This window comes from Nelusetta ayraudi, unplaced genomic scaffold (genome assembly GCF_046127955.1).
Source record: "Nelusetta ayraudi isolate G7.1 ecotype Tasmania unplaced genomic scaffold, CSIRO-AGI_Nayr_v1 ptg000088l, whole genome shotgun sequence".
NCBI classification, from domain to species: Eukaryota; Metazoa; Chordata; class Actinopteri; order Tetraodontiformes; family Monacanthidae; genus Nelusetta; species Nelusetta ayraudi.
In genome coordinates, this window is record NW_027466138.1 from 665,360 (window position 1) to 730,000 (window position 64,641).

General features: G+C 46.2%; 4 protein-coding genes across 11 annotated transcripts in view; 2 read left to right on the forward strand and 2 right to left on the reverse strand.

The window, feature by feature from the left end:
- Positions 1 to 260: 260 nt before the first annotated feature.
- pofut1 (protein O-fucosyltransferase 1) lies at positions 261 to 4,486 on the forward strand. Its single transcript, XM_076045894.1, has 7 exons — positions 261 to 730; positions 1,060 to 1,181; positions 1,338 to 1,520; positions 1,722 to 1,834; positions 2,001 to 2,193; positions 2,428 to 2,670; positions 3,714 to 4,486. Exons 1-7 carry the CDS (start codon positions 592 to 594, stop codon positions 3,906 to 3,908), a joined length of 1,188 nt encoding a protein of 395 aa, XP_075902009.1. The 5' UTR covers positions 261 to 591; the 3' UTR covers positions 3,909 to 4,486.
- Positions 4,487 to 5,099: 613 nt separating this feature from the next.
- On the forward strand, positions 5,100 to 11,432 carry kif3b (kinesin family member 3B). Its single transcript, XM_076045831.1, has 9 exons — positions 5,100 to 5,389; positions 6,419 to 7,871; positions 8,258 to 8,359; positions 8,625 to 8,747; positions 8,953 to 9,071; positions 9,215 to 9,331; positions 9,674 to 9,779; positions 10,028 to 10,242; positions 10,712 to 11,432. Exons 2-9 carry the CDS (start codon positions 6,480 to 6,482, stop codon positions 10,827 to 10,829), a joined length of 2,292 nt encoding a protein of 763 aa, XP_075901946.1. The 5' UTR covers positions 5,100 to 5,389; positions 6,419 to 6,479; the 3' UTR covers positions 10,830 to 11,432.
- Positions 11,433 to 14,115: 2,683 nt separating this feature from the next.
- Positions 14,116 to 22,150, reverse strand: pcmtd2b (protein-L-isoaspartate (D-aspartate) O-methyltransferase domain containing 2b). Of its 2 annotated transcripts, none has more exons than XM_076045837.1 (7): positions 21,989 to 22,150; positions 19,978 to 20,138; positions 18,954 to 19,104; positions 18,637 to 18,739; positions 18,372 to 18,543; positions 17,837 to 17,960; positions 14,116 to 16,938 (listed from the first exon to the last, which is right to left on the reverse strand). In XM_076045837.1, the coding sequence occupies exons 2-7, from the start codon at positions 20,131 to 20,133 to the stop codon at positions 16,340 to 16,342; spliced, it is 1,305 nt and encodes a 434-aa protein (XP_075901952.1). In that variant the 5' UTR covers positions 20,134 to 20,138; positions 21,989 to 22,150; the 3' UTR covers positions 14,116 to 16,339. The 2 variants fall into 2 exon arrangements, with proteins under 2 accessions (XP_075901952.1, XP_075901951.1); XM_076045836.1 differs by having other exon boundaries at positions 21,979 to 22,150.
- Positions 22,151 to 29,153: 7,003 nt separating this feature from the next.
- The window catches only part of LOC142901341 (myelin transcription factor 1-like), an 84,722-nt gene continuing 49,234 nt past the window's right edge, over positions 29,154 to 64,641 (reverse strand). For 2 of the 7 annotated variants that reach the window (XM_076045824.1, XM_076045825.1), the window contains 22 exons: positions 57,054 to 57,160; positions 52,675 to 52,729; positions 51,298 to 51,328; positions 49,816 to 49,878; positions 47,118 to 47,521; positions 45,340 to 46,506; positions 43,677 to 43,811; positions 43,274 to 43,364; positions 43,022 to 43,126; positions 41,636 to 41,850; positions 40,923 to 41,104; positions 38,138 to 38,395; positions 36,770 to 36,924; positions 36,223 to 36,285; positions 35,787 to 35,855; positions 35,212 to 35,274; positions 34,800 to 34,880; positions 33,922 to 34,143; positions 33,107 to 33,198; positions 32,596 to 32,699; positions 31,576 to 31,719; positions 29,154 to 30,986 (listed from right to left, as the gene is read on the reverse strand). In XM_076045824.1, coding sequence (XP_075901939.1) covers positions 30,846 to 30,986; positions 31,576 to 31,719; positions 32,596 to 32,699; positions 33,107 to 33,198; positions 33,922 to 34,143; positions 34,800 to 34,880; positions 35,212 to 35,274; positions 35,787 to 35,855; positions 36,223 to 36,285; positions 36,770 to 36,924; positions 38,138 to 38,395; positions 40,923 to 41,104; positions 41,636 to 41,850; positions 43,022 to 43,126; positions 43,274 to 43,364; positions 43,677 to 43,811; positions 45,340 to 46,506; positions 47,118 to 47,521; positions 49,816 to 49,878; positions 51,298 to 51,328; positions 52,675 to 52,729; positions 57,054 to 57,160 — 3,947 coding nt within the window. In that variant the 3' untranslated portion in view covers positions 29,154 to 30,845. Of the gene's footprint in view, positions 30,987 to 31,575; positions 31,720 to 32,595; positions 32,700 to 33,106; positions 33,199 to 33,921; positions 34,144 to 34,799; positions 34,881 to 35,211; positions 35,275 to 35,786; positions 35,856 to 36,222; positions 36,286 to 36,769; positions 36,925 to 38,137; positions 38,396 to 40,922; positions 41,105 to 41,635; positions 41,851 to 43,021; positions 43,127 to 43,273; positions 43,365 to 43,676; positions 43,812 to 45,339; positions 46,507 to 47,117; positions 47,522 to 49,815; positions 49,879 to 51,297; positions 51,329 to 52,674; positions 52,730 to 57,053; positions 57,161 to 63,227; positions 63,414 to 63,735; positions 63,759 to 64,641 lie in introns of those variants that run through there. The other 5 variants (XM_076045830.1, XM_076045828.1, XM_076045826.1 and 2 more) reach the window with 5 other exon arrangements.

Below are 64,641 nucleotides of genomic sequence, written 5' to 3' on the forward strand. Positions count from 1 at the left end.
TTGTTACACCTCAGATCCTCTTAGGTGTTTCTGGAGGAGAGCCAGCCAGTGGGGAGATGGTCAAGGAAAGGCTAATAAGATGATGCAGGGGGGTTTTGAGGTGACGGACTGGCAGGCATGGCAGGATACTCTGATTCACCAATCACATCTGTCTCTACATTGTGGGTGAAGTTCTTTTTGTTGTTGGTTTGTCTTTTATTACAGCTTTGTCAATTTTTGTCATGCTCCGTTGTTTTGGTATTTCCTGTTTTATTTTGATAGCCTCACCCCTTGCGTTTATGTATTTTACTTCCTGTTCCTGTTTTCGTCAGAATCAACGAACGACATCCAATACAGACACATTAATTAACAAACACCCACCCCCCCGCCAAATACGAAATAAAACTCACAGGAAAAAAACACATTGTCAAGACAGAGACACTTATTCAGTTTTCTCTCTTTCAATTGTTTGGAGTTTTGCATTTGCAGCATTTAGAAGAAGAAGAAGAAGAAGAAGAAGAAGAAGAAGAAGAAGAAGAAGAAGTGGCGGCGGCGGAAGAAGCAGAAGAAGAAGAACGGCGCGGTGCATTGTGGGATATGTTATGAGCCATAATGGCGGAGAATGGACGAGCTCATTATTCAGGAGTTTTATCATGTTTACTTTTAATAATTCTGCTCCAAACGTGTTGGACTTTTGAGGAAGAATTAAAGTGGGATGAAAATGGTTACATTTTGTACTGTCCGTGCATGGGTAATGCAATCCTAGTAGCTCATACTCGTAAACAGACTTGCAATACTGCGCTAGTAGTGGGGAAACTATCTTCGTTTCCTGACCAAGTTCTTTATGATTTTATGTTTTGAATGCGAGTTCCAAGTGGTGAAATTATCAAGTTTTAACAACATAATGTCTACGCTGGCTGTAAATGAATTTGTCAGCGCAACAACCAGCTCTAATAGAAGTAGTAGTAGTAGTGGTAGTGGTAGTTACTACTAGTAGTATACTGTTGTCAGATTGTTGTCGTTGCCCCGTGCTTCAAACAAACTACCGTGTGATGACTTGTGTCCATCGTCAATACTCAGGTCGCTTTGGGAATCAAGCCGATCACTTCCTGGGCTCTTTAGCTTTTGCGAAGATGTTGAATCGGACGCTGGCAGTGCCGCCCTGGATAGTGTACCGTCATCACGCACCCCCGTACACCAATGTGAGTACAAGTATAAAAACAAAAGTAAAGTTTTGATCAAGGTTGTATTGAAGTGGACTTGTCGTTCCCAGGCAGAGCATGGACAGCTTTTCAGCTGCCATCCAGCGGAGCACCTGCATGCTGCTGAATGAAACGCTCTCGTATTTTGTTTTTCAGGTCCATGTTCCCTACAGTGAATTCTTTCGAGTGGAAGCCTTGTCAGCCTACCATCGTGTAGTAAGTTTGGAAGATTTCATGGAGAAGCTGGCTCCCAAACACTGGCCCGCGGGCCAGAGGAAGGCCTACTGCTTCGAGACGGCCGCACAACGAAGTGCAGACAAGAAATCCTGCCCGATGAAGGTGCGAATCCATGACAATTTTTATTCTAACTGACTTATAAAAGTATGAGTATTTCCTTATGCGTTTCTTTTCTTTTTCTATCTATTTATTTATGTGTGTATTCGTATGCAGAGTGTGCTGTATTTTATTTTCTAGCAGCCTTCCAACCGACACATAGGACAGACACCCCCTGTGAAAAATCCCTTCTTTTTTTTTTTCCAGGATGGGAATCCATTTGGTCCATTCTGGGACTACGTTGGTGTGAATTTTGACAAGTCTGTCCTGTTTGGTGGCATTTCTTTTGGTGCCTACCATCAACTTCAGTGGATGAAAAAGTAAGTAGCGCCGTGCAGCAGCTGTGTCTCAGAAGATGAGATTAGATTGAATTCAAATGATGCGCACAAGCGCATGATGTTGATAAATCAATGAAGAGCTCCCTGCAGTCATTCCAGGTGATGGTTGAGGGAAGCTCTTCACTGCAGGACTTCCCACTCCCTGCAGGTTTCCTCCCTCCGAGCACCCTGTGCTGGCCCTGCCTGGGGCTCCGGCCCAGTTCCCGGTGGTGGAAGACCACCTGGGCCTGCAGCGATACGTGCTGTGGTCAGATAATATGGTGAAGGAGGGAGAGGAGCACATCTCCAACCTGCTGCTCAGGCCTTATGTTGGCATTCATCTCAGGATTGGTATTGACTGGGTGAGATGTTTCACAATATCAGTGCAGCGACTCTCTCTCTCTCTCCCTTTGTCTCTCTTGCTCTCTCTCTCTCTCTCTCTCTCTCTCTCTCTCTCTCTCTCTCTCTCTCTCTCTCTCTCTCTCTCTGCTTCTTCATTTGAGATCATTCAGTTTTGTTTTTACACAGGACTACTGTTGGTTGCTTTACTTACAACTTATTCCAACCTTTTCCTCAATCAATATCTGTACTTGCAGCAAAATGCCTGCAAGATGCTGCAGAGCGGTGACACCGGACCCCACTTCATGGCCTCGCCTCAGTGTGTTGGCTACAACGCCCAGACAGCGTTGCCCCTCACCATGACCATGTGCCTGCCTGACCTGGCGGAGATCCGCCGAGCGCTGAAGCTGTGGGTGAAGAAGACTTCCGCTCGCTCCGTCTACATCGCCACTGATTCAGAGTCGCACAGCAAAGAGATCGAGAAGCTCTTTAAGGGCAAGGTGGGTTTGTCCAGTGTGTTTGAATATATAATAATAAAAATTATAATAATGATAATAATAATACATTTGATTTAAAAGTGCCTTTCAAAACTCTCAAGGACACTGTACAAAGAGAGGCAATAAAACAACAATTAAGCACACACAATTAATGATACAGGAAAAAAATAAAATCAATAATAAAGCGAGAAAGCAGGCAGTTAAAGCGAGTAGGCGATGGTGAACAGATGAGTTTTGAGTCTGGATTTAAAGGTCGGTAGAGAGTCACTGTTGCGTATGTCCGGTGGTAGTGAGTTCCAGAGTGTAAGCATCATCTATGTGAAATATGATCATTACAGATGTTGGAATGCTATGTGGATAAAATGTTTTGGGTTTGGTTTATGTTAGATCTTTTTTTTAATAAATGTTTTGGTTATTTTGGGACCCTAGCAGTTGAGCTGGGTTGTGGCTCCTTCACAAATTCCGATCAACAAGACATATTCATGCTTAAAGAGTGGGTAGTCTTTGAATTATGCAAGCTGCTCTCTCTGTCTTTGTAGTAGCTGGTACACAATAACTTCCAGAAGCAGGTAAAACATGTGGAGCCAGTTGCTTGATGTGACACTGATCTGATGAGTGCAGTGTGTGTTTGCTTTCAATGAGGAGGCTACAGAGGATATTTTGGCTAAGTACATCATGGAAATTATGCAATTTCAAGACAGATTGCAGTGCTGCGTCTTCCTGGAAGTTGGATGAGACAGTGGGAGCAATGTGGAGACATGTTTTTGAGGGTTTATTGTAACATAGCCGGCGTATTCATGAATTAGGTGTGATTAGTATCAGGATTGACAAAGCAAACCTGAGTCTGAATCCACAGTGTGGTGTGGAAGAGATGGATTTCTGTCTCTCTTCAGCCCAGAAGTATTCCTTGTAATTGTACTTCACTTTCTTTCCTCTCAGTTTTACAGATATTGCTCACATTTTTTTCAATGTCCAAAATGTACAAATACATTTGCTCATTACCACCTTTTAACCTGGTGTATTTGGGTCTGGTCCCGTCCTCTCAGGTGAAGGTTGTGAGTCTTCAGCCCGACTCGGCCCAGATGGACCTGTACGTGTTGGGTCGAGCCGACCACTTCATCGGCAACTGCGTGTCCTCTTTTTCTGCCTTTGTGAAAAGAGAACGAGACGTCGGCGGACTTTCCTCCTCCTTCTTTGGCATGGACAACCCGGGGAGAAAGAAGCGTACAGATGAACTGTGAGCACGGAAGTCGAGTTGGTCGAAGTCTAAATGTCATAAAAACTATGATATTTCTTTTGTTTTCTTTGAAAATGTTTTGTTTGTTTAGCTGCTCAGCAGTAATTCCAGTCATCCAGTACAACAGCAGTTTTTGCCTATTTTCCCTTCTTGATATTTGTCAGCTTTTCCTTTAGTCACGGCCTCACTGGTCTATATTCTGTGAACACTGAACACTATAATAACTGCACGACACAAAGGAGGTCTCTATACATTTTCTTGACGATACAATATTGTCAATGGAGCAACAGTGTGTCTTTTTTCTCTGTCACCTTTCATGTGTTTCTCGACCGCAGTGATCTGTCGCTCTGACCAAACTACTTGAAGGAAGAGAAAAGTGATGTTTATTCATAATGAACTAAATGCCTTAAAGCCTCTCTTGACCTCGATGGATTTCAAAGTCATCCTTATGAGCCTTTAATAGTAAAATTAATGGGGGGGTGGGGGGGAATCCACTTTAGTAAGTGGGGTTTGTTTATTTTGAAGTGAAGTGGTTTCTTTGATGATTTTACACAACAAAAATAAAGACTATTTTTTCAAGAACCTCTTTGGCTTTGAGGCTTTTACTGTTTCAATTGTAACTCACACAAACATCAACCTGTTTTTTTTTGTAATTCAATCAATATGATTTAAAAATAAATAAATAAATACATAAATACCTACAAAAAAAACCCCCAGGTTATCCATACCTTGAAAACCCGAAATTGGTGGAAATGTTCCCTAAGCCTGTGGGTGGCGCCCTGAGTCACTGCAACTCTGCCACTGCTGCGACTCCTGATGTCTCCAGGGAGCTGCCGTGTGATGCTATTACTGATGATTTGGCAGAAATTAAATTAAGGCGGGCCCAGTTTTAGATGAGAAATTGTCCCGTGGTAACAGCACAGCACTGTTTGCTGTGCCATGATCTGTTGCCATAATCGCATTATGAATGAGAATCTTGCCAGTTTTTTCCTCCTCCCCTTACCCCTCCTACTTCTTCTTCCTCACATTTGCTCTGGTGAGCGTTGCCACTTTTACATTTCACTGCACATCTTATGAGTACAGTGTCACAAATAAAGTTCTTGAATGTTGAGTCTATGATTCTATCTAGTTCACGGACCACTAGGAAACCAAAGACTTTTATTTTTTACGACCGGAAGTTGTCATATGCAGTATCCACAGCTTAGGTCACACTCAGTTCGACCAATCAATGGCGGGCCGTTCCTCATCGTTCAGTTCGATTTAGTTTACATTTTATAGACTCCCTGGGTGGACAGGACGCGCCTCGGTCACTTGTACAAGGTTGGCAAGGAAAAAGCAACAACTTTGTCACCAGTCGCTGATCTTGTCGAGGCTTCAGTGGATTGTCGCCCAGTTCTCCCGGCGCTCTCTAAATCCATGGAAGCTGCTCCGAGCAGGAAGACTCCAAATTCTGCCGCTTTCACCGCAGTCTTTGACTTCACATATGTAAGTGGGAAGTGTGTAACAACACCTCGACGTGCGCCCGCTTGAACGCCAGTGTGTTGTGTTGTTGCCTGCATCCAAAGTGACATATTTCTGTATTTCTAAAATGTCTACATCGACTTTGCTACCGCTGTTAGCCAGGTCATGCTAACAGACTTGTTCGGTTGCCACAGTGTTTGCCGTTGCTAGGCCGCTTTCCATTTATGACAAGCGTTGTGTGTGTTTGTGTGTGTCAGTTTATTGACACGGTCATTCAGCATAGACATTGACCAGCACGGCCTCACCACAAACCGAGCGGGCTCTGTCTGTAGCAGTCTGTACACAAACCGCTGCTAGCAGGCTGTAGGAAGCTGTAGGAAGCTGAGCAGTGGGGTTTGCTGCTGCTGTTGCCAAGTCCAGTTGGCCAAACTGCAGTGACAGTGCACTTTGGAGCGGTACGTTAGGCTGCAGCTCTAGTATCCAGTGTACAGTGGATACATGTGGAAGAAAAGGTGACGTTTGTGACTGGGGGAAAAAAAAAAAAAAAACAACGTTTCAATGGTCCCAAAATTCAAGTTAACGTGCGTCTGAAACATCGTCACGTAAACTCTCAAGAGGTTTTGTAGACAGCTTTACAATTGTGAAAGTTGGGGATGATAGATTATGGGATGGTGCACCACTAAAGGCTGGCGGTGAAAAAACAAAACAAAACAAAAAACCTGCAAATGGGTGCAATGGGCTACAAAGTTTTAGATTAGAGGTGTATTGCCATTTGTAGGAGTTCAAAACAGGTTAAAACAGGTACATTGGAATTCTTGTGCGTTTCCCTGAGTCAGTGTAAAGATAGTAGCCGTCTTTAAAAACACAGAACAAAGTGTCTGTACACTCCTAAATACATGATGCATATTTACATCAAACAAATTACAAAAGTTAAACTTGAAAAAGCCCATTAATGAAAAGCTAGAGAAGGTTTTGCAGTCTTTATTTTTTGTGTACGAATAACTTTAAATCCCATTGGTGTTTGCTAACAAAGTCTACGTGTGTCCCTCTCAGGTCTCGATGAGTCCCGTTTTGGTGCACTGCTTGTGAAGTTGTGTGGCTGCCAATCAGCAACATGTCCAAGAGCAAGAGCTCCGAGTCTGTGAAGGTGGTGGTCCGCTGTCGGCCAATGAATGGCAAGGAGCTGGCCGCCAAGTTTGAGCAGATGGTCTCTGTGGATGTCAAGTTGGGTCAGATCATCGTGAGGAACCCCCGGGAGGCTTCAGCCGGCGAACCGCCCAAGGTCTTCACCTTCGACTCGGTCTACGACTGCAACTCCAAACAAATAGATCTGTACGACGAGACCTTCAGGCCCCTGGTGGAGTCGGTTCTCTTCGGCTTCAACGGAACCATCTTCGCTTACGGGCAGACGGGAACGGGGAAAACCTACACGATGGAGGGCGTGAGGAAGGATCCGGAGCGCAGAGGGGTGATCCCCAACTCCTTTGAGCATATCTTCACCCACATATCCCACTCCCAGAACCAGCAGTACCTGGTCAGAGCGTCCTACCTGGAAATTTACCAGGAGGAGATCAGAGACCTGCTGTCCAAGGACCAGGCGCGACGCCTGGAGCTCCGGGAGAGGCCCGACAAAGGCGTGTACGTCAGCGACCTCTCCTCCTTTGTCACCAAGAGCGTGCAGGAGATCGAACACGTCATGTGCGTGGGCAACCAGAACCGCTCGGTGGGCGCCACCAACATGAACGAGCACAGCTCGCGCTCCCACGCCATCTTCGTCATCACGGTGGAGTGCAGCGAGGTGGGCGTGGACGGAGAGAACCACATCCGAGTGGGCAAACTCAACTTGGTGGACCTGGCTGGCAGCGAGAGGCAGGCCAAAACGGGCGCCCAGGGCGAGCGGCTGAAAGAAGCCACCAAGATCAACCTGTCGCTGTCCGCGCTGGGGAACGTCATCTCCGCCCTGGTGGACGGCAAGAGCAGCCACATCCCCTACAGAGACTCCAAGCTCACCAGGCTGCTGCAGGACTCGCTGGGGGGCAACGCCCGCACCGTCATGGTGGCCAACATCGGCCCGGCGTCCTACAACGTGGAGGAGACCTTGACCACGCTGCGCTACGCCAACCGGGCCAAGAACATCAAGAACAAGCCCAGGATCAACGAGGACCCCAAGGACGCCGTGCTGAGGGAGTTCCAGGAGGAGATCGCCAGGCTGAAGGCGCAGCTCCACAAGCGCTCGGGCAAGAAGAAGAAGAGGAGGCAGAGGAGGAGGGCCGGGGACGGCAGCGACAGAGACGAGGCGGACGAGGGAGAGACGGAGGACGACGACGAAGAGCGCGACGACTGGCGGGAGCAGCAGGAGAAGCTGGAGAAGGAGAGGAAGGCCATCATGGAGGACCACAGCCTGGTGGCCGAGGAGAAGCTGCGCCTGGCCAAGGAGAAGGAGAAGAAGATGGAGGACTTGAAGAGGGAGAAGGAAGCGGCTGAGATGCTGGCTTCCAAAATCAAGGTACGGTCATGAGTGTGGGACTCTGCTGCATTGCAACTGTACACTGCACAGCTGCAGTGCATGCAATGCAGCAATGTTAGCAGTTGTTTGGGGTAAACATCGACTGACAGCCAACTGATGGTGATTCAATCATTCTATGAAGTTATTTCTTTGTGTTTGTGGCTTTGAGATGGAAAAAGGTCTCTTTTAGCCAACTGAATGAGCATGATTGTTTTGTTGTTATAATTTGAGCAATTATAGGTTAGAATTAAATTAAACTAATAGCCTCTGTTTTAATGTTAAAACTTAGCGTAAAAAGAAAGCTGTTTGTTTTATTGGTTTAATTTGAAATATCTCTGTCAGCAAGTCAACTTCAAAGTCCTTGTCATTGCTTTGTCACCTTCCAGGCGATGGAGAGCAAACTCCTGGTCGGAGGGAAGAACATCGTGGATCACACCAACGAGCAGCAGCGGATGCTGCAGCAGAAACGGCAGGAAATCGCTGAACAGGTGTGAAAAACATTGAAAAAGCAAAACAACAGACGGCGGTCAGCAGAGTCAGAAGATTGAAATTCAATACAACATCAACGTCTTGAAGGCGCCGCCAGTCAGCAGGGATGCTGTTCTTTGTCTGTCGTCCTCAATGATGAGTGAAGTCCTCTCTCTGTCTGTGTGTGTGTGTGTGTGTGTGTGTGTGTGTGTGTGTGTGTGTGTGTGTGTGTGTGTGTGTGTGTGTGTGTGTGTGTGTGTGTGTGTGTGTGTGTGTGTCCTTTAGACCCGCAGGGAGCGAGAGATCCAGCAGCAGATGGAGTGTCGTGATGAAGAGACTCTGGAGCTGAAGGAGACCTACAGCTCTCTGCAGCAGGAGGTGGACATCAAAACCAAGAAGTTAAAAAAGGTGAGACGCTGCCCTAATATATAGAAACGTATTGTTACCAGTGGGTGAAATTCACTGTGCAGAAATTATCGAATTTATGCTTCTTACTTGATGTTAATTCAAGAATTAAATTCAGCATAAATAAATGAGCAACACGTCAGGAATTCATATAAAATGTAATGATTTTTTTTTTTAATGCTTTGCTTCTGGTTTCTGCCTCCTGCAGCTATTTGCCAAGCTGCAGGCGGTGAAGGCCGAGATCCACGACATCCAGGAGGCCCACATCAAGGACCGGCAGGAGCTGGAGCAGACCCAGAACGAGCTCACCAGGGACCTCAAGCTCAAGTAGGCAGCGCCGCCGGCAGGGACAATTCCACTTTCTCTGTGCAGTTGTGCACGACAGGAGTCGAGGAGATCCAGAATCTCCATCCACTTCCAGTCTGTCAACCTGCTTGAGTCTTCTCTTGTTCTCCTCTGTGTGTTCTCAGGCATCTCATCATTGAGAATTTCATTCCTTCAGAGGAGAAGAACAAAATCCTCAACAGGTCTTACTTTGACGAGGACGACGAGTACTGGAAGATGAAGCCCATCACTCGTCTGGAAGAGTGAGTTCCTCTCACCCACTCACCTCCTGTTAGTCTGCAGGGTTTTAAAGACCAATCAGCTGGTTTTCCCACACTGCACCTGTTCAGCTTCTCCATCAGCCTCCACCAGCTTCTCACTGCCACTCAGCTCCTGCTGCTGGTCCCAGGTCTGCTGTCTGGGGACTGAGTTCCAATGTTTTCTGTCATCAGGCCGAAGGAGAAGAGCAGCGAGAAGCAGAAGAACTGAATAAGAGTTAAAAAAATAAATGTGTGTGTGTGTGTGTGTGTGTGTGTGTGTGTGTGTGTGTGTGTGTGTGTGTGTGTGTGTGTGTGTGTGTGTGTGTGTGTGTGTGTGTGTTGCAGTGAGCAGCAGATGATGAGCAGGCCGGTGTCAGCGGTGGGCTACAGGAGACCCCTCAGCCATCACGCTCGCATGGCCATGATGCTGAGGCCCGACAGCAGATACAAAGTAACTCTGCCCTCCTCCTCGGTCACATGACCTCTGCCATACTGTCCATGAAGCCCTTCGCACCACTGTCAGGAAATCACAGCTGCATATTAATAATAATAAAAAAAAAAATATTTAGAGTGTTTAACAAACATAAAAGTGTCCAGATTCAGTTTGTAGCTTCCAACTCCAGAATAGGAGGTTCTGGTCTTGTGTGGTCCAGTCTGCATCTTTGACCATCTGATTGACTTCTCGTTGTTTTGTTTTAGGCTGAAAACGTCCTGATGCTGGATATGGACCTGCCGGACCGGACCACCAAGGAGTACCAGGAGCCCGTCATCGCTCCCAAGGTGGCGGCGGCGCTGAAAGACGCTCTGAGGGACGAGGACGAGATCGAGGTGGACGCTTCACATCTGGACCACAGCTTTGGACCCAGCGCTGCCACTCAGGCCAGCAGCACCAGCCTCAGGAAACCCAGCTCAAGGTACCAGCGACCAACTGTTAGGCTGGTGGGCCACAGTGGGTTCTAGAATGGGCCGGGGGGGGGTAGCGGAGCAGCAGATGGATGGAGTGTTCTGGTGGTGAGCCACCTCATAGGAGGAGACATGTTGCTGTAATGTCAATGAGAAATTAAGCAAAGTTGGTGCCGGATTAAAAAGCTTAACAGGCCGCATATGGCCCCCGGGCCTTAGTTTGCCCACGCCTGGACAAGAAGATCGATTCCATTCCTTCACTTGTCTTATTTACCTCTCTCTCTCTCTTTTTCTCTCTCCCTCTCTCTGTATCTCTCTCTCTCTCTCTCTCTTTTTCTCTGTCTCTCTCTATCTCTCTCTCTCTCTGTATGTCTCTCTCTCTCTCTGTCCCTCTCTCTCTCTCTCTTTTTCTCTGGCTCTCTCACTCTCTCTCTCCCTCTCTCTCTGCCCCGCCCCCCCCCCCCCCCCCACCCCCTCCAGTCGAGGTCGAGCAGACAGGAAGTCTGTAAGTCCAAGCTCCGCCTTCAGCCACTCCAGCTCCACCTCCTCCTCCTCCTCCCTGGTCTACCCTCGCTGCCGAGGCCTCGTGCCCAAGTGACGTCCTCCACTGCTGGCGTGGAACCATCAACCTCTGCTGCACCTCGACACTTTGACACAACGGCCCTGCCAGGTTGTGTTGCTCCCTCTTGAATGAATCCTGCGTCGGGGGGGGGGGGGAACTGATTTTTTTTTTTGTTTTTGTTGTTGTTTTTGTTGAGTTGGATGGACCTCGTCTTGCACAGTTCATGTCCAAACGGTTTTTGCAGTGGTGTCACTGCGAAAGGCTGCTATTGAAGTCCAGTTTATAGTGCTGTTTTCTGCAATATATTTTTTTCCCCGGCATATTGTATCATATCGCGTAGCCTCTGCCTGACTTCAGACAGATGTTGTATTGTAAATAGAGAAATTCTTATCCAACCACTAGGTGGCGGCCATACGTTTCCCTGTCATTGACTCACGTTGTCATTTTCTCCTTCATATTTTTCAACCTCTCCACATCACTTTGCTCCTACTGTCTCTGCGGTGCCGTCAATGTGTCAACAGTTGATAGGTTGGCAGCAGATCAGAGCTGCTGACCTTCACACCACCACCAAAGTTGTCAGTCATTTCACATCAACAACAGGCCTTCGATATTTTCTCAAACTGCTGGATTTCATAAAAATTTATTTAGATTTAGTATCAATAATTTCTCATCATTTTTTCTGTGAGGAATGGTTTGATATTTTGTGGAAAATCCTGTTTTTTGCTCAAATTGATGAATCAGGATCCAGAAGATGAGCCCAGACGTGACAGTTTAGTGCAGTCCAGTGGAGCCGCTGCGTTGTCGGTGGTTTCTGGCTTCCAGGTCGACCGCGTGAATGTTCCTCTCACTCTGCAGCTCCCTCTCAAACTCTGATATCGTGCACATCATCAGGAGCCTGCTAACAAATCAAACGGCTCCTTTAATTAACGGTGCAGCACTGCAGCACCGTGACTGTGATGGACTGTTGTGGTTGCTTGTGTGTACTGCACCATTCGTCCACTCTGTAGTTTGCCGACTGTGATTCAAGTCCCAAACTGTTCTGCCAAGTGTGTGTGTGTGTGTGTGTGGGTGACGAGGTTCTACACACTTGGTGTTGCTGTGTTGAAGCTGGTTGCAGATCAGCAGGCAGCTTCAACCCCGCTGTTCTAATTAACTGTGCAGCGCCCCCCACTGGTTGCTTGGTGCTCTGCCTCCGAAATCCATCAGGGTCTCACGGTGCCGTCACCAGCTGCTGCTGCTGCTGCTGCTGCCATTTGAATGATCAACACATCACACACAATCACCTTCTGTCGTCTGAATCAGCGTTTTCTCAACTGGTGGCTTGTGAACCCACTTTTGGGCCGTGATGCTGTTTTGATTGGGTCGCTGCTTCGTGGGCGATTCGGTGCAATCGTTTCAATCAGTTCTTTTCCAGACAGGATTAAAAGTGGTCTTAAGTTTGGTTTGGGTTTTTTTGTATAATAATTTTTCATGATGAGGACGACAGTGATGATGGTGCTGAGACTCCGTCCCCAGTTGAGAAGCACTGGTCTAAATCATGGTGGCAGTTCCAGTTTGGGTCAATTTGAGGATTTTTCTTTGTTCTTAAGGGACAGAGAGAGAGGGAGGGAGAGAGAGAGAGAGAGGAGGAGCTGGGCTCTTCTCTCTGGGGGCGGGGGCGGGGGCGCGGGGGGGAGTTGTGGCTAAACCTGGCCCACTGCTGGTGGATTAGACCAGAGTTCAGATTAGAGTAGACTAGAGATTCCTCGCCATTTGTACAAATTGAAACCGGTACGTTCAGAACCCGACTGAGGACTTCCTGCACACAGAATTCCCACTGGTTTGCTGCGATGAAGCTGAAGCCAGTGCATGTAGTGACGGTTTATTCAGTAGTTATTCAGTCATAGTTGAACACTTTGGGCATGAGATTTGACTCCTCGAGGTTGAGGAGGCTGATGTTTCGACTCTGCATCTCACACAGACGCCAACATCCTGCATCTGGGCATCTGATCAGCTCTCTAATGAGAAGCCTGACTCTTCTGTTGCTGCTATTGTGTCGGCTCAGCTCACCCGCTGTCAGTTTCTCCTGGTGCGACAGCTCATGGAAAATGTTGTTGAAGTTGTGAGTTTGGGCCATCAAGCTGAAAGTTCAGCTTAGTTGTTACTAACATTTGAAATGTATTTGCAGTTTGACTCTAACCTGCATACTTAATAATAATATATTAAGATATCTATCATAATAAAAACAAAAATAGACATGTTAGATCGCCTTCTGTTGGTTTAGCAGAGTAATTAAAATGTGCAGAACAGGGGAATAAAAATCTCATCACTTAATATCTTTAATTGCTTTAAATATGTATGTAGATATAAACTGTTATTGTTTGTCTTTTCAAATAGAATATTTTATTTTTGGAGCTTTGTAATTTTATGTCAAATGTTATTTTCTATCACTTGCACGCTTTGTATTCATTTTCACTAGAGCGCAGGTGTAGTGTCAGAGGAAAAGCTTCTTTTATTTTGGAGGCCGATGTGCACGGATGAACTGTTCTACACTGGACTTCAAACAGGCCCCTGATGTGGGGGTGGAGCTGGAAGATTCCACTGCTGTTCAGCTGCAGCAGGACCTCACAGTGGAGAGGAAGTGGCTCAGTGTCTTCACGCAGTCCTGCTGTGTCGTCCTGCTGGATACACACTACTCCCTGTTCAAGATGATGGAGGCCAACTTAGTGCTGACTGTCTATGACACATTTAGCCTTTTGGAATATTAAAAACCTACATTTCTATTGAGTTGGGATGCTTTTTGTGGTTTTTATTCTTGAGACGTAGTTGCATTTGATCCAAACTAAGAGATCCAAACGCCACCAACAGCTGAAATTCAATGGCTTTGACAATCACTGTTATTTCTTTGCTTTTGGTTTGTCTTTCTTTTGTAGTTTTTTTTTTTTTTTTTTTTTTGCAAAGAAAGACAAATGAAAGAAAATTGATTCATATTTGCATTGAATGTGAGAAATGCACATTTCTAGCAGAAAATAAAGCTTTCCTGATGAAGCTTCCTCCTCTCTGAAAACATCAGATCTATAGGAGGAAACAATCCTATTTATCTTGCAGATGTTCGCTGTGGTCTTGCTGAAGATCATTTTTGAGTGTAGAGGACTTCAACCATGGAGCTGTCCATCTCTACCTGGTTGAGCCCTAACCTCAGATATACTCAATGAGACAGCACCCGACTGACTAGGGGGCGCTGTCCAGTTGGTTGCGGCTGTTTACTGGTGACTGCTGGGCCTCCGTGGTGGCCTCACTGGTCCTGGAGCTCAAGACATGACAATCTGCAGTTGGCTGCGTGTTTTTCTATCATGAACTTTAATGACATCAATCAATAATACGTTTCGATTTCTTAAGAACAATATGCGAGTCAATCTCACCCAAAATTCATCGTCCAAACACTCTCATTTTCATTTCTGTACACAGCAGAGAATCACAAAAGCACAACGAGCAAACATTAATGACACACACGGTATTGACAGCAGTCCCAGAACATACAGGGACCATCAGAAGTTGCAGTTTATTGAATTATTATTATTATTGTTGTTGTTTATTCTTGTTATTGTTGATAGACTGGATCTGGAACTTGGCCGTCATTGGACCCAGTCGACCAAAAGTTCAAGCATGTTGATGTCGTTGCCTTTGTTTCTAAGAATGTTGACCAATAAGCTTGAGAGGAGGGGCGGGACCAAAAGTCAACAATTAGAGTGCAAATTATCATTTCAACATAACTGCCTAAAATATACACTGAGAGTTTGATGAGTGTTTTCAAACGGTGGGCGTCATGAATGCACAACATTGTTGTGGCATTACGAAAATCACGTGGGACTATTTTAGAAATGGTTCACCCGACTGTCATGAAACTCACAATCCACATTAATACCCAAAACACACCCCAAAGATTTCATTCAAATTTACCAGAAGGGGGCACTATTTTTTTTTTTTTTTTTTTTTTTTTAAAGGAGCAGAATATTATTATAAAACTATGACTAAAAATCAAAGGCCTTCCTCAGAAACTTGCAAAACTTGCAATGCCTTGTGCAGCACTTGCAGTGTCAGCTGTGCAGTGTGAGTGCTTTCAACGCACTGAAAGAAAGGGAGCGACAAAGGGCTGCTTGTTAAGGATACAGTGCATTTCATTTGTATCAGTTGCCTCCTCCTCGATCCTTTATACTACACTGTGATAACCAGTCACCCTGTGTCTAGCACTTCACAACGTGTTACTGTGTTAAAATATTTGAATTCATACTGCAGTACAAAGAATATGTGTTCGGTTGACCAAGCTAAATATTTTGTCGGGTTATTAGAAGTTGCGTAACCTTTTTGCAGATGCACACACGTCTCAATCGCTGCAGTGGTGAATCCAGGAGAAGCACAACAAGCTGTTTCTGACTTGAAATATTAACATGAGTGGACCACACACACAACAATCATCTCCTCCTTTACAGTTAAGCCCGCACAAGTTGAGTTTTGGCACAGAGGGACGATGAGTTTTGGTACGACAGCAGCAAACGGTACAAAGGAATCATGTCACACACAACACTCTAAACTTGGAGAAAACACCAACAGCGCCCCCTGCAGTCTGAGATGATGGCGCCTGGCCTCGGGTCGGGTCGGCAGCTCGTCGGGACTGAAATGATCTGTTGGACTTGGACCCTTAGTTAGACCCACCTCAGTCACTGGCTGTGTCCAGCACACCTCTGGTGATGTGGCAGAAGTACTGGTGGCTGGGTGGAGCTGGGCGGAGCTGGGCGGAGCTCTGAGGAACACGCTTGTGTCACGCCAGCCTCCTGAAGCTGAAAAGCTGCTCGGGCTCAGTGTGTGAAGCCAGTTGATTGGCTGTTGCCTGCTTTCCCAGTGCCGCTCCGATTCCTTCATCAACTGCTGGACAGTTGAGCGCCGTCATTCCTTTAGTTACACTGATTTAGAGCAAAACTGGGAGTGTGTGAGCCGAGGGAGAGCCCAGTTTCCTTTAAGGGACTGTGAGAGAACCGCTCAGCGCCACCCTGAAGGTCCTGATGCGCCGGCCAGGAGGCCGAGGACGTGCACACCTAGTGCGAGGCAAATAGGTGTTTAAAATTTGCTAAGCAAATCAATGTTGCTGCTTTTTCTTTGACACCGAAGGAGGAACAATGGAGTCGACTACATTTTTTTTTAAAAAAAGCTAATTTCTCACCTTGCAAATTGGCTGCTGGTGTGCGAGGACCTTGAGGCCTATTTAATTTAATGGCATTTCAGCACCACCACCACCACCACCACCTCTGGCCATTTCCCAGAGACACACTTTATCATACACTTGATTCCCAAACATTACGCCGTCTTTCTTTTAGAGTGCAAAGACATTGATGAAGTCCAGAAGGGTTGGAGGGTGGAGGAGGTGGAGGAGGTGGAGGAGGCAGAAGGTGGCAACGATGATTGGAGGCCGTGGAGAGAAAGACAGAGTCTTGTGGTCGGGGCGGGGGGACGGGGGGGGGTTCCATGAGCCTGGTCGTGGTGTTCAACTCCCGTAGTTGCAGCCCAGGAGCTCATTTCTCTCTGTAGAACAGCAGGTACATCTTGAGCGGCTCTGGCAGCGGCAGCGACAGTATCCTCTCCCTCAGGATGTTGACGGCCGGCTGGGGTCGCAGCAGCTCTCCGGTCTCCCTCTCCTCCTCCTCCTCCTCATCCTCCTCCTCCGGCTGCTCCTCCTCTCGCTCCTCCTCCTCCACCACCGTCTCGTCCTCCTCCACCACCCCCACCCTCCTCCCTGCTCCTCCTCTGGCTCTCCTGCTGGCCCTGGCTGGCCGCCGGGCCTCCTTCTCTCCCGCCTCCTCGTCCTGCCGGCTCCTGCCACCGCCGCCGCCGCCCTGGTTGTTGTTGGTGTCGGGCGGGTTGGACCCAATGCCGGTGCTGGCCACCACCTGGCGAGTGGCCAGCACCAGGGCGTTGCAGTGGCGGCGGTGGACACGGCGGCGCTTGAAGCGCGGGCCGTACTTGTGCAGGCCGGCCACCGCCAGGCCTCGGCCCACGCTGAAGGAGGAGCCGCGCAAACGCAACTGGCTGGCGCCCCCGTCTGTCGTCACCTGCAGGGTGTGGCGGATGCAAATACGGGATAGTTCTTGTAATGTCCGTACCTCGTATTTGGCTGCAGGGAGAAGAAGGGACAAGAACAAGAGTGGTGAGAACAAATCAAGGAAAGAAAGACAACAGCAGGCAAACAACAAGCAGCCTACAGGTTGCTTCCCCTAGAGGTCCAGAGTGGAACAGCAGGCAAACAACAAGCAGCCTACAGGTTGCTTCCCCTAGAGGTCCAGAGTGGAACAGCAGGCAAACAACAACCAGCCTACAGGTTGCTTCCCCTAGAGGTCCAGAGTGGAACAGCAGGCAAACAACAAGCAGCCTACAGGTTGCTTCCCCTAGAGGTCCAGAGTGGAACAGCAGGCAAACAACAACCAGCCTACAGGTTACTTCCCCTAGAGGTCCAGAGTGGAACAGCAGGCAAACAACAATCAGCCTACAGGTTGCTTCCCCTAGAGGTCCAGTGTGGAACATTTGGAGATTTTGAAGAAGACACCCAGCAACACCCAGTGGTTACATTTCAGATTGCAGCGTCTTTCACTCTCCCTCCCTCTCCTGAGCTGCCAGTGAACTACGGTGGCCCTCACACCCAAACCTGGACACCTCGTCAACCTTCTTCTTGGTGGGTTTATTTGAGGACGCCCCCTAGTGTTCACCTGAATACCAAACGCTCTGCGTCCACACCGGGCTTCCTTAGAAATACGCTGGTGCAAGGTGGAAACTAACTGGGAGCACTGGGACCCTGAGAAGTCTTCTAAGGGGAGGAAAAGCTAATTATTTTTATTGTACTGCGCTTATACACTTTTATTCACGTATTTATTTATGTTGAGCTTTTACCAATAGAAAAATAATCAAATCCAGCCAAATATGTATTATTATATATACATATTAGGTGCAGAGAAACTGGTTTTATTGTGGTTTTCCTCCTGGCTGATTTGTAAAGACAGACTGGAAGTGGGACTCACGCAGTGGGACGTTCTTGGGTTTGCAGTTGGTGCTGTGTTTGGGTTGCACCAGAGGAGCGAAGGACACTGAGATGATCTTCCTGGTCTCCCAGGAGTTTGGTCCCGTACGAGTGATCTTGGTCAACTGCACACAAACAGAAGGATGGAAAAAAAATAAAAAATAAATCAAAGTCTATATATGTCACTGTCAATGTAGAGCACTGTCTTAGAGACGTTTCTGTGTGTGGTTTCTAATGTGGTCCTACTTATATTATATCTTCTCAGCTATGGGGGGGTGAATTGCCCGTCAGTTGGTTGTTTTGCTCTTTTTCTACATTTATGCATTTTTATTTCATCTGAGAACAAAAATTCATTAAATTACATTGAAATGGATTTTAGTTTTTTAGTCTTGAATGACAGAGACGGTCCTCATCTGCCATTGTTGAACAATACACACTTTGCAACTGAATGCAAATCCTGGTCTTCACTGATTAAACGAATTGAAGTAAAGTTAAATAAGCCAGAGTTTTCTTCATTGAGCAGGAAAGTCACCGACCTTTTCTTCCAGGGGCATGACGAGGATGCCCCCCACCTTCAGCAGGTTCTTCATGTAGTCCTCGTGCTCCTTCTGCACGCCGGCGCCGCAGTAGACCCGGTCGTACTGGCGGCTCTCAGGTGGAATCTCCAGGCAGTTGCCAGCAACAAACGACGGCTCACAGAACTCAAACCTGAAGAGAAACACCAGAGCAACATGTATATGGATATACAGTGTATATATTAACGCATGTGGAATATATCCCTCAACAATAACAAGCACTTACCTGTCAAAGCTGTCGCTGGTTTTGATGAATGACTCCAGTTTCTGGTAGGCATAATCAATGACATCAGAGTGCAGCTCGATGCCATGATTCACTCCAAACGGTCCTGGAAAGTTGACACATAGAAATCAGCAAGTTCAAGTTCAGTCACATCTGGGTTGATTTGGCTTTGCTGTTATTAATAACAGAGGAGAGAATAGTGTAAGGTGCATACGTCATACAACAAAAGAGGAGGCAGCTGAGCCGCCACCACTGAAAAACCACACAACTGCTGCAGTTATATAACTTCACATTTGTAATACTTTACTTGCGATACGCACCCAGTATGAGGCCCACCATGGTGCTCAGGTAGCCGGTGCCGCTACCCAGGTTGAGGAAGGACAGGCCAGGGTGAAGGTCCAAAGCCTCCATCACTTCAGAGTAGATGCACGGAGCAGACAGGTGGATGTTTCCATGGCGCCACGCCAAGTCCTAGAGAGCGCAGTTACACACGTCAACCACTAGTTCCACACCGCTGAGACGATCATGACATGGTGGATTATAGGCAGGGGCAAAGACTTTCTTCTGGTGAGACACTTTAACCCCTCATTATTGTTATGAAGATTTCATGTCATCGGCAAACTGAAAAGAATATCTGCACAGAAAAGTGCAACATTCAAAGAAAGTGCACAAATATAGAAAAATAGAGAGCTGAGAGAATAAAGAAAACCAAAATCAACTGCTGCAACATCCAGCTGAACTCTATTTCTTTCCCTTCTAATGTTCAATCATCAAACACATTGAGGCTTTCTTTGAACGTTGATACAGAACAACATGACTTCAATTGATCACAGTCCAATATTTTACAGAGGAGAAATGAAACACGGCAGTACTTCCTATTTGTTCTTGCTTGACATGTTAGAGAAATGAACCCTCTGGAATGCTGGGTTAGGGTGAGGGTGAGGGTTAGGGTTAGGGTTAGGGTTAGGCCGTCCCTCTCTTAGTGTGAGGTGAGGTGAGCCTTGTTTTTACAGAAAATATCAATTAACCTCGATAATATTTGTTTTGTACATGTTGTGTATGTGCTTTCCAAAAAAAGTTTGGGATCTATTGTGACGTTGTTTCATACACTTTATTAAATTTCCATTCGCTGCAAAATTAATTTAATTTCAAAATGTTTTTCGAGCAGCACTTAACACCATGAATCTTGTTTTAGTTCAATCTATTGGGATTAAAGCCATGAAGAAGAATCCATTCTCTCTCTACTGTTGTTGTTACTCCCTGCTGGTCATCCTCTCCCAAAGACAGGACGTGATCAGATAAATGAAGATGATGTTCTGATACAGTGCAGCTCTCCTTGCTCACCTTGTAGGCGTTGTCTCTGTAGTCATCCAGGTAATAGTCAGCGCGGTCGATGGCGCGAAAGGCCTGCTCCACCAGGTCCGAGCGGATGTAGTAGGCCTCCTTCAGGTTGTCGATCAGGTCGTCGTTGTCCTCGCCTGCACTCACTGCTCCGCCCATCCTGGCTGGAGGCAGACACACCGGGGTTCACATTCACTCAGGACAACCTACCAGTCCATCATCGTCACGCAACCTGCACTCCATCACTCGCATGTGTGAACTGAAGCAAACGCTATGATTTGACGGCAGCCTCCTGCAAACACACATTTGTTGTGTTTTCATTCAATGATGAATGAGTGAAACGTTTGATCTTTGCCAGGCAGATGCACTCTGCAATGGCCATTGTGTAATCATTGGGCTACTTACGGGAATAAAAAGGTTAACAAATATCACATACAGTGTATAAATACGCACTGCACTACTAAAAATGGTTCCTCATAGTCTGCAAAATGTTCCGGTTTCAGCCGCGTGTTACACTGCATCTCTGTGTCTTGCTCCATGCATGCATAGGCATGCTTCCTTTTTCCATGGAAACCAAGTAAAAGTATAAATTAGAGTATAATGTAAAGTATAATGGGAGCGTCCTTCCACTTTCACTGCACATCCAGTATGAGCATGTGACAAATAAAGTTCTTCAATCTTGAATCTTGAATTTTGGAAAACTTTTGAAATGTTAAGGTGTGCAAATGTAAAGTTTTGGACGTTTTTTTTAAAGGTGGAATCAAAACCTAAGAAGCACCGCGGCAAATGTAGTGGCAACTTCAGCCTTAAGGTCAAAGGTCAACTTTGTCCTAGAGATGTGGGGCCACTTGCTTTGTCATCAGGATCCCTCAAGAAGCGCCCACGCCAAATTTGTAGGCTTCTAGCACGTGAGGAACCCCGAGACACACATACACACACATGAATCTTGAATTTTGGAAAACTGTTTAAATGTTAAGGTGTGCAAATGTAAAGTTTTGGACATGTGGACTTTACTGATAAGATTTTCTTTTGAAATCACTATTGAACTGGCGGTCGTCTATACTGACCAAAATCCAAATCCAACACCAGAAATCCCCCAAAGTTTTGTTTTTTTTGGTTTAAATGCTGTATTACACTTGACGATTCTGTGATTTGAGGTCTTTGTTGTTCCTCATCTCCAAATTACAAAACATCAAAAAGTAAAAGGGCTTCTTGAAGCCTTTAGAGCACAATAAGTAGGTGTAAAACTGTTGTTGGAGGTGATGGAGGTGGGGGTTGGGGGTGATGGAGCAGCTGCAGAGGACAAGGAAGGAAGGAAGGAAGGGAGACCAAATGCAGGCAGTAAAAGAACAAAGGCAGCGGTGTGTATTGGAGCAGCCTGGCTGAGCTCTGCGGCCGGGACACCAACAACCACGACCGAGGAGAAAAACACTGCCGTGTTTCCCACTGAAGCCACACAACTGCGTTTTAATAGACGTAGAATCATCGCTGACTGTTTATTTACACTTCTCACACATGGCCACAAGAGGGAACTGGAAGACAGAGTGTCGTTTAAAAAAAAATAAAAAATAATAATAATAATAAAAAAAATTTAGTTTATCGGAACAGGGAGACGCACTTAACGCCGACAGAACTCGCTGAATACGCACACGTACAGTAGAAATCTGAGTCGATCTCCCGTTTCACTCTACGGCCTTTACGTCTGAGAACTGCACGTGAACACCGCGCAGAAGGCGAGCTTCCCTCCGCTATCTGCTCCTGGTCGCCGTTTGCGCCACTCGGGTGATCCGATTCCGAGTAATCCGCTAAATTTAAGCTTTACGGTTCGACACACGGCCCGGTGGACCGCTGTTTAGCCACGGAGCGGCTTCAAAAAGGGGACGTTGACGCTACAAAAGAGGCGCACTGTAGTTTTAGACAAAGATCCAGCTGGCGCTGTGGGGCCGAACTGAATACAAGCATCAAACCTTCCGACCGGAAGCCGAACAAATGTCCGGTTCTGACCTCAGTAGACCTCCGGTTCTGGTCCTCTCGGCCGCTCTGCTCCTGTCGTCCAGCCTGTTCGCCTGCAGCCGAACCGAACCGAACCAAACCAAAACCAGGCAGTCAGTCACAAATGCACCACTTGCTAGATGTAAACATTCGACCAGCTGACGTCGTGACGTCACACGTAATACAAGGCCCGTCACGCACAGGCAGAAAGTAGGTTGGCCTACATTCGGCCGGAAGCGGTTGAAGGGTGCGCATGCGCAGTCAACAGACTGGCGACGGTACTTCTTGGTGATGGAAAAATGATTTGTAAGGGTTTGTCTTCTTAAAAATACAAAACATATTCATATCAGAACTCTGCTATTGATGAAGAGAGTGGATGGAGGAGGGGGACGGCTAATGGTAAGCCGTTTGACCCTTTATGACGTCATGCATTACTACGGTAAAAGTAAAAGTACTGATTCTACTCCTTCACTTGACGCTGAAGTTGGCACCACTTTCGCCGCGGTGCTTCTTGGGTTCAAATTCCACTTTTAAAAAAAATAATAAAAAAAAGAATCCGCAATTTGACCGCTAGATGGCGGTGCGTATCCCAACACTTTTCAACATGTAAAATTCAGCGAATCATTATGTCTATGTTGAGGTGGATTTTATTCCAAAATTATACAGTAGAAATGGACGTGTGAGGTATCATTGTAAAGCATGGGAGCTCTACTATCACAATCAGTTGAAATATTTTAAGGGAAATCATTTTTGGCCTTTATGGGGGTCTCCTAAGTTGACAAATTTTCCATTGACATTATGATATTCTTCAGTTTTTCAGGTGTATAATTTTCAAAATTATACCGTAGAAATGGACATGTGAGGTATCATTGTAAAGCCTGGGAGCTCTACTTTTATAATCAGTTGACATATTTCACGGGAAATCATTTTTTGGCCTTTTGGGGGGACTACCGTGATGTCAATGGCAAAGTTGTCAAATTTTGGAGTCCCCCAAAAAGGCCAAAAATGATTTCCCTTGAAATATGTCAACTGATTATGATAGTAGAGCTCTCGGGCCTTACAACCAATACAGCCATCTAGCGGTCAAATTGCGGATTTTTTTTTAAAGGTTTAATCGAAACCTAAGATGCACCGCAGCGAATGTGGTGCCAACTTCAGCGTTGTAACGCTAACCCTATAGCCATACAAGTCTATGAGGGTCAAAGGTCAACTTTGTCCTAGAGACATGGAGTCACTTGCTGCTTCATCGGGAGCCCCCAGGACACACCCACGTCAAATTTGGGGCTTCTAGCACGTGAGGAACCCCGAAACCCTAACCCTAATTTCAGCTTTAAGCGTAACCCTAACCCTAATTTCAGCCTTAACGCTAACCCTAATGCCATACAAGTCTATGAGGAGCATGGGAGCTAGGGTCAATGGCAAAGTTGTCAACTTTGGAGTCCCCCCAAAAGGCCAAAAAGGATTTTAAAAAACTGAATTTTATATGTTGAAAAGTGTTGGGATAAGCACAGCTATCTAGCGATCAAATTGCGGAATTATTTTTTAAAAGTGGAATTGAAACCTAAGAAGCCAGCGTTGTCTTTACTCAAGTAAAAGTAAGAAAGTACAGGTTCTGGAATGTATTTTGGTATCATTAAACATTCAATAACATCCTTTAAAAATGGAGTGTATTATTTTTGGAGGCATTGTGTTTATGTTTGTTGTCATAAGAGTTGCACAACATACAGATTTAGTGAAGGTGAACCAGAGATCTGCTTTCTTATGAAAACAAAATGACATATCTACTGAGCACACAGCTACAGTTACAGTGGATGTACTGTCAGTGGATTATCATTCTACAAGATGCCACTGCTACATCTTATTAGCAATACCCTGCCTACCACGTGGCCAAGTTTGCTCATCACTGAGAAGGATGAGTTTCTCAGTCTGAGTCAATGTGGTGGTGACAGTTCTGCAACACAAGAATAAATCACACACATGCACACAAAGGTACTTGGATTGTGCGACAATGGAGAGTAAGTGCAGTAACTGCAGAATGTGATGATGATGATGATGAATGTGGTGCGAGTGTTGTGTTCAGGTGTCTTTTTCTTATCATGGTTTTATTAGTTATCTTTTACTTGTACTGATTTCTTTTTAATTTCACTTCCTGTTTGCACACTTTCAAACTGTACAATGATGATAAAGGAAATCAATTCAATTTGATCTGCATCTTTGCTGGTGCAGTTGTTGAACGCGCTAATTCTTTGAATTGTTTGTTTGAATTGAATCTGTAGCGTCATCTAGTGGGTCACAGCGGCGATGCACAAGGGTCGGACCCCCAGTGGTCTTCAGAAGGTCTCTGGGGAAGTCAATGAAATGCATGTGGCTGTCAGAAGTAGAAAACAAAGTTTACGTTTGCATTGGTTTATGTACAGGAACTACCCGAAAAATTAGACTATCAAGTCAAAGTTGTTTTATTTTGGCAATTTAACATAAAAGATGAAAGCAACACATTTTATTGAGCCATTGACATCTCAAGCAGTTCCTTGTTGTAACTTTGCTGATTAAGATTTTCAACTTATTAAAACCACAAAGCCACAAACTCAGAACATTATTATAAAATTTGAGGGTTTTTTTTTTTTTAAGCTGCAAGACCTGATCAGCAAATTCCAAAGAAATAAAAACTTGAAATATATTGATTTGCATATTATTCCCTTATATAATATGTCACATTCACCTTTTAAGTTGAATTGCAAATTTTCTGGGTAGTACTGTATGTGTTTATTGAGGTGTCTGGATTCCCTTTGACTTTGTGAGTCACTGCACTGCGTTACGTTGTGACACATAAGAGGGACGCGTGAAGCCGCTCCATAGACAGACACAGAGTGTTTCACTGATCTATGAGTCTTTATTTGTTTTTCATAGTCAACATTTAAAATGGTTCATACCCCCACAGTAACTGACATCACTTCTCTGCTTTATAACACTGACACACAAATAGAGGAACATGTACACAAGTACAGTAAACACACAGTCACAATTTCGGTCCATCTATAATGTTTTACTGCCCCCCCCACCCCCCACCCCCCTCCACCCCTCTCCCCCCAAACAAATCAACCAACCAAAGTGAAGCAAGGCGGAGACCCAGAGAACGCACAGCCAAGGCCTGTCCCACTTTAGAAAATGGTGCAGTAGCAAAGAAACGACCACGTCTACAAAAGTAACAAAAATGACCGTACAATCTATCGTTTTGGAAGTGCTTGTTATTTTGGAAGTTTTGTACTTTTTTTTTAAGAGGACATTAATATCAATACCTAGAAAATCACCAGTAAAAATAGCTCATCTCTGTAAAAATGTGCTAGCGGGACAACCCTTGGCTGTGGAGTGGTTTTTTGTGTTTTTGTTTTTTTTTTTCCTTTGTCACAAACATTGTTTTTGTTTTTTTTTCATTGTTTCCAGCCTGTTTTCAAATGACAACAACAACACTGTTTCTTTTTTTTTCTTTTTTTTAAATACAAATATGTACAGAGACTTCCACATTGGTCAAAATAATGCCCTGCACACGGATACGTGATCTAATGACGGTGACGGTGATGACGATGATGATGATGATGATATTCTTCAGATCCCTTCACTAGAAACTGTCCGTGTGTAGTTTGGTACCTGAATCAACAGAGTGAGATCACAGTTTTATTTTTCCTGCTTTTTTTTTTTTTTTTTTTTTTCCCCGTGTCTTTTTCTCCACAATGACGTCTACCTGCGTGGGAAAGACACCCATTCCTTATATTCTCATCTATGTGTTCACCACCCACCATCCTGACCCCTGACCTCCTGACCTCACCACCCCGACTTCTCTGAAAGCGTTTCTCTATATTTTAAAGAGGAGGTGGAGGGGGAGGGGGAGGGGGGGGGGCTGCCACGTGTAAACATACTGTATTCTGAAACAAGTGGAGTGAGAAAGGCACACATGATAAAGACCACACAGCTCTGAACTACTGAGGGGAGTACAGGGAGTGGGGGTGGGGTGGGGGGGCTTTTGGTTTTTTTCCTGATCTCCTCCAGCGGGACGGAGAGGAAACCGCTCCACGTTTCTCTTTTTCACCACTTTGCTGCGTCAACCAACGTGGAACATTTTGGTTTTTTTTCTCTCTCACAAGTCTGCAATTCATCAACAAAGTCAAACCGAAATGCTTGAGTCCACACGTGCGCACACACACGCAAACGCTTTTGCACACACACACACTCACACACACACACACACACGGACAGCTGGCATTTGGCCTGGTCTGGCTCGTCTCCCTGAAAAGTGATCCAACGTTCACCATCTGCATTCCAGGTACCAGATTCTTGCTTTGATTCCCCCTTTTTGCTTTTTCTGACAAAAGATTATTATTATTATTATTATTGTTGTTGTTATTTTCTCTCTCTCTCTCTCTCTCTCTCCATCACTAAATGCTTCTTATGTAAATCAGAAGAGGTGCAGTGCGCGGGTCGACGGAGGGCTCTGCAAACTGCTCTGACATTATTGATATTTTCCTCTGCAAACGCTGCTTCTCTCTCATGGCCTCAGTGTTCTTCATTTACATACTTCACTAGACAATTTCATCAAACAGTTTAAAAGGGGTCATGCCATATCAAATATGTTTGGGGGGGTATTCACAGTCTTAATACTCTGGGAGGGGCGGGGAGTATTCTCGTGCAAGTGAAGAAGAAAATACTGCTGCTGCTACTTTGTTAAGCAAATGCGTCCAAAAAAACACCACCATCCCTCGCTGAGCGGAGGTCACATGACACGAGGGGGCGGGTGGGGGAGGGGTGGGAGCGGGTCAGGGGAAGGGTTTAAAAAGTCACAATAAACTTTGACATTCTTTTGAGTGATGGACGCACATATTTATGCAACAAACGCCTCTTCGTTAAGAAAAAAAAGAACAAAAATAAAAAACGGAGGGGGTGATTGTGAAGCCCTGGCCCACTAGAAAATAAATAATGATGAAAAAAAAATCAATTTCCCACTCCCACGCACTCGTCTCACTTCACACGAGGCCTCGATCCAGCAGCCAGCCAGCCTGCAGCTGCTGCCGCTGCTGCTGCTGCTGCTGCTGCCTCGGCTGGCTGTCCAACCTGTGGCAGCGGCCCTGTTCTGCCCGCAGCGGCTCGGCCCGCTGGTCACCTGAGAACCAAAACTCAAACTCCTGCATCCTGTCAATCATCTTTTGGTTTCTGGTTCACAAAGAAAAAAACAACAAAAAAAAACAAAACAGGAAGCATCACTTCTTCCTTTTTTTCCCCCTTTCCTTTTCTACATTTGTGCCGAGCTTTGCCAGCTGCGGCTGAACTGGCGTCAATCATCTCCAAGCCGTACACAGTACATATATATATATATATATATATATATATATATATATATATGTATGTATATATATATTCTTATATTTTTACATGTGAACTTGCAACACTCAGATCTGACAATGCTTTGTGTATCATGATTCACCCCCCACCCGGCCACACCCTGACCCCCCCTCCGCACCAGGTAGAGAGAGAGAGAGAGGGGGGGGGGGGTGTCAATGCTCACTATTGCTCGTGATCTATAATAGTTGTCGTTCGTACAAGTTTTGAGACATAATGCTGGCATTTTTTTTTTTTTTTTCAAACAAGTATTCAGAAAGTGCACAACAGGAGTTTCCTTCTACATTGGCTAAAAAAAAAGAGCACATTGACAACATGCCTTTGACATCAGAGTTACAACAATGGCATCATCGTACAACCATAGTAGCTGCGACAGGTCACTGAGAGGCGGGGCTTCACGCTCAGCGGCTCCGACTCGCTCGCTTTATCCCCCAAACATTGAACAAGAATGAACTCGCTACAGCAAGAAGGCCAAACCAGTAACGATACACAATAACTGCACAACTCCAGCCAAGTACTACGATGTGCAGAACATTATTCAGAGGCATCGGTCTCTTTCTTCTTTTTTTTTTTTTCTTGTCACTATACATGAAGTCACATGACACCGAGGGGAAGGACGAGCCGAGCGAGCGCAGTGTCTCAGTGTCTCAGTGTCTCAGGTTCAGCATTACAACAGACGGGAGAGATGTGTTGACATTTGGAGGATGGAGGATGGACAGGAAAAGCATTGAGGAGTGGGGGGGGGGCGGGGGGGGAGACAGCAGAAAGCCAGTATTGAACAGAAAGCCGCTTCTGTGCCTTGGGGTTGAAGTGAACGCTTCAAAGCCACAGTTGAGCAGGTCTACGTCATAGCAAATCAAAGTGTGACTGCCTCCTACTGGTAGCACACCTGGTTATCTGCACTGGACAACAGGTCAATCTTTGATACGGTAAGACAAGAGAGGAGCAGGAGGAGGAGGAGGCTAACAATTACACTGGAAAAATATATGTATGTTTATATTCATATATAACATCTTTAAAATCTATTTGTACAGAATGTATATATAGAGTGTACTAATGGCCATCTTGGCAGAGAAATAAAGGCATCTGAAACAATCACCGCTCTCTTGATGCTGTGGTCTTCCGACAACCACCAAGACTTGGTTCAATACATTGCAAGAACGTGAAGAGTCAGGAAAGAAAGTGGAGTTCCTTGTTTTCTCACTGGCACTTTGTGCGACGACAAAAAAATTAACATCTAGAGTAAGGCTACAAGGGTGCGTATGTGTCTGTCTGTCTGTCTGTCTGTCTGGTGGACGTCGGCCAATAGGATGCTGCCATCCTACAGTATTCTCCAGGTTTGGATATGTCGCTGTGTGTGTGTGTGCGTGTGTGTGTGTGTGTGTTTTAGACCCATACATCCAGCATAGACCGTCAGAATAGAGTTTTTTAAAAAAATGTATGTATATATATATATGTATATATACATATATATATGTATATATATGTATATATATGTATATATATATATATACATATATATACATACATATGTATATGTATATATATATATATATATATATGTATATATATATATATATATATATATATATATGTATACATATATACATATGTATACATATACATGCATATACATATATATGTATAAATGCATATATACACAGTAGGAAAGAAAGGAAAATGACCTCAGCATTTATGATTTACTACACAGGGTTTGTGTTGAGCCACTTGCGGCTGCTACAAAGCGCTTGGGAGAGGTAACATTTTTTCTCTGTCTATTACATTTTTTTCTTCCTTGGTTTAGTTTTTTTTTTTTGACAAAGGCAAAAACCAAAAGAGAGCAGACAGCAACAGAAGAAGTGATGGTTTGGTATTTTTTCCCTCTGGTCTCTACAATCAGCCGCTGGTGACGCTGCCTATAGTTCCAAGCCTAAGTAATCAGAACGGTTCTTGTATTGACTTTGTTTCTTTATTTAAATATTAGCAGTGGATTCTTTTTTTTTTTCCTTTTACGACTAACCAGACTCAACTGTCACATCAAATACATAAATAAGAAAAATAAATATACAGCCACATCAGTCCATTTCTTTTGTATTGAATAAATAATAATAAATACATCATTTTCTTTTTCAGCAGTGGGTCTGGAATGAAGCGATGACAGGAAGAACAAAAAAACAAACAAACAGACAAAACAAAAACAAACAAAGTCGTTTAAAATTATCAAAAGTCTTTCAATTATAAAACATTTGTACTGAAAAACTTTTGTTTTTGTTAAAACCATTTAAACCAAAGTTGTTGTTGTTTTTTTTTTTGTCAGTTTTCATTATAGATTCTTAAAATAAGACTCAACACATGGGTTCAACCATGATATTCAGCAAAGGTGTTGTCCTTATTTGTGTATTACAAAACAATTTTTTTTATATAAATAAATAGATTGCATCAAATAAATAAACCTCAATAACATAAAAATGATAATAAGTTACAATTTAAGTTGACAATTTAAATAATTCATATATAACAAATAACATCGTACCACAGACTATTCATGAAAATGAAGTGCAATTTCTATGCTGATAAATACTATTGATATGACTACTGGATTTGAAATTTAATGCACACTATTACTATTATAATTTCAGTCATAAAAAAAAGGGGGAAAGGAATTGAACTGTTGTTTTCCAAATGAAAGTCAACCGTCATTATTATGATTATTAAAAAAAAACAATACAAATAAAAAACATTATTCCTGGTTCTTTCTCGTGACCTTTTTCCCCACTTTGGACGAGTCAAAGTTTCACCGCTGACACCAGCGAGCCAAGAATGATAACTGAGTGCGTGTTTTCATATTGCCATTGTTGCTTTGTTAGTGGGCCTGAACTGGAGCGAGTGACAGTGACGAGAGACGGCGCCCCCCTCCTGTCATCGGAGCTCCTGCAAGCGGGTCCTGTTTTTTTTGTTTTTTTTTGACACACTCGTGTTGTTTAAATGAGAAGTGGCGTGAAACCAGGCGACCTGCTCCGAGTGAAGGACCACCCAACCATCACCACCACCTTTCAGAAGAGCTTTGAACCAAAGAAAAGAAACAACAAGGAAACTAACATACAGTACTTCTGACTCCTCAAAGTACACAGTTTGTAGTGAAAGAATTCTTCACTTCCATCCTCTCTGGCTGAGGGATCTGCTCTTCCTCTTCCTCCTCCTGCTCCTCCTCCTCCTCCTGATCCCAGCAGCAGCAGCAGCAGCATGGTGTGGATTTTGGTCCGCGTCACTTTTCTTCAACAGAGGGCTCCCTGGGTAACCTTTTTGTCTTGAAGTTGCTGTTTTTTTTTTCTTAAATGACCTGAATTCCCTTTTTAAAATCATTTTTTGATATTGTTGCGTGTTTCAGCATCTCTCTCTCCACCTCTCTCTACAACTACATCTCCACATCCAACGTGCACGTGCGTGTGTGCGTGCATGTGTGTGTGTGTGTGTGTGTGTGTGTGTGTGTCTCAGACTTTGATGCCCTTCACAGCTTTGTTGATGCTCTCCAGCAGAGCCTTGTTCTCGGGGCTCTGGAAGCAGTCCTTGTTGGTGTACATGTCAGTCAGGGTGCTTACGTAGCTGTCAAAGTTCTGCTCAGTTATTGGCTCCTGTTGTGGTACAAACGATAACCAATCTCAGCCGACAAGAGCAAGGAAGAAAAAGTGTGCATGTCAAATGTCAAAAGTCTACACACACCTTCTCATTCAGTGCTTTCTATTTACAGTGTTACTCTCTCTCTCTCTCTCTCTCTCTATATATATATATATATATATACATATATATATACACACACACACACACACACACACACACACACCACACACACACACATATATATATATGGGTATATACACACATGCATATATATAGTGGTTTTTCACCGCAACAATGGAAAACTACTGCAATTTTGTTTTAAAACTGTGTTTTACTTGCTAAATGAAATGCTATTATTCTATTATCTCTTGATTTGTACTGCATAACCACGCAGCCATCCATCACAGTTCTCATGCCTTCAGTTTTAATCTACAATGCAGAAAATCAGAATTGAGAAAGATCTCAAAGAGAAGGTGTGCCCAGTCTTTTGACTGATGCTGTGTATCAAGCAGACAGTGACTGAACTTCCTGTTGAGAACCACCACCAGGTCTGTGTGTGTGTGTGTGTGTGTGTGTGTGTGTGTGTGTGCGGGGACCACTCACCATGTGTGGCAGGCGGATGTTGGCCAGGCTGCGGATGAGGGCGCGGCTGAGACCAGACAGCTCCATGAACAGAGCTTCGTTCTGCTCTTCGATCATCTTGTTCTCGTGCTCAATGGTCTTCAGGTTCTTCTCCATGGAGGAGATCTGCAAAAGCCAACAAACAGCATGGCTTCAGCGGGCTTCACCTTCATGCTTCCTGGTCCAATGTGTAAAGTTTGGGCTTAATTTATGATTTTTCATGTTGGTAAAAGGTCAACATACTCCCCATAATTCCATTAATAGACTGGCAGTAATTTACACAGAGCAATAAGGCTCTTGCTCCCAGTTAGCTGTATAATATATAAGATCCACTTGGTTGCGTTACTTCCATGGCTGTACGTTACGGTAGAGTTTTTAAACCAATCATATTTCAGCTAGCTTGTGTTGTCAGGCTGTATGAAATCTGCCTGAGGCCTTCAGAACCAACACTGCCACCTGGTGGCTGTCATTGAACGCACCACCGTCAGATCTGGAGTCTGCGATGCAGAGACCAGCTCGCTGCTTTACGTGTAGGCGTCCTGTGATTGGATGAGAAGCCCTGAGAACCTCTAAGACTGAACTCAACCTGGAGACCCAGTTGCCACCACGACGAACCCACCGTGGCTGAAGGTAAGATTTTAGTTGCACAATCATCTGAAATTCAAAATGTAAATAATGTGGCGCATTGGAGCAGCAGTTGCACTAACATGCTGAATGGTTTGTTTAGTTTCGTCTCGGTGTCTTCCACCAATGGATGAGTGTCTGCAGTTCACTGGACCAGTTTGGACCAGAGTTTAAACTTATTAAAACTTTGATGAAGGATCTTATAAAATTGATATTCAACAGGGCCCCCTGTATGAAGGAGATGTGATGTGTTACTGTGGTCCAGGATGGATTCTCAAGCCTACGGTGTCATATTGAGGTATAAATATGTGGACTAAATATGATGTCACTGATGGCCGCGCACTGCGTCCTATGTCAATCAACACTTGAGCCACACACCTGAGTCTGCAAGTTCACCATGTCCGCCTCCATTTCATTGTTGGACTCGCTGAGGTCGTTGATCTCTCTGTTCAGCTGCTTGATGTCGTCGTCGTTGTCCAAAACTGTGGATGCAAATGTGGAGAGTTGGAAGATCTGGAAAATCTGAGGATTCAGACTCTGAGGATTCAGACTCCCATCACCACTAGGACTGATATTAATATTAACCTGTATTCATTTTGCCCAACACACAATTTTAATGACAACACACACACACACACACACTCACACACACACACACACACACACACACAGATCCCGTTACACACACACACACACAGGGGAAAGCAAGTGGGGCAAAATGTCCCCTCTTGGCTTTCCAGTCCCCTGTTGGTGTGGTGTGTAACGGGATCTATGTCCCCTGTTGGATAGGTAAGTAAGTACACACTTACACACACACACACTTACACACACACACACACACACACACACACACACACACACACTCTTGATTTGTGTTTTTTTTTTTTACCATCGCTGGCTCTGAATTTGGTGCTCAGGTATTCCTCTGAGGGGAACTTGGCCTTCTTCTTTGCAAAGAGGGCCCGGGGGCATCCTGAAAGGCTGCAAACAAGTGGGACCAAAAGCATCCAGTCACCATTCTGCTATAGAGTCATCATTAATCCCTTATTCAACAACATCCACCTAAGCATCTGTGCATTTTCAATCAGGACTTTGCCGGCTAGCAGGTGTTTTGTGGGGGTCTGTTCCAGCTGTTTCTTTTTTGAGGGGGTATTTATATATAGACATATATATTCAACAAGAGTTAAAGGTCCAGAGTGTAAAAATTTTAAGGAAGCCAGGTATTTAAGGTCGTCCGCCTGCTAGCATGTTTGGTTTCTAGGCCACTATCAGGTGGCTTCCTGCGCAAATGGCGGTCCAAGATGGCAGCTAACTAGGAGCAAGACCCTTATTGCTCTGTGTATATTCTTACATATACACAAGTATACACTTTTATTAAGGTATTTATACGCAGTATGTCAAGCTTTTACCAATATAAAAATCATAAATCAAGCCACATTTTAAACACTGGATCTTTAAGAAGTTCACAAAATCTTTTTCTTAAGACAACCTCGATTACTTCACAATATTATATTATGTAACATAATAGAAGAGAAGAGAAGAGAATAGAATAGAACATAACATAGCTTTGCGTAACATAACATGGCGTAACGTAACATAGCACAAAGCAGCACAACGCAACGCAACGTAATGTAACGTAATGTAACGTAACGTAATGTAACGTAACGTAACGTAACGTAACGTAACACGCAACACGCAGGGTACCTGCGGTGTGTGAGGAAACTTCCGTTGGCGTGTCCCGAGCCGTCGCAGCCTGGCGTGGGGCAGGTGGGGCCCTCCGGCTTGAAGGCCTTCCAGTTGAAGGGCGAGCCGTTGAGGAGACCCTCCTTCTGTCTGCGGGCCGCCAGCGGGCAGCCGTAGGCACTGCGATGCGTAGCGTACTTCCCACTGATGTGGCCCAGGCTGTCGCAGCCCGGCACCGGGCATCTGCAGCAAGCAGAGAGGGACGGCCGGGATGGGGAAACCAGAGAGAGAGGAAGAGGAGAAGGAGGAGGAGGAGGGGGGAGAAGAAAAAGAGGAGGCGTCGAAAAGGGCAAAAGCAGGGGAAGAATAAAAAAGAGGGAGACGGATGGAGGTTAGTTTGACAGTCGTTTTTTTCACATCAGAATCATAAAAAATTCAGGTTGCATATTTTTTTCCCTGCTGGCCCAAAATTTACTTTCTTGTACTTTAATGCTTATTATTAATAATTATTAATTAATGATGATTAATACCCATTGAAATTCAATGTACAGTTAGAACAAATATTTTTTTTTTAGCAGTTAGCAAACACAATGTATAATATAATATAAAGAGCTTTTTTTTCTGTATTGTAAGCTACTCCTTATTACTCTACCAGGAGCTATTTTCAAAATCAGTATCTGGAGTCAGTGCTTTTTTTTCCTGTCAGTGAGGGAATGACTGAGGCAGTTCAGGGGCAGGTCATGACCTCTGCATACAGCTTTTACAGGGATCTTCCTCCCTCTCTTCCTCTCTCTCTCGCTCGCTCTCTCTTTCTTCCCCTTTCTCTCTCTTTGAACGTTTTAGGTTTACCGTCAGTCTGGCTTAAAGCAGACATTATTGGTGTTCTGAGCAGTACGAACTTTAAAAGCTCGGAGTCCTCCTGGTTGTCCTTGGTAGGAGTTTTAATTCCGCTTTTCTTGGCACGGGGGCACCCAGAGAGACTGAAAACACAAAGTATGGAGTTGATAACATAGGGCTGACAAACGATGTGGTGAGTGATTGCGTTAATAAAAAGGGACAAAACAAGGTGAGGATTTTTTTTTTTTTTTGATCTACAAAGGCTGCTCAACTAAATAACAAAACCAAAATCAACTCAAAAACGCCTATTTGGACAATAAATAGGATCATGAATGTGTGGAGACGTCAAAGTACTTGGTCCCTTTCTAATTCTACCTGGAGCTCTCACTGGTTGCCTCTCTAGTTGACTGTGTGCTTGATGTGTGTCTTTGTATGCAGTACAAGTACGAGAGCGCTGGTTTTTCTGTTGGTTACCTTCTGTGGGAGGCGTAGTTTCCTGTGATGTGACCGGAGCCGTCGCATCCGGGGGTGGGACACCTGAAGGAGGACAAGGACGAGGACAAGGTTGGATATGATAATAATAACCACAGCGGAGGTGCCCAGTAGTAGTAGGTGTGTATCTGTGTTCAGCATGGTGACTGTCGGCAGATGAGATTAAAAATCGTTGAACATTTCAATGTTTTAATCCTAGAGTTTGGAGTCCTTAAAGGTCCAGTGTGTCATATTAGTCTTGAGTTATGGTATTTATATTGCTATACCTATAATAATTACTACAATTAAAGTGTCAGGCCACCGTAGTTCACTGGCAAAGTTAGGAGGGGACATCACGTGACCACTTGAAGTCACTGTTTCATCTTCAAAATCTCCAAATGTTACACACTGGACCTTTAAGCTCCAAATTTTGAAAGTGCCTGTGGTTCGTCAGGAAGGGAAAAAAAAAGGCATGGAATCACATTACAAACAGAGAATAAGAGACGTAGCAGCAGCAGCAGCAGCAGTGCACTGAGGCGGCAGTAAAACAAGGCAGCAAAGGTGAAGGGCAGACATACTTGAGTTCAGGGGTGTGGGCTGCCATGAGGGACCGAAGGCTCTTATCAGCGAGAGGACACCCAGACAGACTGAGAGAGGGAGGAGAAAGAGAGAGGAGGACAGGCCAGAGGAGAGGAGGAGGAGGAGAGAAGGGAAGCGAAGGAAGGAGGCCAGTGTGGGAACATTGAAGAGAGAGAGAAGGAAGATGTAAGTCGAGGAAACTGAAGAACGCAAAGGCAGGTTAAGGTCAAAACAGGAAGAACAGGACGTCCCCAAGGTGAGAAGGTCAAATGTTGAGGGTTCCACTCCCCCATCACCTGATCACTGCTGGCATAGCAGCATCAAATTCACGACTTCAATCAGTGGTGTATCAGGGGGTCTCAGTACAAACTAATGTTTGATGGAAGAGCTAATTAGAAGAGCTAACTCTTGGAGCTACTAGCAAAGCTTCTCTACCTGCGATGTGACGCATAGTTTCCAGTAATGTGGCCGCTGCCATCACAACCAGGTGTGGGGCACCTGCAAAAAAGAAAGGAAGGACAGCCGAGTCAGGACAAGGTCACCGTAGTTCACTGGCAAGCTCAGGAGGGGGAGGGCAGTGAAAGACGCTCCAATCTAAGATCTAAGCACTTTCTTCTCCAGAAATATTACACACCTAACCCACAGGTTAGGTGTGTAATATTCTTCACGAGATCTATTTGCTGTTCATTTGGAATTCCTATGGCTTGCGTCAGGGTTGGGGCTCGGCAGCCTCTCTACAGACTGATTGGTGACGGGGTGGTCAAGATAACAGTCTCCAATAGGGGCCACGGGTGGGATTATTGTCGTTTCTTTTGGGAAAACCATCTTGAAATGAATGAGTTTTCATGGACTCATTAATCTTTGCAGCTTTTTGGTAAAACCAGACATTCCAATTTTGGATCATTTTGGATCATTTTGGTTAAGGTGAACACGTGATGTGCAGCGGCGACGACGACACGTGTGAGTGGAGGCTGTGACTCACGAGAGCAGCTCCTTCTTGGCGTCCTTGGGCTGGAACTTGACCTTGAAGCTGGGGGTGGTGACCTCGCCGGGGTATTTCCTCTCTTCCAGCAAGTCCTGCATGGCGTCGCAGTCCTCCGGGTCGGACGAGACGAACTGCTGGCTCGCGTGCTCCAGCTGAAGGATCAGAAAAACTATCACGTGAGGATGAATCCGGTGGTTGCTTGGATCATCAAGGCTCCAGGAAACTTTGACTGAAGGTGGAGCAGCGCATGTGGTTGACTTGCCCATTTCAAAATGAGATTAAAAGGATGTTTTATGTTCTGATGTGTTTGAGAGTATCGGCTGTTGCTTTGGTGTCACTTTACAGAATGGATTTGTGTGAGCACTTGATTGGTGAAACTTTTCTACTGACGTTGAAGTTCCCCAATGAAGGTGTCAAAACTACGTATGAACACACATGCAATTATGGAGGACATGTTTTATATTGAAATTCTTCAAAATAGCCACCTTTCATAAAAAGCATATTTAGAGCCATTGCACGTGTTTTCTTTGCTGTATAATTCCATATATCTTGCTCAAATATTTGATGTCGTCAGTTGATTTGCATGAGAAGGCGTGTCCAAGCTTTTGAATGGTAGTGTATATATATATATAAAATATGAGAACCCCTAAATTTAGCTTTCAGGCTTTCAGGGGGGTCTCATGGATTAATCGGGGGGTCCGAGCCCCTGGAATCCCCCTGTGGTTCACACACTGCTATATGGTAGCAGGAACACACTGCTGTCCTCCTGCACAGGATATGCAGTAACAGGTAATAGATGGAGTGACTCGGCGATGGGAACCATCCAAGGTTGGTTACCTCAGCGCACAAGCGGTGGGGGGGGCGAGATCAGAGGTATAAATATCAATATGAATGACCGAGCATCAGTCCCACGTCAATAAGAAAGCCAAGCAGGAGGAAGTTTGCAAAGCTCTGTGTGCTTCCACACGTGTCCCTCCTCTGACTCCAGCTTCCCCCCCCCCTTCTTTTGTAGACAAGTAAAGCAGTGTCCTCATAAAAAATTTACTCCCCAAAGCCCTTTATATCTCTTTTGAAAAAGTTCAAAGCACTTAAAATTAGCATATGCCAAAGTCGGGATGGTGCAATGCACCTGACACACCAGCCCTGTTGCACCGTGCAGTGTTTTAACTGTACAGCAACGCTCACACTTTACTGAAGCCCAATAAATAATAGACAGGATTAAGGAAGAGGAAATCAGAGGGAATGCTGTAAACAAGTGCAGGGTTGCTCATCCAACAAAGCTCAGAGGGTTTGTGGGGGGGGGGCTTCAGCTAGCAGCTCTTCTCTGTGACTGACAAGCAGGAAACTCTGCATGAGTCCACCCACCTCGTCCATTTCTTCCTCCCTCTGGCGGTTGGGCTTGGTGTAGTCCAGAGGCCCCTCCCACTCCTCCTGCTTGTAGCTGTGCAGGTTCGGGGAGGTGACACCGCTGCCCCCTCCAGGCTGGAGGGAGGAGGACGAGGAGGAGGAAGGGTCCGGGGAGCGAACCCCAGGGCTGGCGCCTGACACGCTGCCCTCGCGCTTGATGGACTTCTTCATGCTGAGGTCCAGGGTTCCGTTTTCGTCCACCTCAATGTCAGCTTCCTGCAGAGAGCAGTGAGGGGAACGGATGAGAACATCAGCAGTGATTGATTGAAGGTGCATCTTTGAGGAGGTTCAGTGTGAAAGATCTCAGAGAGCTCAGTGCTCAGATCAAACAGAGAGAGACGGATGCTTAATGGGTCCAGACAGAACATTTATTATATGGCAGAGTGCTCTCTGTATAAACTTGTATAGGATGGATACATTCATCTGATACACAAGTCACTGCATGTGCTAGATACAGGTGGAAAAGAGCTCGTTGGCTAGCTGCTCTGCTGCACACAGCATCCACATCACATTCACTGCTTCACTGCTTCAGGATCAATGAATTAATTTCTACGTTTATACAAGCCGATATAAGCATTCCAATAATAATAATAATAATAATAATAATGCTAATAATAATAATAATAATGCTAATAATAATAATAATAATAATATGCTGGGTGAATATTTGGACTGAGCAGCGACTCCACTGTTGAGCTCTCCTGCTGTGTGACTGCACTGGCAGGTGACCAGAGGGAGGGGGAGGGAAGGAGGGTCGGGGGGGGTGGGGTGGGGGGTGTTGACGGCCGTCATCTTAGATGATAGTTCTCATCCTGGCTGGTCAGAGGCCAGCAAAGAAAAATAAATCAAAGGGTGAGAAGCGGAGGAGGAGGAGAGAAAATGGGAACATTTCCCAGAAGTGTTGCCTTGTTGTTGAGCTGCGAGGAGCAGTGTTTCAATATTGGATTGTAACTGGCTCAAAGCGTGATTTCAGACGGGGCCTCTGCTTGATGGGCTCTCTGATACTGTACGGCTGAGGCCAGCACTTGGAACGCTGCCTCGCTCAGAAACACACACACACACACACACAGTAATCCTTCATTTCTTATTCCACTAAAAGCCATGCCAGGAAAATCGGAAAAACACGACGAAGCGGCTGTGTGTTGTTTTTTTTTTAAATATCACAATGTGAGGGGGGTGGGGGGTGGGGGGCGCTAGAACAACACCACAGGTGCACAGGAAGAGGAGAGAGGAAGGCAGTGAGAGATATGGGACTTAGCCACGGAGACGGGATTGGTCAGATGTGTGAATAGGGATGAGAAAATAAAGGCGAGGGAGGAAGAGGATGTGAAAGCAAATGAAACAGTGATGGGGTTGCAGGGTGGAGGGGTGGGGGTGGGGTTGGGGGAGGGGGTGGGATCTGTCCAGGAGATAATAACACAGACTACCTGCTAGGAAACCAATACAAGTAACTGGCAGTCTGCCACATTCAATAGCAACATGAAAAGTACGTGGGATGGAGGGATGAAAGGATGGGAGAGGACTAGAAAGGTGATGCAACTGCATCTCAACACCATCCTCTTGCTGTAAGCCAGCGTCTCCTAATGATATATTCATGTGGAGTTGTTCGGGGGGGGTGGACAGAGAGGAGGAGGAGGAGGAGGGAGCGGCACACCCACTGTCAGTCCCTCTCATCTTGCCAGCTGTGCCCTGCAGTACTTCAATCTGGAGCACATCAGCTCCTCGTTTCTTTTCAGCGGAGCCGAGCTGACATCACCCACAAACAAAAGCCTAATTTCTTCTCCGTCGCCCCGATATTCCTCCGTCGAGAAAGAAAACCACATGAACTCATCAGCGGTGCAGTCGAGACGGCACCGAGCGAGACCGAGACGCCATCGGGACCGGAGAGCATCGGGATCCAGACCCAGACTGAGGATATCGAAGAAACATCCCAGCAGAACAGAAACCAATGACCAGGGTCTTTTTTTTTTTTAAATTTGAGTTTGCTTCCACATCAGTGGAGCAGCAACATGTCTTTTCAGCGAGGTGTCTTTAAAAACATTTTGCTGCTTTGCCAAATATTTGAAACCATTTTTGAAAAAACAACTCTGGCGGTGTCGCCGTGGGCGTCTCCAACAGAGTGAATCAAGGCAGCACCTTCTTCTCTGTGGTTGTCCCGTCATGACACAGCATCCTTCAGGACCCAGATCACCCAGGTCACTCACTTCTTCAACTGCTGCCCTCTGGCAGACGGTTCAGGTCAATACAAGCAAGGGCTGAAAAACAGGCTTCAGGCCGGAGCCAGAGTTGCACTGAGTGGTCAAGAACCAGACACAGACGAGGGGCATGGTCTGTGCAATCAAGGGGAAGAGTGCAGCCACTACAGAATGTGATTGTGTTGAATGTGCTATGAGTGCTGTGTGGCACCTGTATTTTTTATTGTGTTATATTTTAGTATTTATTGCTCTTTTTTATACAAATGCACCGAAGGAAGGCACTTTTAAATTCATTGTACTCCTGTATAACGACAATGAAGAATCCAATCAATTCAATTGTAGTGTCTCTGGATCAACCCCCCCCTCCCCAGTCCTCCCAGTCTGAGACCGAGACCAGACCCAGTAAAAACCTTTGAGTTTGAAACGAGAGCCTTCAACAGTGACCTGAGACCAGCGCCGACCTCCAGGGCTGCAACTCTAGAATTCATCTTCCACATTCCATCTGAACATCAAGAACAAGAAACAACAGGAGCCAATAGAAAACATACTTTGTTGAGAGGTTTGGTGCAGAGGTTCTCAGGTTTCTCCCAGCAGCGGGTGGACAGGTTGAGGATGGCAGTGGCAGCCATGTGGGCGGCCTCGGCATCGTGGGAGTAATCATAGGCCAAGTTCTTCCCGTAGCCGTGGATGGTGAGGCTGGGGGACGCCGACTTGGGGAAGGAGGGCTTAGCTGAGGGAAGGAACATTGAAAATAAGAAGAAGAACTTTTGACCTGACCACAACGCAAATGTAGAGAGAGAGAGAGACAGAGAGAGAGAGAGAGACAGGGAGAGAGAGAGAGAGAGCGAGAGAGACAGAGAGAGAGAGAGAGAGAGAGGGAGAGAGAGCGAGAGAGAGAGAGAGAGAGTTGACATTAAAGCTGCCAGCAGCGTTCAAGGGTGTGAGCCTGCCGTGGCCAACGCCCACTGACCCCTCCCAACGCCCGCCCACCGGCCACAAGAAGAGAAAGAAATTAAGATAGTTTTTTTTTTCAGTTTCCAATTCGAGAATAAAGTCGTATTTTGAGAATAAAGTCGACGTAAAAAAGCAGAAATGTTGAGAATAAAATTTAAATTTTAAAATTTTAAATTAATCGTGGCGTCAACGTGAAGTAAGTCAAAACGTTGAGTCACGCAATTTCAACTTAAAACTCGAAATGAAACATTTCTTTTCTCTTCCTGTGGCCCAAATCCTCTTTGGTACAAATCCAGTCGGGCCTTACTTTTAAAGGCTTTGGGTGAGGTTTCGCTGGTGGGCATCTTTGGTGCAAGCATGCGCTTCCCGAAGACTTGGGCGTCGAAGCTTGCGTAGTCGAAGGACACCTTGGAGTATTTCTCCAGCTCCTTGGCCAGGTTGGCACGAGGTGTGGCCGGCCCCATGTTGGGCCTGTAGCTGCCGTACTGGGGGACTTCCAGCTGCTTCACGAAGCACATGGGTCTGCGAGGACGGGGCAAAGGGAGGAGATTCAGAGTGGCGGTGGTCAGAGAACATCATGGGCAACGTGTGAATTTAAGGGAAGTAAAAAGCCAGAGTGGTTCTTTTGTGAGACCTGCGCAGCTCAAACAAGGAGTTCTGTGAGCAAACAAACCTGCTTCATTATTGCACCACCAAAATCAATTCATTAACATCTGGAAAATGGCCACAAAAGGGCCCCATTTAAATGGCAAGCTGGGGAGGCAAAACAAAGGCAACCCTTATTATCATGTTGTAATCCACAATGCTTTGTCCTACCAACTGACCAGCCTCTCCTCAAGGAAGCCAATTATCTCTTCCCATCCCCTTGCAATGTCCTTACAACTCTACATAATCAGCTTATCAGTTGCATTATTAATTAAAATGCCATCAGGGAGGAGCGCAGACCCAGTGTGAAACCACCGTCTGCTCGCCACTAATTATCATTCTTCTGGCCGCGATCTCAGCGTCTGAGCGTCCAGGAAGAACACAGGAGGATATTTTGGTGTGTGAGGTGACGGCCATGACTGGAATGTGCGACTGTATGATACACTTGAGGGCCATCCGGCAGGAGAGCTTTAGCTCCTGCCATGTGTACAATGACCAAGGTCAGGGTGGTCCGTGTGTTTCCTCCGCTAGTAAACCTGGAGGACGTCGTTAAATAAAGGCCGAGCTCGTGGAAGACGACCTTCATGGAAGGAAGAATGCAGTCAATTACCACTCTGTCCGCCTGCACCGTCCCTGGCAAAGTGCATTAAGTGAGTGCGCCTAACGTGGAGAGCACTACCTCAGGCATTGATAGCATCCATTTCAATAATTACAATGAAGTTTTGGACGAGTAACCCAGTCACACCCTTGTCTGATATGGACGGTGCAACAGCATTATTCCACATGTGCCTCCTGCCCCCCCCCCCCCCCCTCCCCAGACTCAGGGTCTGCTCCAGGTTTCTTCCCACTGGGGAGTTTTTCCTGCTCGCTGTGGAAGATCAGCTGGTTTCCTCTTTGATCGTCCAACAGCACTTTGGGCGACTTTGGATGAATAAAAGTTGATTGATTGATTGATTGATTGATTGATACTTTTAAGGAGCTTTGTGTGTTTCACTTGTGGAATTGGAGGAAGAACAACTTCACGTTTGGAGATGATTTGCCGTCCTACCTCAGGACTCTGTCGTTGGGGCTGCTCATCTCTGGCTGAGAGAGATGAGGCTTTTCGTGACCCTTGGAGAGCTTTTCTGCAGCAGCAATGGGACATCCAGAAAGACTGAGGAGATGGAGATGGAGGACGAGAAGACCATAATCAGATAAGCAGAGCTCGTTGCCGACCGTTTGTACAACGATTCTTCACATCCTGAGGTGCTGGATGACAGACACATTCAATCACACACTGTGTGTAAGTCTGTGCGAGTACCTGCGGTGTGTGTTGCGGTTACTGTTGACGTGGCCCTGGCCAGTGCAGCCAGGAGTTGGACACTTCAGCACATTTTCATGCATGGCTAGAACTAAAAAACAAACAAACAAAAAAAAGACAACAGAATAAATTGTTGGTGGGTTGCACTGCATTCATGGACATGGGAGGGACTTTAATTCTAGTTTCTTCTCTGCCGTCAGTCTTGATCAGACTAGTTTGTCTCTCGATAAAACATATTATATTAACATATTAACATATATATTCACGTGACTTTGTGAACAAATTCATGGTAAAAAAATCAAGCAAGGAGCAATAATATTGGGGTGTTGGCAGTGAGAAGAGCAGCTTCAGCAGGATTCCATCACAGTCACGCTGTCTGGAGCTGTTTCCAAGAAGGTCTTACTCTCCGGGGGGATCCTGTCCTTGTGCGGACAGCCTGACAGGCTGCGGTGGTGAGGGTAAAGACCGGTCACATGACCTGTTCCATCACACCCCGGGGTGGGACACTTGATCTCCCTCTTCTCTGGCCTGCTGCTCTCTGGACGGAGAGGGGGAGGAGGGCAAACACAGTGGGAAAAGAAGGGATGAGAGGGGGAAGGGAGGAGAGAGGAGGGACGATTAAAGGGGACACAGCCAGGGTCTCAGCAGAGCACCAAGTCTATCTACCGTCATCCATATCTGCTCCTCGTGCATTGTGTGTTTTAATAGTCACACGTGGTGTGTGTGGTTCTTTCCACGGTGGAGTTCAGCCTCTTTAACATCGTTTGCAGATCATGTATTCCAGAGCTCTTTGCCAGCGCTGCCGCTATTCAGAGGTGGAAGGCTGTAATATTTGGAGACTCTGAAGAAAAACAGCGACATCAAGTGGTCACATCATAGATTGCAGCGCCTTACACACACTCCCATCCTCTCCCAAGCTTGCCAGTGGACTACGGTGGTCTGCGCACCCAAAAACTGGATCCCTCGTATATCATATATAAATATACATACGCATATTTATATATGAGAGCTGTTCTGAGGGTAGGAAAACCAAATGACTTGAATTGCACTGCAATTATACACTTGCATTAAAGTATTTATGAACAGTATATTAAGCTTTTACCAATATAAATAATACTGAGCATCTTAGGTGCTGCCTTTTGATCTTGGATGGTGCAACATCTCAACATAGACCAGGCGCTACCATTGCCATATAATTGAAGAGGACGAGTTGGCTGAGGGCAGCCTGTGTCTGCAGCACTGGAGGGAGCAGCGCTACGACGCTCTACTGGCCTTAGAATTAAATGTTAACGAGACAAGCATCTCCTAATGAGTGTTAAAGAGAACATGAGCAGCGCCACAGGAGTGAGTCAAGGCCACAGGGAGGGCAGCGCCAGCAGCCGAGGGATCGCTTGACGGCTATACTGAGAAGAGTGGAGCAGCAACGCATCAACACCACTTGTGGCTGAAAGCAGTGGAGGCAGTGGAGGCAGTGGTTCTTCATCACGCCGTATCTGTCTGTTCAGCTCACATCACAACCTCGACATGTGGTTTGCAGCCTCGCCTTGTGTGTTAGTTGGGAGTTTATTTAGAACAAAACGCTGCATGTTCACACGTCACTTGTGTGCAAATTTACGCTACACACAGAATAAAGAAATAAAATGTACTGCATATACACGCATACATACAGGTACTACCTGAAAAATGAGAATATCCAGTAAAAGTTGTTTTATTTTGGCAATTTAACATAAAAGATGAAAGCAACAGATTTTATTGAGCCATTCCACGCAAATTGACATCTCAAGCAGTTCCTTGTTGTAACTTTGCTGATTAAGATTTTCAGCTTATTAAAACCACAAAGCCACAAACTCAGAAAATTAGTATAAAATTTGAGAGTTTTTTTTAAGCTGCAAGACCTGATCAGCAAAATCCAAAGAAATAAAAACTTGAAATATATTGATTTGCATATTATTCCTTTATATAATATGTCACATTCACCTTTTAAGTTGAATTGCAGAAATACAGCAACATTTTCTGGGTAGTACCTTTACATACACACACACAGATAGATTCATATTCAGGCCTACCTTTGCCTAAGTAGCTCTTGCGGATGACGTCCAGGTGTTTGGGCCGCTCATCCTTGGTCAGGTATCGCTGGTGGTGGATGTCGGCCCCCCCACACAGCAGCTCCCTGGGCCCGGGGGGCTTCACCTGCTCGGCCTTGAGGGCGATGGCCTGCTCCAGCAGGCCCAGATTCCCTCGGCTCAGGTCGAACATCTCCGACTCGTCGGTGACGGCCGAGCGCTGCGACAGGCTGTCCTCGTCCTCGTCGTCGTCGTGCTCGTCGTCTCCGTCCACGTCGTCAAAGTCCTTCTCCTCGGACTTGTCCGAGTGCACCTCGATGACGTCGGCGGGGGACACGGACGCCTTGTGGAATTGAAAGTTGTCTCCGGCTCGGATGTTGGGCAGGTAGTCCTGGATGGGGAAGGTCCTTTGGGGGGTGTAGCTCAGAGGGGGGCTGCTCTGGTAGTTTGGAAGCGGGCTGCTTCTCACAGAGTCGTACCTGCTGCTGGGGGGGATGTGGGGGGGGCCGGCCCTGCTGCTGGGGGGGTTCTGGGGGGGACTGGCCCTGGAGGCTTTGTACTGGTCTACGGGACTGGCTCTGTGGTCTGGAGGAGCCTCGGCGTGTGTTCCCTGAGCTGCTGCGCTGGTGCTGGTGATGGTACGAATGGTGGGGGTCACGGCGGAGACGGCCGCAGCGTGTTTCACTTCCTGGTCGTGACCTCTGACCTCCTCCGCCGCCGCCACCGCCGCCGTTTCCTTGTCCCCGTCTCGGTCTTTCGCGTCTCGGTCGAGGGCGTCTTCGGACGAGCTGCCGTTCCCGTCCGAGCAGTCGTCCCCGGGAAGGACGGACGCCTGCTCCAGGACTCTGTCTCTGTGGGTCCCCGGCCCCTCCCCCGACTCCTCCTCTAGCCCCTCCCCCTCCTCCACCTCCATCTCATCCTTCCCGTCTTCACGCTGCTCAGCTGCCACGGCGACGTCCTCCTCCGTCTCCATAGCAACTGGCTGCTGAGTGGCCACAGCTGAAACATTGCTGCTGCTGCTGCTGCTGCTGGAGACTCGGCTGAGGTGAAGCAGCGACTTGGCCACCTCCTGGGCACTTTGACACGGAGAGCGACTCTCGGCTGCAGGTAGCGCTGCGGCGACCTCGGGTTCGATGATCACGCACTCCTCTTCCTCTTCTTCTTCTTCTTCTGTGAAAGAGGATGGAGATGAACGGTAAGTGAGTGAACTGAAATTACTGCAGTGCTTCTGTCACTACTACTACCAGTACTACCAGTACTACCCAGTACTACCCAGTACTACTAGAATCTAATCTAATACCAGAGAGGTTACAGTGGTCCAGTGGTTACATTTCACACTGCAGCGTCTCTCACTCTGCCTCCCTCTCCTGAGCTCTCCAGTGAACTACGGTGGCCTGCACACCCAAACCTCGATACCTCATCCAGCTTCTTCTTCTGTGGTTTAATGAGGATGCCAGCGTTCACCCTAATTACCAAACGCTCTGCTGTCAGGCAGCTGGATTGTCCACACCAGGCTTCCATAGAAATACGCTGGTGCAAGATGGCAGCTAACTGGGAGCACTGGGACCCTGATTGATCCACGGAGATCCTGATATACATAAATAAGAACCGTTCTAAGGGTTGGAAAAGCAGATGATTTCTCTTGCACTGCGACTATACACTCTTATTAATGTATTAATGGAGAATATGTTAATCTTTTACCAATATAAAAATCATAAATCAAGCCATGTGACACGCTGGACCTTTGAGGAGTGACATGTTATTGGACTCGAGCACTCAACTCCAACCTTCATCAGCTGCAGGTGTTTCCTCCTCCTGGGGAGCCTCTTCCTTCTCCTTCCCGTCCTCCTCCTCTTTGTGTCTTTCATCCACGTCTCCATTTTTCAGGTCTGGTGTCATCTCTTCACCGTCCTCCTTTACATCCTTTTCCTCCTCCTGCTCCTCCTCCTCCTCCTCCTCCTCCTGCTGCTCCTTGGCGTCTCCTGCTTCCTCCTCATCCTTCTCTCCTCTCTCCTCTCCCTCGGCCTCGCTGCTGCCGTCGCTCTCGGCGCTGAAGCCCTCGTCCAGGGCCAGTTTCAGGGGGTGGGTCTTCCTCTTGGAGGCCGGCTTGTCTGCGTCCTGCTGCTCCTGCTCCAGCTCCGCCTCCTCCAGGCGCCGCTTGCGGGCGATGGGGCAACCCAGGATGCTGGGGAGAAGAGCGACAAAGGGCGACGCTGCTGTGAGCGCTATAGCAGAGTTGCTGCAAAACACTGGAGTTGCAGTCAAGACGGCAACGACCGAGACCAAGACGTCATCGAGAAAACATTTCAATGCTCCGTATTTATCAATGTTGTTGTATTGCCAATAAAGTTACCTTGAACCTTGCAACATTTATTTCCAGCAAGGTATCTTTTAATAATTTTCTTTGTCATTTTGCTGCTTGTACAGCTATTTTGAAACATTAAATAAAACAACTGTGCTTCATAAGATGAAAAATAAATAAATAAATGAACCAGGAAAAACTTGAACTGAAAATGATGACCTGCCAAGCATCGACAAAATGCGTGGAAGCCTTTAATGTCTGAGCTCAACATTAAAAACACACTCATCCATCTCACTCATGTTGAAAGAGCTCAAAGTTTTGCACAGCTTTGAGGATGAGGAGGTGAAACCAAAGCCTTCTTCTCTTTTATTATCGTGTCATTGCAGTGTTGGCAGGGCCTCCACCCAGAATCAGAGTCTGAATACTGACGAATATGGAAATATATACGAATATTGGCAAATTTCAAATCATATCAATTCATCATATTTTTTTTTCAAAAAGCTAAAATCAATATATGTATATATGTTTAAATGTATATTTTTTATTTTAGCTTTGTGTGCATGTATATATATATAATGGCTAAAGCTAATATGTGTATTAGCTTTTTGAAAAAATACAAGACCACCTTAAAATTTTGCTTTGAGACTCTCAGGGGGTCCCCTGGGTTAATCAGGGGGGTCCCACCCCCCCAGAGCCCCCCTGAACTCTAGTAGTCGGGGTGTCATTCAGCAGCGTCAGTCACACATGTGACCTGGGGGGTGTGGGGTTGGGTGTGGTGGGGGGGGGGGGGGGGGGGGGGTGACTATCTTATCAACTCATCTGAGCCACTGACTGACTGAAATGTTTAATGAACAACTTGTATGGAGAGGCAGCAGCAGGCTGAGCGAGGCGGTGGAGGGTGAAATCCAATAAACTCTCTCTCTCACTGTCAGTCTCACCTGGGAGACAGTGGGCGAGCGAGATTGAGGAATGATGTATAAACACAGTAAAATCTAAAATTGCCCACTGAACAAATACAAATATAAACAAACAGCTAATATCGGTGAAAAATGAGTCACGAGCCAGTGAGTTGCCTGGAGTGCTGTGTGCTCTCTGAGGGCAGCAGCAGCAGCAGCAGCAGCAGCAGCAGCAGCAGCAGCAGCAGCAGCAGCAGCAGCAGCAGCAGCAGCAGCAGCAGCCAATGACAGGGGGACTCAAACTCAAACAGCTTCTCATTGGAAGCTGCTGTGTGAAGTCTGAAGCCGTTTACTGTGCACACGTGTGAATCATTGCTATCAAAACCACCCGCAGTTGACAAAATAACATCAACAACAGTGTTTTATATATTTAAAATAAGTCTAAGCTTGTTCTGATGCACATTAGCAACAGCACAGACATGGTTCATATTAAATGTTTCATTTTTCTCCCCTTTAAAGTCTGAGCTGCACCGAGGGAACAGTATGAACAGTAACTCATGAATTCCGTAATGAATTCAAATGTGTCTTGTTCCAAGAGCAGGACTACATGTGACCAGTTTGCTGCCGGTAGCAGCACAACATGTTGAGTAAAAGCTGTAGCCGCTAAATATGAAGCAATAATGGCTAATGAAATATTGATGCTATAGGGAGCTTTGATCATGGCAATTATCAGGCTGGATTTGATGCACAATAACCTGCTTATTGGAAAACCTGATGACTGAGACAACCCCACCCACTGAGGCCTCTGGACTGTTACGCTCTCTACCAACCAGGGAGTGTTTTACACTCAGACTGGGTTAGTTGGAGCCAAACGTGAAGAGTTGCAGGGAGCAGTGAGCTCATCTGGTGTCAAAGTGCAAAAAAACAAAAAAACAAAAAAACCTGAAACGGCCGAAACAAGCGGCGCCACTGGTGGGGTTTTTGTGTGTGTTTTCAATGTGACATGTTTGTTTTCTTTTCTTTTTAAATCTTGTGAACTGGAGCTTGAGTCTGTAATAATAATAATAATAATAATAATAATAATAATAATAATAATAATAATAATAATAATAATAATAATAATAATAATAATGACAATAATAAATCAAATCAAAATCAAATGCGGTGCTGCGCAACACAAAGGGTGAGGATGTGTGAGGTGCGGGGTTGGGGGAGGAGGGGCGGACAGACAGGCGGAGGGGCGGAGGGACAGACAGACGGTGAGGTTTGTATCTGCCCTACCTTCTGTGTCGTGAGTACCTCCCACTGATGTGGCCGGAGCCATTGCATCCAGGGGTGGGGCAGCTGGATGACATGGATGGAGGTTAGAGATATTGATGCTTAAGTAACACAGTCGCTCGAATGTAGAAGCAATGAAGAGCTGCAACAAAATCATCTACATTAGATTGAAAAGAAGTGATCATAAATAAATGAATGAATAAAAGGAAGGAAGAAAGCAAGGAGACTGAGAATGCAAAACACTGAATATGAGCCGCCGCTGCTGTTGCCTCCAATTATGGAGAAGCCAACAGCAGGTGGCGCCGAGCCAAGTGAAGGGCTGATATTGAATGTCATACATCAACCCTGCTTGATATCCTGCTGTAGGAGTGATACGGATCAGCGGAGACCCGCTGTAATTTCCCTTCCTCTGTCTTCCTCACACTCATCATCATCATCATCATCATCATCATCATCATCATCATCATCATCTCCCCCCACCGCGCTCCCTGCTCACTCGGGCCACAGTGTCCTTCATCGTGAAAGGAAGGAAGCCTCACATCCACTTCCTCCTCCAGCAACAGCCCATTATTGCTCCAATTATACTCAATATTAATTTCACTGATTAAAAAAAAAGGATTACATTTGCATTTGATATGAGACGGTCTATGACCTCACTGGCCTGCACTCCACTTAATCCAAAAGCTGGAGGTTGTATTTGAGTGCTGAGCAGCGCTGGGAGGTGAAGTGTGACACACTGAGAGACGATGAGAACATCCTTGAGAGAAATCTCCATATTGCACACCAGCAAAATCAAATTTCAAAGAATGAAACTCATCAAAATAAATAAAGTGTCACTAAAAATCATGTGGCTTTCTTTTTTTAAAAAAAAATATTTGCAGCCTTCTGACTTAAATTTCAACAGTCAGCTTTGTCCACCGGTTAGAAATACATTTAAAAATAAAATAACAACAATAAACCAACGAAGGCAAAATAATAATAATATCCTTCCATGAATGTCCTGTCCTGATGGAGCAGCAGGGCATTCTGGGATGTGTAGTATTAGCGCTACATGTGCTGTATAATACTGGCAGGGCCAGCAGCTCTAGCAAGTCATTGTGTATTGGCCTGGCGGGCCAAATATAATGACACTGCAGGGCCCAATTTGGCCCGCGGGTCAGAGTTTGACCCCTATGCTAAAAAGTGTGAGACACTGAGAGGCGACGAGAAGATGGTTGAGAGGAGAGAGAGAAGAAGAAGAAGAGGGAGGAGAGCAGCTGACCAGGAACGAGGGCTCCGCTTCACTCTTTGCAACTGCACTGCCCCCTGTCAACGCAACCGCTGCGCTGCGCTCACAGCGGAAAGACATGAAAGGAAGAAATGAATAAACGGCAGCGTGTGAAGAGAGTGCGGTGACGGCACTGCCAGTGAACGCAGCAGCAGCAGCAGCAGAAGAAGAAGAAGAAGAAGAAGAAGAAGAAGAGCACGAATGAAAGTGTCTCTTACCTGAGCTCTTGTCCTACCAGCTCGATAGGAACTGAGAGAGCGAGAGAGAGTGAGAGAGAGGGCGAGAGAGAGAGAGAGAGAGAGAACAAAGGTGAGTGACTGCTCAGAATCTGCTCGCTGCTAAAAGAAACTCAGATCAATAAATCTCAAATGCACACAGATTCCCAGCGGGCCGTCAGCACACAGGCTGGCACATTACTGAGAGCATGATCAGGATCAGGAGCAGGAAAAACACCCACACTCTCTGAAGATCACACACACACACACACACACACACACACACACACACACACACACACACACGTTCATATTCCTGCGTGCAAACACACACACCAGTGCGCAGTCACATATTCACAAAGACCTGAACAAAATAAAATACAAGAAGACAAACAGGAGTTGGTGCAGGCTGGAGTGGAAGTCACTCCCACACACTCCACACACGCCACACACTCCACACACGCCACACACTCCACTGCATTGTGTTGTTTTTTTGAGGGGTAAAAGAAATGCAGAAGATAAACATGATTCATTATTGTCACTTTGGTTATTGTGATTGGAAAAATGAAATTATAAAGAAAAATGCCATCTGCATTAGAGAAAAAAAACCCACCATCAAACACACACACACACACACACACACACACACACACACGCACACACACGTTCATATTCCTGCGTGCAAACACACACACCAGTGCGCAGTCACATATTCACATGCCACTCTCGGCTTGTGTAGCAGTTTTGTGAGTGTGTGTCAATGCTTTGAGTGGAGGAGAGCGATGCTATTTTCACTTTAGCACCAGCCACACCAAACACAGTGAGTCTGTTCAGGCAGCCGGGTTACATATTAATGACATGTCAAGCAGCGTCACTGACACTGAAGAAGTTCCACACACACACACACGCACGCACACACACACACACACACACACACACACACACACACACACACACACACACACATCCCAATTTCTCCGTATTTCATCATCCAGTGGAAACGACTGGACGTCTTGCTGAGAAGCCTGTGAACTGTTGCTGCTAAACATCACACACACACACGCGCACACACACACGTGCACGAGAACAAACTGACAAATTTTAATGAATATTATTTTATTCTCCACCAAAACTGTGGAGGTATGTACGTATATATATATACATTTATATATGTATATATGTATATATATATATATATATATATATATATATATATATATATATATATGTATGTATATATATGTATGTATATATATATATATATATATATATATATATATATATATATATATATATATATATATATATATATATATATATATGTATATATGTCCATTACCTGATACCATAATGAAAAGTGAAACCATTTCCAGCTCTCACCTCTGATTCCCTTCGACCGCGTGCGAGTTCGCTTGTCGTCACTCTCCACACTCATCTGGTAGAGCGAGAGAGAGAGAGAGGGAGGGAGGGAGGGAGGAAAGAGTCATCAATACTCAGTGAAAAAGGTTCTCATACATTATTGGTTTTCCACCCTGTTAGAAAAGAGCCGGCACTCTTTCCCATGGCAGAGTTGCAGGAACCTGGCTAAGAAAGTTGAGGACTTCAGAATTCAAGCAATAAAAGAAAGGAGGTGATTAGAAATTAAAGATGGAGTGAAAAAATAATCATAGCAAACAAAGCAGGTACAGATACAGTCGTAATTGAAATGTGACAATTACAAGTACACAGTTTGTCCGCTCCACATGCATTCCGCTTGCATTCACAGCTTCTCCCGCAAAAAGGTTCTCATTGTGGAGCCAGATCAAAAATATCCTTTAAAAAAATATATATATATTTTTTCCATTTAACATTTACCCTTTTTTTGGGGGAAAAAAAATGAAAATAAATACCTGCATTCATAGTGAGTGTGTGTGTGTGTGTTTGTCTGTGTGAAGGTGGAGGTGGAGGTGGAGGTGGAGGCTGAGAGAGCGAGAGCTTTTCAGCTACAAAGGAGCAGGTGTTAACCCTCACACACACACACACACACACACACACACTTCTTTTCTCTCTACAGTGATCAGATGTTTTTTGGAATAATTAACTTTAATGATTGAAAATCTTTTTTTTGTGATATTTGAACTCTACAGCAGCAGAGAAATAAAATAAGGGAATATGATTTATTTCCTTTTCAAGCTCCTGCTGTCAAACAAAGCTTCCTGTCTGTCGACCCTGAATCCCTCCTGTCTGTCTGACTGTCTGTCTGACTGTCTGTCTGTCTGTCTGTCCAGCCGGAGCACTTAGCTGCTTTGTTGCCTCTATAGTGAAGCTGGCGCAGCCACAGTGGGCTTCAAACATTGGCGCCTTCAACCCCCCCCCCCGAGCCCCCTCATCCCCCCCGACCCCCTCCGCTCTTTCTGGATTTGGCAAAAGCCATTTCCTGAGAACAGGCCTCTTATGCAGAGAAGGAAGAGAAGGACGAGGAGAAGAGAAGAGGAGGAGGAGGAGGAGGAGGAGCATTGTTGCTCTTGTCACGGCCGTATTCTGTTCCACTGGGTGGGGTGTGTGTGTGTGGGGTGTGTGTGTGGGTGGGTGGGTCGGGGGGTGGGGGGGTCTGGCTTCAAATATTAAGCCAGAGGTACAGGTGCAGGTGCAGCCCCCCCCAGTTCTCAGAGAGAGTTTAGCTTCATGCTAAATCTGATGCTGAGGCCCCAAATCATCATCACCATCATTATTAACCATTATTCTGAAAGGATCTTCATTTTCCATCCCAGACTCCAGGGGGCGCCCTGACATGACTGAATATACCCGCTCACCCCTCCTTGCCCCTCATAGGTAGCCCTGTGTTTGTGGTCTCCTGCTAAACTGCAATCACCACCTGGCTGTCAGGGAGGTGGCGATGAGTCGCAGTGACAACAAACAACTTGGTTCCTTTGATTTTATTTATTTTATCTACTTGTAATATCCTCATTTTTAACTTGCTGGATTTAAACGTTCTGAAAAACAGCAGCAAGCAGGAGGAGCACTTTGAATTTCATTGTATGCCTTACTTTTTTCCTTCTTTTTTTTTACATTTACAATAAGGCCTTGATTCTGATTCTGATTCTGATTCTGATTCTGACAAGAGCAAAGAAAAGATTACACTTCCCATGACTTTCTTTAAATAAAGTCTTAAAACCTTTTTTGTCTGACTGGTTAAAGTAAAATAAATAAATAAATAATAATAATGATAATAATAATAGAAAGAATAATGTGCATGTCATTACTTAGAGGAAATGAGCCTTGAAGACAATGTGGTGAGGCTCTATGTCAGTAACACTCGTCGTTGCTCGTGCAGCTTTTCATCCTTTGACACTCATCAAATGAATGGAAGCTCAAATGAAAAAGAAAACGCTGCTGCTGCTGCTTTCATGTTTGTGTAACCATAGCTACACATTTAAATAGGTAAGCATGTCTGAGTTCCCCTCTTCTTCTTCTCCTCTCCCGCCGCTCGCTGCTCTTCTCAGTTCCACCTCATTAAATTTGTATCAGCGCAGAAGTCGCTGCTGGTGAATCCGACTGCCGACAGACAGACAGACTGACGCTCACCTGGTTCCCATCATCTATACCAGAGGAAACCTTGTCAGGTAGCTTCTCACAACTTGTCCTTCCCACTCACTGCCAAGGTGGAGCCATGTGATGAGCAGCACTGTCTCACTCTCAACAGTGGGAGAGAGAAATGGAGGAGGAAAAGGAGGGGAAAAGAACGAGAGCCGTCCTTCTGGGTGTTTTACCCTGGAGTTTAACTCCCAAGGAGGAGGAGGAGGAGGAGCAGCAGGAGAAGAGGAAGAAGAACGGTTGAAGCACAGGCTCGGCCCGGCCTGGCTCGGCTCGGCTCTGCTCTGCGTTCCAGCAGCTCCATGTACAGTAAATGTGTGTCTGGGGGCGATGACTTGAGAGAGAAGGTCACCCTGCCTCCCCCGGCACACATAAATGACTCTTTTATTCATTCTCAGGTTTACAATGGTGGATGAGGTAAAGGTGGGGGGGGGTAGTGGGGGGGTGGGGGGGGCAGGAATAAGGAGCTTTTCAGCAGCCAGACTGACACGATGACGGAGGAGCTCCAGGCTGCTGCTGCCAATTAGAGGACGAGTGCAGCAGACCTCTGATAGGGGGCAGCGAGGAGCCAATCAGAGCTGCTCGTCTCACGAGTGGGAGGAGTCAGAGAGGAGGGACGCAGGTGAAGCAGGTGAGCCAGCGTGGTGTGTGTGTGTGTGTGTGTGTGTGTGTGTGTGTGTGTGTGTGTGTGTGTGTGTGTGTGTGTGTGTGTGTGCACGTCGCAGGTGAGAGCGTGCACGTGGAGGAAGTCTGGCCATCAGAGACGGTCAGATATCTCCTCTTATAATCAATAATATAATAATAATAAAATGATATATATAATAATTTGGTTTCATCAGCATCAGATTTAGCAGCAAATTAATAATAATAATAATAATGATAATAATAATAATAATAATAATAATAATAATAATAATAATAATACTAGAAGAAGAAAAATGCAAATAATCATAAATTATTTCTGAGCTTTCTCCTCCTCCTCCTGCTCCTCCTCTTCCTCCTCCAGCTCCTCCTCCTCCTCCACTGCTCCTCCTCGTCCTCCTCCTGCTCCTCCTCTTCCTCCTCCAGCTCCTCCTCCTCCTCCTCCACTCCTCCTCCTCCTCCTCCCTCAGCAGCAGAAATCAAACCAAATCAATAAAAGTCATCTCTGCAGATGAACCTGGGCCATCGGGGGAGGGGAGCAAAAGTACTTTTACTGTGCCCAGGGGAAAACAACCCCCCACCTCCTCCACCCCCCACTCCTGGACCCTCCCCTACCCCAATCACTCCATTTGTGAGTCACAACCTCAGCTGTTCAGGTTGGAAGGGTGGAGAGAAAGAAGATGTGATGTCGAAACGAACATGAGGAGGCTTCAAATAAGAAAGGTGTGTGTGTGTGTGTGTGTGTGTGTGTGTGTGGTTTACAATACAGGAGACAGGTTGACAGGGACAAAAAAAATAGAGAGAGAGAAAAAAACAGAAAAGATGGAGAAGAGTTCATCTTGTGTGTGGATATGAAAGGAACATCAGGGAGGAGAAGGTTGGAGCAGCTCGACACCGCCGCCGTCCTTCCAAACTCCTTCTCTTCTTTTCTATTCTTTTCTCTTCTTTTCTCTCTCCCTCCATCACTGTGTGGCAGCACAATGACGAGCCAGCGGAGGTGGAGTTAAGCTCAACACCGGGGAGGAAAACGCTGAGCTGCGCCGTGCTGAGTGTCACTAGAGTGAAGGGAGCTGAGTAGGACTGAAGCTGAGGGAGGGAGGAGGGATGGAAGGATGGAGGGATGGAGGAAAGGAGGAGGAGGAGGAGAAGAAGAGGAACGAGGAGGAGGAGGAGGAGGAGGGATGGAAGAATGGAGGGATGGAGGAAAGGAGGAGGAGGAGGAGAAGAAGAGGAAAGAGGAGGGAGATTTGATGCGCTTTTTGATTTGTGTTTATCTCTCCGGTGTGGCTGCGAGAACACACACACACACACACACACACTGTGCACCCCGCCTCCCAAACCTCTGCTGCCCGTTTGCACTTTGCCTGCTGAGTTAGGAATTGAAGAAAATGCCCAGGATGCAGAATCTAGTTAAAGTGAGTGAGTGTGTGTGTGTGTGTGTGTGTGTGTGTGTGCGTGTGTGTGTGTGTGCAAGGGAGAGAGGGAGAGAGGGAGCGAGCGAGCGAGCGAGAAGGGGGGAGGGGCCGTCAGCTCTTGTCACTCACCATGATTGGTTGACGGCTCTGCAGTCCCTGAGAGGCCTGACAGCGGCTGCTGGTCCTCTCGCCTCGCGTCCACCGCTGGATCACCAGCTCACCCCGAAACTCATTTTCTAGAGGGAGAGAGAGAGAGAGAGAGAGAGAGAGAGAGCGAGAGAGAGAGAGAGAGAGAGAGTTGTCATATGAAATCAAAGGGGCGTCCATCTGAGAATCTGCAACGGCGTCGGATGAAGGTGAAGAGCGAGGAGGAGGAACAGGAGGAGGGGGAGGGGCCTGGTGGAGGTGCTCAGCAAGACACTGTTTTATTCACCAAAACCAGGCGTGGGCAAGCTATGGCCCGGGGCCCATATGTGTCCCGTTATTAAATGATATTTATTTTAATGGCTGTATTTTATTTCATCTACTTTCCTCAGTGTTTGAAGAGTCGTCCCAATACCGATACCAGTATCAGCTATTGGTACCAATACCGGGGGTTGAGTACTTGTAAAATACATGCCGATACCACGACACCGATAGCAGTTGTATAAGCATGTACATGACAATTTTGTTAAATGTGTGTTTGTACATTAAAAAGATCTAAACAATTCTATAATGTGTAATGGCCTTATCAAGTACTGCATATCGGTATTGGTGAGTAGCTAAAATGCAAGTACTTGTACTACGTACTCGTTGTGTAAAAATGTGGTGTCACTGCATCCCTCGTCATTTCAATAAAGAGCCAAACTGATTTGGTTGCAACGTTGCTTGGCTTCATTTTCCAGTTGACATTACAGCAACATGATTTCTCCATGGTATCCCAGGATACATGCTTTCCTCCTATGAGGTGGCTCACCAGAACCCTCCATCCATCTGATGCTGCTCCGCTACCCCCCCCCCCCCCAACCCCCCTCTGTCGCACTGTACAACCCACTGTGGCTCCACCAGTGAGAGAGTTTCACCCTCCACATGATCTACACACCCTGACACACTTTAACGTCTCTCACACAACAATAACCTGTGTAGTTTAATTCCACCAGCTGGGTGGAGGTGGTGGTGGTGGTGGTGATGGTTGGGGGTTGGGGGTCTTTCTGTCAGTCCACCATTAGAATCAATCAAATGTGCGCATTTTTTAAAGGGCTGTTTCAGGCAGCATGTATAAGTGAGTGGGGGGGTTGAGAGGGGGAGGGGCGGAGCCGGTCAGTAAATAATGAATCAAACATAAATCAAGGCTCCACCCGACGCCTCCATCCCCCACCTTTTTTTTTTCATCAACTTAACAGCTTCGTCTCCACAGAGCCACTGAGGAACACATGAAAGACGCACAGAGGCTCTGAGGTGCAAACGCACACAAACCAACAACAGTGTGCTCGTTTCAGGTGTCAACTTTAGGTCTTTCATTTTGAATCTATGGCGATGAATAGAGTACTGATCCAGTATTTACCCACCTATCAAACCTGCGAGCGGCCCAAACGCCAAACTCCAGTCGACCCTTTGAAACATTGTTGTTGAAACATCTGAGTTTCAGGACGACTCTCTCTCTCTCTCTCTCTCTCTCTCTCTCTCACTCCTTTTTCTGTATACGTGCCGACCTCAAGCTGTCAAGCCTTCATGGATTATGGCTGTTTTTTCAAAAGGGATGTTTGTGAAAGAGGAGGAGGCGTCCTTGTATTCAAAGTGACCTCTCTCTCTCTCTCTCCCTCTCTCTCTCTCTCTCTCTCTCTCTCCTATATATAAGGCAACATCATGATGCATCCTCGGAGAAAAGAAAACTGAGATCAAGCAGGTTTTGGGGGGGTCAGGATGCTTCATAGAAATGACACATTGTGGTGGAAACACATAGTGGAGGAGTAATGGTTTCAAAAAACAGTGCTGGGGTGTAGTTATAAATGCAAAGGGGAAAATATGTGGATGAAGGTTGTGAATAAACACAAAAGGACGGCAACGAAAAACAAGAATTTGTTTGGACTTTGTATGAATTCCTGAGTGAATTACGACCATGATCTCATTTTGTCCTTTCTGCTATTTGGTTTCTGTGATTTAAATGCGCAATGATTTCTGAGGAACATAAACAGGCTCAGCAGAAGGTGCAGGTTCATCATGCGCGAGTTGTGTTGTTTTTGTGTGTGCAACCATGACACGTCACCGACGACAAGAGAATACAGTGCCAACACACAATCACAAGAGTCCAAACATGAACAAATGGGCTCCCCAGAACCAGCGCCACGGTGCTGCGTTCACTCGCTGCTCCGTCCTTCCAGCTCTCCGCTGACTCTGCCTCCATCTTCTCCTCCCTTGTTGTTCCCCCTTTCAAAAGATGCACTCGTTTCCTCTGCACACACAGCACACCGTCCTGTGCATGAACCCCACTAGTGCGCACGCACGCACACACACACACACACACACGCGCACACACACACACACACACACACACACACACTGAACAGCAGCCTAAAAAGCAAAGCCAATCTGCAGTCAGTCAGTCAGTCAGACAACAAAAGGCTGCCTGCGTGTCCATATCTGTGGGGTCCCACAGCTACACGGCCCTCCCTGCCCCTCCCCCCTACACCCCTACTCCTACACCCCCCCCACCACCCCCACTCCACACCCACCTCCGTCCAGCCCAGCCAGCACTCTGCAAAATGCTTGTTTATCAACTTTCACCCTCCACCTTTCGCACAAAACTGATTACAACAGCAAGATGGAACGTCTGCATCTCTCTCTCTCTCTCTCTCCCCCTCTCTCTCCCCCTCTCTCTCTCCCCCTCTCCCTCTCTCTCAGTCTCTCAGTCTCTCTGTCTCTCTTTCTTAGCCGGCCAGCCACGTCTGCACCATCAAGCAAATTATTTTTTTTAATTCCATTTTGCGCTCTTGTTCCACCTCCTACGGAAGTAGGATATTTATCCATTCTGCATTGTTCGTTTTTAGATCCAAGAGACGACTGTATGTACTATATTACACTATACATGTCACATATATGACATATCACATGTGGTCCATGTGTCAGCATCATGGCGTTTGTTCCGTCCTGAGCCAACGGTCCCTGCAAACAAAGCCAGATAACATCTCCACAAACTCTTTCTCCAGAATCAATAACTGACGGCAGACAGACAGATTGCTGCTGCTGCATCCAACTTCCTCTTCGCTGAGTGAGAGTTTCCTGAGCATCTGCTCATATTATCAGCTTGAGCAAGAAGCCTTCAACTAATGCAAAACTCAACTAATGCGCTCGTGATTTTTTTTAAAAGGGAGGATTGAAGAGGTTGGAGACAAAGAGCCAGTCAGCAGAGAGGTGGTGTTCATCAGAGCTGGGGGGGGGGGGGGTGATTTGGATTTTACCGGCTTATTTGCTTCCAGAAGAAAGAAAAAAAAATGATAAAGAATGAACTATAAATACTGACAAATTGATAGGTTTTTTAAAGAAGGAAACAAAGTATGGGCTTAAGTAATACCATTATGGTCAGGCAGCTTACTGCACAATAACAATGGAGCAGAGACCCAAATCCATAGTTAGATTAAATACCAGAGTGAGTGAACTGTGTGTAACGGTGCTATTGTAAAGGTGGAGCCGCAGCAGCTGTACAGCCCTGCAGGCTCCTGCTAAGCAGGATTTAGAGGGAACTCACTCTGATTAGATTGAACTGGCAGCAGCCAGGAGAAAGCAAAAGTTGTGGAGTCAAATATACAGTAGTCTCCATTCACTTCTAGCTCTCAATTTATATATGTACATATATATATATATATATATATATACATATATATATATATATATATATATATATATATATATATATATATATATACATATACATGAATATATTACATGTGCATATATATAAATTTATATATACACATATAACATATGCATACATGTATAGCCTATACACATGCACACAAATATGCGCAGATATATGAATTTATATACGTTTCCTCCCCACCAATGTGTGACTTGGTGTGGCGTGACCCACCCTGACCTCTGACCTCTGCTTGCTGCTCACATGGTCCCAGTCTGATGGGCTTTTCAATGACCAGGATGCAATTTAACCACAGCTGCTCCCCGACATGTTTGTTGCTGCTGCTGCTGCTGCTGCTGCTGCTGCTGCTCCTGCAGCACCTGCTGTCCTCACCACAGCCCATTCACACCCTGATAATGGCATCATTCTCTCCATCACACTGACTGACTGGAGCAGTGAAGTTACTTCCTGCCCTGCCCTCTTCTCTCCTGTTCTCTTCCCCTCAGCTGTACGACAGCAACTTCCCTTCACAGCATAAGGCACCAATAACCTAATTCTCTAATCCTCTAAACTAGGTTGCATTTTACACAGAGACCATAAACACATAAAGACAAACAATAGGCGTGCCGGCCATCTCCACGTTTCACGTCACTTTCAATTCAAATTAAACTTATTTCTTTTTCTAAACCGTCCGTCTTAAATACAACTTAGTTGCAGTACGAAGCTGCTGCCCATTGCCTCCCTTTACATTAGAAACAGCGGAGAAAGTTCCGATGGCATAGTGAGAGTGCAACAACAACAACAACCACAACCACAGGCAGCGATCCAGCGGGTGGATGGATGGATGGATGGATGGATGGATGGATGGATGGAGCTGCTGGTCAGAACGTCGATGGAAGGAAAGAAAGGAAACTGAATCAAAGACTCCTCCAGGAAGAAGGGGGAGAAAAAGAGGGGGACAACTTTAAGAGGAGCGGGTGACATAACGCCGAGTATCATCATCATCATCATCATCACCATCACCATCATCATCATCATCATCTTTCCTCCATCTTAGGACGCAGGTGCCCTGACAGAGCGTGATGATGCACACGCGCACACACACAGCAACATTACGTGGCCATCTAGCAGGCAAAGCCAGCAGTTTGCGAGCGACGGAGCGAGCGAGAGCGCGCGCACGTGCGTGTGTGCGTAGGGGGTGGGGGTGGTGGTAGGGGGCGGGGGGGGGGGGGGGGGCGGCGTAGTAAAAGGGGAAGAGAAAAAAAAAACACGAGGCACGAGCTGCCGGGTCTCTCTCTCTCTCTCTCTCTCTCTCTCTCTCTCTCTCTCTCTCTCTCTCTCTCGCGCGCGCGCGCGATTAAAAAGACAGAAAAAAGAGAAGAAGACCGAGGCGCAAACGTGCATCTCCTCGAGCCCAGCCGACGCCAGTTACCAGCAGCGCTACTAGTAGCGGCTGTTTTTGCGCACCGCACCGTCCACCGCGGTGGGTTGACATTTGAAGCTGAGAGCAGCTCGGCTCTTCCTCTCGCTGCAGAGGATCAAATGGCCCTACCCCCTCCCTCCCTCCCTCCCTCCCTCCCTCCATCCGCTCGCAAACAAGCTCTCACTCCATCCATCTATCCATCTATCCGTCTGTCCGTACGCGCGCGTGCACATACACAACCACACACACACACGTACAGGGTGACCTGCTCCGCGGTGTTCAAAGTCTTAAAATGCGTCTTTCGCGATTGAAACTTCCGTGTTTAATTAAACGCAACCAAGAAATGAAGGGAAGAGTTTGTGTTGTTGTTTTTTTTTTCTTTTTCATTTCACTCAAAGAAAGGATGAAAGTGGCGGACAGGCAGAGGGGAAGAGGACGGAGGTGTGATTTTCTTTTCCCTTCCTCCTCGTCGTACAGTAGAGAACGAGTTCAGCACCGAGGAGCTGTCCAGCACTGTGATGGAGGGCAGCGGCAGCAGCAGCGGCGGCAGCATCGCCGCTACAATCTCACAACAGCGATATAAAAACTAACACAACCAAGAGGCAACAGTCAACACGAGCGCCGGGAAAAGAAGAAGAAGAAGAAGAAGAAGTGATGAAAGCGCGATCAAAGGCGCGCTACGGGGAAATGAAACTGCGTAGCTGCTACACCTCCACCTCCTCCACCTCTTCCTGCTGCTGCTGCTCCTCCTGCTCCTTCTCGCTGGAACGAGATCGAGAAGTTTTAACGCACATTTGCGGGAGCAGCGAGATGCTGAGCAGCGCAAAACAAAAACCGGCGGAAATGTTGTTGTTGTTGTTTTTTTGTTTTTTTTTTAAATCGAAGCAAAGAAGCAACAACCGGATCAAAGTTGCAGAGAACCGAACCGCTTTCACACTTTCTAGCACTTCTCCTCCTCCTCCTCCTTCTGCTTCGATAACAAACATCATCACGCGGCCAAGTTGGAGGTCGGACGCGCGCGCATCGCGCACCGCTTTTCTCTCGTTACCTGGATTTCACAGAGATTCCCGTCGCCGCTCGCGCCCGTGGCCTCGCGCCTCGCGTGTCCTTGCCGGGTGTGTTTGTTTGGCCGGTGGCAGCTCGCGGGCCAGGAGTTTGCAACGAAATCCCGTCAAGAAGAAAAAGAAGAAGAAGAAGAAGAAGGAAAAAAACGAGGCCGTATCCCGTCGCTCCAGATGATAAAAAAGAAGAAGAAGCCGTGCGCGCGCGCGTGTTTACGTGTAAAAGGGGGGTGTGTGTGTGTGTGAGAGAGAGAGAGAGAGGGGGAGGGGGGGGCGGGGGGGGTCGCTGTCCAACACCACCCAAAAATAAAGCAGCGAGGCCTTTTGTCCACATTCGCAGCCCCGCATGCACGCGCTGCTCCGCTCTTAGTTGTTTGTAAGCAAAAACATCATCACGGCTTCATTTGCCTTTGTCAGCTAGGGGGAGGGAGGGGGGGGTGAGGAGGGGGGAGAGGTGGGGAGGGAGGAGGAAAAAAAACCGTAATATTGACTTACCTTTCCCTCGTGAGCCATTGAACCCCCCCTCCATCTCTTATCCACACGCCCCATCTCCTCCTCCTCTACTCCTCCTCTCCTCCCTCTCCCTCTCTCTCTCCTCCCTCCCTCCCTCCGCCCTTTGCCATGACATCACGGCAGCTGTAGTAAAACCTCCAGCGGCATCAGATGGGCAGGGCTTCAGGGTCCCGCCCCTCCCCACCTCCTCCCCAGCCCCGCCCACACCGACTCAATGGGCATGTGTATTACGCACACACACACACACCCCTCCCTCCCTCAAACACAGAGCTAAATCATTGCGGTCGACAGAAGTGACATCTCCTCCAAACTACATCGCAGCGCCTCGCGCTCTTGCGGGGCTGCGCGCACTTCAGCTGTGTCTTATTTCCACCTACAAACAAACAAACAACCAAAAAAAAACACCCCGCATGCTCCACTCCTCCTTTCCAGCGGCGCATGGTTTGTTTCGTACTTTGTGATGCGTTTCAGACAACACAATTATCACACACACACACACACACACACACACACACACACACACACACACACACACACACACACACACACACAGAAACGGTTCGGAACGACTGAAAACAATGCGCAAAGATGCGCATCAGTGTGTTATGGTGCAGACAGCGCCACCTGCGTTTAAAATGCGATGAAAAGAGCTGTTTAATATGTTCTGATCAGTTTGACAGCGTCAGAGTAAACAAGACTACACCACTGGTCGCATCTATTCTACAAACGCATCAGAATGCACACACACACACACACACACACACACACACACACCACACGTCTATATGCGTCCAGGGGCCTTGAGAGAATTGATAGTCGGATGCAGAATTTCTTTTACTGGGAAAACGACGAGATTTAACGACATCCAGGGAGAGAGAGAGAGAGAGA

Excerpts from the sequence above, each read along its gene's own strand:
- pofut1 (XM_076045894.1), top strand. The coding sequence starts at position 592 with ATGGCGGAGAATGGACGAGCTCATTATTCAGGAGTTTTATCATGTTTA. Across the intron at positions 731-1,059 it reads TTTGTACTGTCCGTGCATGG|GTCGCTTTGGGAATCAAGCC; the intron begins GTAATGCAATCC and ends GTCAATACTCAG. Across the intron at positions 1,182-1,337 it reads ACGCACCCCCGTACACCAAT|GTCCATGTTCCCTACAGTGA; the intron begins GTGAGTACAAGT and ends TTTGTTTTTCAG.
- kif3b (XM_076045831.1), top strand. The coding sequence starts at position 6,480 with ATGTCCAAGAGCAAGAGCTCCGAGTCTGTGAAGGTGGTGGTCCGCTGT. Across the intron at positions 9,072-9,214 it reads ACCAGGGACCTCAAGCTCAA|GCATCTCATCATTGAGAATT; the intron begins GTAGGCAGCGCC and ends GTGTGTTCTCAG. Across the intron at positions 9,332-9,673 it reads CCCATCACTCGTCTGGAAGA|TGAGCAGCAGATGATGAGCA; the intron begins GTGAGTTCCTCT and ends TGTGTGTTGCAG.
- pcmtd2b (XM_076045837.1), bottom strand. The coding sequence starts at position 20,133 with ATGGGCGGAGCAGTGAGTGCAGGCGAGGACAACGACGACCTGATCGAC. Across the intron at positions 18,740-18,953 it reads CATGGTGGGCCTCATACTGG|GACCGTTTGGAGTGAATCAT; the intron begins GTGCGTATCGCA and ends TCAACTTTCCAG. Across the intron at positions 16,939-17,836 it reads ACCCAAGAACGTCCCACTGC|CCAAATACGAGGTACGGACA; the intron begins GTGAGTCCCACT and ends TTCTCCCTGCAG.